We start from the raw sequence: 72089 nt of genomic DNA, 5'->3' as shown, positions 1-72089 counted from the left end.
TTCCTGACATCCTGGGTATGTTTGGATGAAAGGAATGACCGAATTCGATTTAAACATAAAAACCGATAAACCTTTAATTTGTTTAAAGGTTTATCACCACAGTCACAAGGCTTGGATGTATGCATTTTCACAATACTGCATAAATGTTTGTATTCAGTATAGCATGCATCTCCACAAAACATAACGTTGATTTAAACTGAGTTTTACTTCAATACTTTGTTTTGTGCATTTTCACCTATGGTTAAGTTGATACATATTTCACTTACCATACATGACCTTTTGTTTACACATGACATGATTGACATTGACATAGACATTTTGACATTGTTACACACATTACATGATATACACTTGACGTTAGACATGGTTTTTCGCTTAAACATTTTGACATTTGGTTAAACATAAACATGTTTACATTGGTGGTTGGTTTGGGTAAGTGATTTAAGTAACGAGGCGTGTGTAATATGATACAAACATGGTGGATATGCCGCTGGTACTTCCTATATATAAGTGTTTGTATGATATTACACATCGCAGCGTTGTTTAAATCATTTCAGTTTAGCTATATAACATATTTTTCACAATACATTGTTTACAAACAACTTGTTTTATACAACTTATTTTACTTGGTTATTCATTTAACCATACATTATTCTTTCAAAAATACATATCTACCATCGTTTTTCAAATGATTTACAAACAATACAATCAACAAGGTTCATGACTACATTTCATTAAACATTTTTTTCTAAAACCTAAGTCATGGATCCTATTTTCACAAAACCTATGTATCTCACAGGCATTTTTATGCTGACGTACCTATTTTCGCATGTGTTTCAGGAGCAAATGCATAGGATGATCGTGATACAATAGGGTGGACTTGGGCCTTAGTGACGATAAAATGGATCTAGACTAGTTAAAACTTGTTATGTACTTTATTTCTTTTTTTTATTTTAAGACAATGTAACTTGTGGGTTCTCGTTTGAAACAATGTATTTCACCCTTGGGTGATGAATAGAATATTATTTAAATTACCTTGGTTGTGGAACAATAATTCTGTTACAACACTCCCCGACGTTTCCGCCACGATTTGATGTTTTACGTGGTCGGGGTGTGACAGAAGAGTTGGTATCAGAGCTAATGGTTATAGGGATCTAGGTTATTAGTAATGCTTTGACCAAGACTATAACCTTTCTAGGACCCCAACATAAGTTGTCTTGTGTTTAGATCTTAAAACATGCACTTCACCTATCCTTAGGTGATCACCAAAACAAGAACCCAGTTTTCTAAAACGATTTTTGAAAAACAATCTTCTGTTTTCAAATGATTTCTTATATGGTTTTGAACCCTTTTTGGTTTTTCAATTTGATTTAAAACTTTATCATTTGTTTTTAAATGATTCATTTGGCCTTATGCCTTCCAAGTTTTCAAAATCTCGTCAAAGTTTTGGGTTCTAAATAGTGTGAACATGTGCAAACTGGAAGGGTGAATGCCTGTACCCTGGGTTTTCTGTCTAAGGCTAGAGTGTTCGTACAAATCCACATAATCGGACCAGTCACTCTTACCTGGGAACTCCTGGGTGAGTGTTCACTTATAGGCGAGCATGTCTTCGCTAAGCATTATTTATGAGCCCATTTACTTTGATTAGTCACCGTGTGTCGTTTGTTTGCTTTGTGATACGGACAAATGACCACCATCCTTGCTTTGTTGATTTTGTTTCGTCTCGTTCTTTTCATCTAATCATCTCACTCGTTTCCTCTCATGTTTTCCTCTTTTTAGCATGCCTCCTCGACGCGAAAATCAGCTACCCAATGCCGAACTGGCAGAAATCATCGCACAGCATATGGCTGCTGCGTTCCCGAATCTTATTGCTCAGTTTAACCAAGCCAACATCAATCAGAACGCTCCTTGTAACTTCAAGAGCTTCAATTCGGCTAAACCACTCAAGTTCAGTGGTACTGAGGGGGCAACTGGGCTCCTTCAATGGTTTGAGAGCATTGAGAGTACTTTCCGTCATGTTCAGTGTCCTGATAATCGCAAAGTTGAGTTTGCTTCAAGTGTTTTTCAGAAGAGGGCGTTAACATGGTGGAACGGGGTTATGAGAGATCGAGGTGCTGAAGTCGCTTTAGCGCAAACATGGGCTGAATTGAGAACTCTCATGATGAGTGAGTTTTGTCCTCGTCATGAGCTATGAAAGTTGGAAAGGGAGTTTGACGATCTGAAACAGGTTAGTGGTGAGCACCGGGTGTATACTGATAGATATGAAGAGTTGAGTTTGTTATGCCCAACAATGGTCACCCCACTTGACAAGGCTATCGAAAGATACATCGATGGTCTACCTGACTCTGTGCAAGACATCGTTAGTGGTAGTAAACCTACCACTGTTCGTCAGGCAATCGAACTATCTGCGACGTTGATAGAATCGCAGATCAGAAAGGGTAAATTGCATAGGAAGGGTGACAAGGGCAAGAATCAGGCGTCTGACAAAGGGGATAGCAAGAAAGGTAAGAAGGGAAGGATTCTGGCTCATCAAAGGGCTCTAGGAAGCGAAAGGCTTCCCAAAATTTTGCCATCACTGCCCAACAGAACCAAGCGGCTCCCAATCAGCCAGCGCAGCCTCCCGCAAAGAAGCGGTATGAAGGGAATGCACCTTTGTGCAATAGGTGCAATAGTCACCATCAACAGCAACTCCCGTGTCGTTTCTGTACCAACTGTGGAAAATCGGGTCATCTTGCAGAGGTTTGTCGTTCTGCTAGAAATCCAGCCCAACAGGGAGCTCAACTACCTGTTCAACAGCAAGCACAAGCTGCACGACCTCACTATCCTCCTGGCTCGTGCTTTAATTGCGGAGACCTGACCCATTATCGAAACCAGTGTCCAAGACTGGTTAATGCAAATCCAGTTCAGGCTCAGGCTCGTGGACGAGCTTTTAATATGAATGCTGTTGAGGCACAAGCAGACAACGAGGTGGTGAATGGTACGTTCTTAGTTAATAATCAACCTGCATCTGTTCTTTTTGATTCAGGGGCCGATAAGAGTTTTGTGTCGTTATCTTTTGAGCCTTTGCTTCGCGTGTCTAGAACGAAACTAGGAAAGCCTTTGACAGTAGAAGTTGCGAATGGTGAACCCATTGTTCTTGATTCTGTTCTTCGCAACTGCCAGTTGAACCTTAACGACCATCTTTTTCCTATTGACCTCACGCCTATGCAACTTGGGAGCTTTGACATCATTGTGGGTATGGATTGGTTAGCCAAGCATCACGCAGAGGTAGTTTGTTTTGAGAAGATCGTTCGTGTGCCGCTTTCGTCAGGTGAGATACTACAGGTTCGTGGTGAAAAACCTGCTAGTAGCCTCAAGCTTATGTCTTGTTTTCAAGCTCGGAATTATCTGCGAAAGAACTATGTGGCCTTCCTGGCACATGTTACGGCAGATAAAGACCAAGGTAAGTCTATTCAAGATATCCCTGTTGTTCAGGATTATCCGGAGCTGTTTCCTGAAGAGTTACCTGGTCTACCCCCAGCACGCCAAGTCGAGTTCCGTATTGATCTTGTACCTGGTGCAAATCCTATTGCCAGAGCTCCATATCTTCTTGCACCATCTGAGATGCAAGAACTGTCTAAGCAGCTTTAAGAGCTTTCTGACAAAGGTTTTATTCGTCCTAGCTTTTCACCTTGGGGTGCTCCTGTTCTTTTTGTCAAGAAAAAGGATGGATCCTTCAGAATGTGTATCGATTATCGTGAGCTGAACAAGCTTACCATCAAGAATCGATATCCCCTACCTCGCATTGATGATCTCTTTGTCCAGTTACAGGGTGCTACTTGCTTCTCGAAGATTGACCTTCGTTCTGGGTATCATCAACTTCGTGTGCATGAAGAGGATATTCCCAAGACAGCATTCCGCACTCGATATGGGCATTATGAGTTCACAGTCATGCCATTTGGTTTGACCAATGCTCCTGCTGTTTTCATGGACTTAATGAATAGGGTTTGTAAGCCTTATTTGGATAAGTTCATCATTGTTTTTATTGATGACATCTTGATTTATTCTAAGACGCGAGCTGATCACGAGCGCCATCTTCGTCTTACTCTGGAACTCCTAAAAAAAGAGCAACTTTTTGCCAAGTTCTCCAAGTGTGAATTTTGGCTTAAGGAAGTTCAATTTTTAGGACATATTGTCAACGAACAAGGTATACATGTAGATCCCTCCAAGATCAGTGCGATTAAGGATTGGGATACGCCTACTACTCCTACTGAGGTTCGTTCTTTTCTTGGTCTTGCGGGTTATTACCGCCGCTTCATCGAGAACTTCTCGAAGATTGCAGTTCCTCTAACTGCCCTAACTCAGAAGAATAAACCCTTTGAATGGGGTTCTAAGCAAGAAGAAGCATTTCAGACCTTGAAGCAGAAGCTTTGTGACGCACCTATTCTCACTTTGCCTGAAGGCAATGATGATTTTGTTGTTTACTGTGATGCATCGAAATTGGGTCTTGGCTGTGTTCTAATGCAAAGGAATAAAGTCATAGCCTATGCATCAAGACAATTGAAGGTACATGAGAGAAACTACACCACTCATGATCTTGAGTTGGGTGCAGTCGTCTTCGCTCTCAAAATCTGGAGACACTATTTGTATGGTACAAAATGCGTGGTTTTCACTGACCACAAAAGTCTTCAGCATATCTTCAATCAGAAAGAACTCAACATGAGGCAAAGACGTTGGGTCGAACTCCTAAACGACTATGATTGCGAAATTCGCTACCATCCTGGTAAAGCGAATGTTGTGGCTGACGCATTAAGTCGTAAGGAACGTACTGTGCTTCATTGTGTTCGTGTTCAATCTGCTATTCATGCTCGATCTGATATCCAAGCACGCATTACTCAGGCTCAACAGGCTTGTGTTTCACAAGACTTGATGGGTAAGGAATTACCCTATCACATTAAGCCTGATCTTGTGCTGAAGGAAGATGGATCATATTATTTCATGGACCGTTTGTGGGTCCCAAGCCAAGATGATCTTCGCACTTTGCTTATGGATGAAGCCCATAAGTCCCGTTATTCTATTCATCCCGGCTCAGACAAAATGTATAAGGATCTTCGTACTCAGTATTGGTGGCCTGGTATGAAGAAAGACATTGCCTTGTACGTTTCAAAGTGCCTTACTTGTCTCAAGGTCAAGGCTGAACACCAGCATCCTTATGGTCTTTTGGAGCAACCTGAGATCCCAGTTTGGAAATGGGAAAACATTGCTATGGATCTCATTACCAAACTCCCGCGCACTAAGAAAGGTCATGATGCCATCTGGGTAGTTGTTGATCGTCTTACAGAGTCAGCGCATTTCCTGCCGATCCGTGAGAATCTATCTGCTGAAGATCTGGCTAAAATCTATGTGGATGAAATCGTATCTCGACATGGTGTTCCCCTGAACATTATTTCTGATAGAGATGCTCGTTTCTCTTCTCGTTTTTGGAGAACCATGCAATCTGCTATGGGGACCCAACTCAATCTGAGTACAGCATATCATCCACAAACAGATGGCCAAACTGAAAGAACAATCCAGACACTGGAGGATATGCTTAGAGCTTGTGTGATCGATTTTGGTGGTAGTTGGGATTCACATCTTCCATTGATTGAGTTCTCCTACAACAATAGTTATCACTCCAGCATCAACATGGCTCCTTTCGAGGCTCTCTATGGTCGAAAATGTCGTTCACAAGTCTGCTGGAATGAAATAGGTGAGGCTCAGCTTACTGGACCTGACCTCATTCTAAAGACAACTGACAAGGTTAAGAAAGTTCGTGATAACTTACAGGCAGCTCGAAGCCGTCAAAAGAGTTACGCGGACCAACGACGCAAGCCCTTAGAATTCCAAGTCGGTGATCGTGTATTACTTAAGGTCTCACCTTGGAAAGGTGTGATCAGATTTGGAAAGAAGGGAAAACTTGCACCTAGATACGTTGGACCATTCAAGATCGTCGAAAGAATCGGTAAGGTAGCCTACAGACTTGCATTACCTCCCGAACTTGGAAATGTTCATCCAACCTTCCACGTATCCAATCTCAAAAAGTGTTTAGCTGATGAGAACCTCCACATACCACTTGACGAAATCCGTGTTGATAAAACACTACATTTTGTTGAGAAACCTGTGGAAATTATGGATCGTGAAGTCAAATGGCTTAAACGCAAGCGCATTCCGTTGGTTAAAGTTCGCTGGGAATCTAAACGTGGACCTGAGTTTACTTGGGAACGTGAAGATCAAATGAAGGCGAAATATCCACACCTTTTCCCACGAGTTTCCTCTAAACGAATTTCGGGACGAAATTCCACAAGTAGGGGAGACTGTGACATCTGTGCTTGTAATCATTGTAAACAGTTCAAATATCAATGAAATAAAGTTATTTGATCCTTGTGTTTGTTTGTTTATGTTTGATGTTTTCATGTTTTGACTTTTATTCGATTTCAAACTCTATATCCCTTTCTGGAGAATTATACACAAACTGGTGCGTAAACGTAATCAGTTAAAAGCGACAAATACTCCGGAACATCAATTCATGCTTAACATACCTTAAATAACCTTTACATAACTTAGAAATAAGTTTTGAAGGCTTTGGTATGGCGAAATCCAGTCAATTCGCTTACAGGGACTAAAACTGACAAACTGCGAAAGTATGCCGATTTGAACTGTAACGAACATTCCGGAACATGATCATAAGTGAAACACACCTTAAATATCCTTTAGATAGCTTAGAAATAGGCTTTGAGGGGTTCGGTGTGCTAAAATAAACTTTATGCTCATACAGGGACTAAAAGCGTCAAAAAGTGCATAAGTTTGCATTTTCGCGCATAACTTACATTCTGAATACTTCTGGACATCCAAAAATTTATGTAAGCATTAAAATATTATGTTTTAGTGTTTGGCTTGTCAAAAATCCATTCGTCGCGCAATTTGGACCGTTTTTGCGTCCGTTACGACTTCCGTCGTAATTAACCGAACAACGCAATCGTACGGCCAAACGAACCGACATCCGGCATATTTTTGAGCATGCTTTATGTTCCCTATACTTTAACATCCTAATAGAGCTCAAAAATGGGTTTGACGGGTGTTAGAAGTGCCAAAACACGACTATACGCGCACAAGGGCCAAAACTGTCAAAAAGAAAACATAGCTGGTCTGCAGGTCCCTTACGGACCGTATGAGGTTGCTTACGGTCCGTAAGCCCCTCCCAGATCAGCAGAAATGCTTTCCAGCCATTTCCAGCTGTTACACACCTTTACCCATGGTTTCTTGCATCTTGTGGGCTGGTTTTGGATGTCCCATGGTTTTCTAAATCAATGGGCACACATGGAGGGTGGAGATCGAAGCTCGGATTTCAAGAAACCATCCTAACGGTTCTACAAAATCTATAAATACCCCCCATTCACTTCCAACTCACTTGATTTTCTGAGATTTTCTCTAAGTTGGAGTGATTACCACTTCATACCTGAGAAATACTTGGAAATCAATCTTGCGGGGACCTTCTATAAGTATTCTTTCGCGTTTTTCGTTCGTTTTAGCGTTTAAGTCAAACTGTGTTTGACTTTCTGCATTGACCAGTTTATGGTCAACGCGAAGTTCGTTTGAACTTCATAACGTGAGCGTAATCACGATGGTTATAGTCCCTAGTGACTATACCTACTGATTACCACGTTATCTAGGCTCAGTGACGAGTCGTAGTTTCGGCCAAAATGCGTTTTCTCGCGTTTTTTGTAACCAAACTACTCTAGGGTATTAAAACCGTTTGTTTTAATGCCAAACTTGTTTTCTAACATTACTAAACATGTTCTAGCATGTTTAGCTCGTCGCTTTTAGATTTGTGCTTGTTTAGGGTCATAAAGGTAAGCGATCTAATCAATCGCTTATGCTTACGAACCCGACCCATTTGGTCGATCATTAGGATCCGACCAAACACTTTAGGTGACCATAGTTGTATAGGGAATAACCTTCCGAGGTTATACCTTATGGTCACATCGTTTAACTAGTTGTATGATAGGTAATGTATGTGCCTTAGGTAAATTACCAAAATACCCTTTTTACGCCAAAATTCAGTTTAAGCCTATGTAACATAATTTCTGGTATCTAAACTGATTTAACAACAATATTGAACATGTTAAGGCATATCTTGTTTATCATAGGGCTAGTTAGGCATTCCAAACGCGTTTTACGCGAACGACGCGTTAAAGTAGCATAAGCTACCTAAGCGGGTCGTAACGGGTCAAAAGCACTTAGGATAGGTTTCGCTTTAGTACGTAGGCTTTGTTAAACCATATTACATAAGTTCCCCTACTTATTTGGTTTACGAACCCTCGTACTACCCGATCCTCCGATAGGTCCGTTTATTAATGTAGATACCTATATAGGTGCCGTTTGATTCCGTGACCTTCTAGCATTGCTTGGTGGTTATCCTACGACTTCTGAGCAATCTCAAGTGAGTACATAGTCCCCTCTTTTACTGTTTTTCAAACATTTTGGGGTGAAACACATGTGCCTACTTGTTACTTTCGTGCTTTTCATTTTTTTCATATCATATACTTGCTATGTTCATTAGTACACTCTTAATACATGATTTCATTATGTTTTTGCTATGTATGTCCATTATGTGCATACCTAGTACATCATTTTACATGACATTTTATGCTACGTATGTTCATTTAACATATTTTTCACAATACATTGTTTACAAACAACTTGTTTTATACAACTTATTTTACTTGGTTATTCATTTAACCATACATTATTCTTTCAAAAATACATATCTACCATCGTTTTTCAAATGATTTACAAACAATACAATCAACAAGGTTCATGACTACATTTCATTAAACATTTTTTCTAAAAGCTAAGTCATGGATCCTATTTTCACAAAACCTATGTATCTCACAGGCATTTTTATGCTGACGTACCTATTTTCGCATGTGTTTCAGGAGCAAATGCATAGGATGATCATGATACAATAGGGTGGACTTGGGCCTTAGTGACGATAAAATGGATCTAGACTAGTTAAAACTTGTTATGTACTTTATTTCTTTTTTTTTTTTATTTTAAGACAATGTAACTTGTGGGTTCTCGTTTGATACCATGTATTCCACCCTTGGGTGATGAATAGAATATTATTTAAATTACCTTGGTTGTGGAACAATAATTCTGTTACAACACTCCCCGACGTTTCCGCCACGATTTGATGTTTTACGTGGTCGGGGTGTGACACTAGTGTTCATTGAAAAATGCGTATTTTAGCGATTTGGTAACGTTTTCGGGCGTCGGAAGTCACATATGACTAACCAAACACCAAGTAAACTTAAAATTAGTTAAAATACTTATTTTTAAACTAAAAATATCAGTTTACTTAGCGATCTAAATCAGTTTTATAAAAATCATTTGAAAAGCCGATTTTTGACCGTTTTAACGCATAGTTTTACGTTAAACGTTACTATAATCATACCAACTCGGAATGACTTGATATTTTAACACAATACATATTATTTACTGATTTAAATAGTGGTTATAATCAGATTAGTGCAATTTTTGTGTAATTCACATAAATCATGCGATTTCACGTATTTTACAACTTCTAATTCACCAAGTACAACATGCAAAGCTAGTAAACATTATGACATAGTTATATGTCACTAAACACTTTAAAATAACTTTATTTTAGTGTTTATAATCTGATTAAATCTGATTTTTATTAAATCATACTCAAATCATCCTTTTATGATAACATATCATCATGCATGTCTAAGTATGTGCATCTAATGCACCCATATCATTAAACCATCATCCTACATGATCTTAAATGCATCAAAGAACATATTTAGTTCATGTTCATATAAATCAAAACATGTCCATTCCATTATTATCTTATCATTTATACATAAATGCAAACGTTCTTACATTTATGAACATGTGACAAAAACTTACATACATGCATACACACACACACACACACACACATATATATATATATATATATATATATATATAGGGTGGAGTTATTGTAAAAAAGACCAAAAGTGTGAGAAAGGTAAGAAAGAATCTCAACCATTAGATCTAAATTAATTGAAAAGGGTATGATTGTAAATGCACTAACAAATTCAAATATGGTAATCCTTGATTTAAGGATTTGGAGAGAGAAAATCGTTGATTTAAGGAATTATAACCGTCCATAATATCATTCATTTTAACACCATTCAGTATATGTTCAATTCATGGTGTCTTTACAAAAATAATATAACACCATTCAGTAAACAAAAAACACCATTCAGAAACAAAAAACACCATCTAGTAAACAAAAAATAACATTATTCAGTAAACAAAATAACACCATTCAGTAAATAATATAACACCATTCAGTACTAGAATATAACACCATTCAGTAAATAAATATAACACCATTCAGAAAAAAAACACCATTCAGAAACAAAAAAACACCATTCAGAAAAGATAACACCATTTAGTAAGATAACACCATTCAGTACAAGAATATAACATCATTTAGTAAATAAATATAACACCATTCAGAAAAAGAAAAAAACACCATTCAGAAAAAGATAACACCATTCAGTAAAAAATAACACCATTCATAAAAGATAACACCATTCGGTAAAAAATAACACCATTCAGTAAAAAAAACACCATTCAATAATCCTTACAGATTTCTTCTTCTCCAATTCACCTCTCTCTTTTCAGATTTCGTCTTCTTCGGTTTCTTCTTCTCCAATTCACCTTCTGATTCCTCTTCAGACGACGGAACGACGCCGGATTTAGTCCAATCCTCCTCTTCTCCTTCGTCTGCGTAACCTAAACCGTCATCGTCAATGATAAAGCTTCTGTAATCTTCTTGCCGTTTTGCCACGAGGCTCTCGTATTCATCGTCGTCTACGGTGTCGTAGATCGGCTTGTCGATTTTTATTTGGTAACGATCTGTACCAGTGTATCTTCAGATTCGTGATGTTTGCAGGGATTATGTTCTGAATATGGAAGAAGAAAGAGAGAGAAAGAGAGAAATTAGGAATGTATGATAGAGAGAGAACGAAATTGCAAGGATTTTGGATTGAATTAATTTACGAAATGAAGATAAAAAGACACAATTGCCCCCCTAGATATTTCAATTCAATCCACATTAATATAAATATTTTATATTTTGGTCCCTATTGATCTCAACCATTAGACCAAAAGATTTAATGGCTGATATTCTTTCTTACCTTTCTCACACTTTGGGCCTTTTTTACAGGAACCTAACTCTCTCTCTCTCTCTCTCTCTCTATATATATATATATATATATATATATATATATATAGGACAAAGATCCGTTAGGAACCACCTTTTATTGCGAGAACCGCGAGAACCAATGTGAACACAACCAAAAATGCCTAAAAATAGCTAAAAACACCAAAAAAAAAGTTTTTTTTTTTTTAATATTTATTATGTTAAAATCGCTACTTTTAGTAGCCAAAAAAATTTAAAAAAAAAATTGGCTACTAAAAGTAGCGATTTTAACATAAAAAATATTAAAAAAAATAGATTTTTTTGAATTTTTTTAGGTTTTTGGGGGTTTAGTTTTTAGCATTTTAGCTTGGGGGGTTTAGGTTTTTGGGGGTTGGGGGAGGGGGGTTTAGGTTTTTTTTTGGGGGGGGGGTGGGGGGGGGTTAGGTTTTTTTAGGTTTCTTGGTGGTTTTAGTATTTAGCATTTAGCTTGGGGGGGGGGGGGTTAGGTTTTTTTTTTTTTTTTTTTTTTTTTTTTGGGGGGGGGGGTGGGGGTTAGGTTTCTTTAGGTTTTTTTAGCTATTTTAGGTTGTGTTCACATTGGTTCTCGCGGTTCTCGCAATAAAGGTGGTTCTCGCATGAACCTTACCCTATATATATATATATACACACACACGACACATATACATACATATATGAACTTCCAAAAGTTCACTTTTTATCATATTCATCTCAAATCACAAAATCCTTTTAAAAACATTCTTTTATGACACCTTTTTGACCCATGCATGTAACCATCTTTCAATAATCAAGTCAAACAAGAATCATTCAACAAAATCAAAATACAACTAAATACACATACTCATACAAATTTTCGGCCACACATACATACATATACACACTCATTTTTACTTTGTTTAAAATCTTATTCATTGTTAGTTTCAAGTTTGTGATTAATTCCAAGTTCAAGAGAAACCTTCCAACATCTCTATCATCACTAAAACTCAAGAATGTGGTTTTGAAAATAAGTTTATACCTTCGAGATTTCTTAGTGGGTTTTTGAAAAAGATGGTGATTTGAGGCTTTGTTCTTGCTTGAATCTTCTTGAAATCACCTCTAAACCTCCATACTAGCTTGGAATCACCTTGGAATGCCTTTGATTCTTCAAGCAATGGTTTGAAATTTTGAATGTGGGTGTGTTATGGGGGTGTTCGGCCAAGATGTTCAAGAGAGGGAGAGAGAGTGTAAATTTGATCTTGATTTGTTAAATGTAAAGTGTATAAGAAAGGTTTTAATGATTACTCATTTTCCCAAGACAACACTTGGCATGGAAGGAATGAAAATTGAAAGAGGTGGGTTGCCCTATGGCCGCCACCTATCACTCTCTCACACGCACACACACATTATATATATACACTTATATATATAATCTAGTGTTAAAAACAGGTATTTTACTGGATACCGGGTATTTTATTTAGCGTTTTAATCCCGTTTTAGTGCGTTATAAATTATTTTTATCATTCTATAAAAATAATCACACAAAATTATTATTGAAATACTTACCAGTTGCCTTGACTGGCGGCGTTGACGGTATTTTGTGTAATGCGCGCAGTATCGCGTGGTACGCACGCAAACTCGAAAAATATAGTTTCTTAGCGTTTTAATTTATTTTTCCTCACGAATATGATTAAAATTACTATTCTAATCATAACGGACTATTTTTAGGATTTTAACACTGATCGGGTGGTCACCGACGTTCGTTTCGCATTTTAACCGTTACGCGATAAACGTTTATCTTACCGTTGGCAACATAATTTTTACCAAGGTTTAAATTTACCAACTCATTAAATATCATATATAAACATCATAATCAATCAAATACAGCCTTTTATTTATTCAAAACACGTGTTACAGTTGTACGGTAAGGCCTGGAAAGCCGGGTGTCACAGTCTCCCCCTGTTTAGGAAATTTCGTACCCGAAATTTTACTTTACAGGTTTTATTTTTGCACTTGGTGGAAATAGTAAAAACAGGCTTGCTGAGTTTGGTCTTATAGTTTCTGTGAGAAACTTTGATTCTTACGAAGAATCTTCGTAGACCTACATTACATGTATTCTTATTTCCAAATTTCACGTCTCAACGCTCCCTACCTTTTCCATGGTTCAACATTTTCGAGTACTTAGTCAGAAAAGGTTAAATCAAAGTTCCACCATTTCGGGTTTAACACACGTATATTTACATATACATTGCCCTATACCCGAGGTAGTCTGAGTTTACACACGATTGATCCAACTCGAGATGGGCTCTCGAAAGTATCTAATCTCATGAACTCGTTTTCTTTCCTTCTTGCATTCATTTCAGATATCCACGAATTGCACAATCAATAAATCGCATATACTACTAGAATTTTGTAATCGCCTCTCCGGTTATCAACATAACTCTTCTAGCTATACGTACTGCTTCTACGGTACTTCGATAAACTTTTGTTTATCTCCTAAATAAATCTCTACAAAGAATAAAATCAGTGTATTATCCATTATACACTTTCTCAAACTGGACACATGCAACACATCATGTACACGACTCAATCCTTATGGTAGCTTGAGCCTATAAGCGACTAATCCAACTCAAAATGGGCTCTTGAAGGACCTAATCAATGTGGCTCAGCTTTTCCTTTCTCTGCTAACTTAATAATATCCTTTTAAGGTAACTCCTTCAATAGAACCAAATCTTCGATCTGAAATCGCAATAGTTTCCTTCGATTGTCCATGTAATTCTTCTGTTGATCTATTGGCGACTTTTAACCTTCCCTCGATCTAGGCAAACCATGTCGTTGGTTTCCTGGATAAACTAGGGTCTAGTTAATTGTCTTTTGCCACATTAGCTTAACAAAGTGGCGATCAACACTTCCATCCATACAACGCTTCAAACCGAGCAACCTAGATACTAGCATGTTAACTATTATTGTAGGATAACTCCGCCAAGGGCATGTGAGTATCGTAACTTCCTTCGAAATGAATCGCACACGCTCTCAACATTTCCTCCAATGGTTTAAAAAGCTTCCTCCTACTTTTCTGCCCAATTAATCCCCTCTTTTCCTTTTGGGGTTATTAGTGTCGAAGGCTGCACTAATTTAGAGAAATTTTTAATAATTCTCCAGTAGCACACAGCTAGTCTTATGAATCGTCGTACCCCCGACGGGGTCTTTGGCGCTTCTCATCATTTGATTGCTCCAATCTTAGACTGATCTACATGCATACCTTCCTTATTCCTCAACAACTCCATAGTCAACTTCAAAGGTTACTCATGATTCTCTTTGGTTCGCGTATAGACAAGTATATCGTCGATGAATATTATCACAAATTTATCTGATTAGGGTTTCCATACCCCGTGTCATGAGATCCATGAATATAAAGGGTACATTAATTTAGTCAAAAGGCATGGCTAATAACTCATAAGGGCCATATTGTGTTCGAAAAGCAGTCTTCAGAATATCTTCGTCAGCAACCTTCAACTGATGATATCTTGATCGCAGAGCAATCTTCTAGTAGTAGTTGGATCCCTGTACTTTGATTGAACAAATCGTCAATCCTCGGTAAAGGGTACCGATTCTTGATAGTTAGCTCGTTCAGCTCTCTGAAATCAATACACACCCTGAAGGATCCATCCTTCTTCCTCATAACAAAACAGATGCACCCCAAAGCGAAAAACTTGATTGAATGAAACCCTTGTCTAGTAGCTCTTGAAGCTGATTCGACATTTCTATCATTTCAGACGGTGCTAAATCTATAAGGAGATTTTGCAATTGGTGCAGCACCGGGTACCAGATCGATTCGGAAGTCGATCTGTCTTGCAGGGGGCAATCCAGGTAAGTCTTTTTAGGAAAACTTCCGGATAATTGCGATCGATAGGAATCTTTTCGTTATTCCTACATTTGGCCTTCATATCCACCACATTAACAAAGAACGCAGGATAGTCTTCTCGCAGCAACTTGAGCATCCTCATAATACTGATGACTCTCAACACTCAACACTCAACACTCGATTGGTCGGTCTCCACGAACAACTACCACCTTTCTACCGTCATCAAGACGAGGTATCCTAGCTAGTTTCTTCAAGTGATAGTCCCCACTTCGTTCTTGGATAATCAATCCATTCTCACGTCCGCGTCAAAGCTCCCCAGCTCCACTGGAGATAAATCGACACTAGAACTATGATCACCTACTAAATACTACAACCACGAAAGACCTCACTAGTTTCCATCAACTTACCAATTGCTAGTTCTATCGGGCACTTTATACTCAGCTTACTTGTTGGTGAACACAAAAATGGTTCAAAGTTTTTCGAAACAAAACTCAAGTCAGCTTTGGTATTAAAAGTATGAACATAGATTGGTTTTTGATTCGAAACGTACCAATAACAGTAGCAGGGTTCTCACGTGCCTTCCCAGCACTCGCCTCGATGGCTTTGCCCATAGCATCCTGTCCTTTCAGTTTCGGGCAGTCTCTTTTGTAGTATCCTTGCTCACCACACACGAAGCATCCCTTGAGCGTAACTCCATCCAATGTACTCTTAGCATAACACTTGGGAGTCACATGTCTGGTTCGGCCGCACCTGGTGCACTTTTCCTGTCCATCACTATGAGACTTCTTCTCAGGACAACTTCTACCATCTCCGACATTATCTTTTCCCGATTCTCTAGGGTTAGCTACACATGCTTTCTCCAAGCTACGTTTCTTCCCACGTTCCTCTTCAAGATTCTTCTTTGAGCTCTCAGGTCTGCGCTTCTTCGAATTTCCAGTTCTAAGTTCGGAACGCTGAACTAATCGAATGATTGTCTCATTCTGACAGCCCGATATCACGGATATCGTCGCCACATCATTGCATAGGGCACCAACAAATGATCTTGGGTTACAACCCTGGATTATTTTGTGTATACTTCTATGTACTGTTCATATAGTTAATGAAAATCAGGAATACGTTCTAATGAGATCATAACACATGAACTACTAAAATTTTCCGATCATTATTTTACCTGGAGGGTTTCCAATCTTCATCCCACCAAAACCATGCCCATGAGCACCACATCCACGTTCCTGGCCATCATTCTGGTTAGCATTATGCTGTTCTAAGGCAATATTAACGTGTTGGGCTATGAGTTGTGCCAACTCTTCTGGTGTGGCAGGTAGAACAGTACCCTGTCTTGCTTTTGGTGGCATTTTCGTCGTTTCTATTATTTACAACAATAATAATCACATAAGACGATATCCAATAATAATTCAATCATTAAATGTTAGTGGACCAAACATTGCGCATGTATAATATCCACATATTAATGAGAACAATTTTTAAACCAAAAGTAAATCATCTAATATTATCATAGAAATTAACAAACTTGTTTTCAGTACATCCCAACTATCCTTGGTATGTCTACATCGACACCCATAACAAGTCTTCACAAAAATTTCTACTTAATATCACAAAAATATATAACTGGCACGCAGGCCCCAAACAAAAATACCAAAAGTTTCTAACACAACAACCACAAACAAACAACTAACACCTAACGCTTCATCCCCAGAAAATCTAACATCCTCCTGACCAGCTCCTCCAGATCCACTATCCTCCAATGCATCTGGTCCATCGCACTGTTATCCAAATCCTTCAACTCATCATACCAGTCCATTTGCCCCTCGAGGTCCTTCATCTCACCCTTGGTCGTACACGACACATATACATACATATATGAACTTCCAAAAGTTCACTCTTTATCATATTCATCTCAAATCACAAAATCCTTTTAGAACATTCTTTTATGACACCATTTTGACCCATGCATGTAACCCTCTTTCAATAATTAAGTCAAACAAGAATCATTCAACAAAATCAAAATACAACTAAATACACATACTCCTACAAATTTTCGGCCACACATACATACATATACATACTCATTTTTACTTTGTTTAAAATCTCATTCATTGTTAGTTTCAAGTTTGTGATTAATTCCAAGTTCAAGAGAAACCTTCCAACATCTCTATCATCACTAAAAATAAAGAATGTGGTTTTGAAAATAAGTTTATACCTTCAAGATTTCTTAGTGGGTTTTTGAAAAAGATGGTGATATAAGGCTTTGTTCTTACTTGAATCTTCTTGAAATCACCTCTAAACTTCCATACTAGCTTGGAATCACCTTGGAATGCCTTTGATTCTTCAAGAAATGGTTTGAAATTTTGAATGCGGGTGTGTTATGGGGGTGTTCGGCCGAGATGTTCAAGACAGGGAGAGAGTGTAAATTTGATCTTGATTTGTTAAATGTAAAGTGTATAAGAAAGGTTTTAATGATTACTCATTTTCCCAAGACAACACTTGGCATGGAAGGAATGAAAATTGAAAGAGGTGGGCTGCCCTATGGCCACCACCTAGCACCCTCACACACACACATTATATACATACACTTATATATATAATCTAGTGTTAAAAACAAGTATTTTACTGGATAACGGGTATTTTATTTAACGTTTTAATCCCGTTTTATTGCGTTTTAAATTATTTTTATCATTCTATAAAAATAATCACACAAAACTATTACTGAAATAATTACCCGTTGCCTTGACTGGCTGCGTTGACGGTATTTTGTCTAATGCGCGCAGTATCGCGCGGTGCTCACTCAAACTCAAAAAATAGAGTTTCTTAGCGTTTTAATTTATTTTTCCTCACGAATATGATTAAAATTACTATTCTAATCATAACAGACTATTCTTAGGATTTTAACACTGATCGGGTGGTCACCGACGTCCGTTTCGCATTTTAAACGTTACGCGATAAGCGTTTATCTTACCGTTGCCAACATAATTTTTACCAAGGTTTAAATTTACCAACTCATTAAATATCATATATAAACATCATAATCAGTCAAATACAGCCTTTAATCTATTCACAACACGTGTTACAGTTGTACGGTACGACCTGGAAAGCCGGGTGTCACAGTCCATCTCCACTCTAGATTACTTGAAGTTCTTCTCGCACAAGAAGTTGTTCTTAAACTTGAAGCCTAGCATAGCGTAACTTCGAGGACTAGATTTGTAATGTAAATAACTGGAAAGCAAAAGCTTTGGCCAATCAACATAAGGCATCCCATCTTTAGAAACTCCGCTACATGCTAAGTAACACTACTAAACCAATGATTCTCGATGCATGACAGCTTGGTTGACATGGCGACTACTCTTATTGATCCATCGCAGCCAATCCTGGATGAGATATCTAAGCTCGACCACTTGGACAAAAATTGATGAAAGAATTTGGATGTTATATTCTTTGCTAGCTTCATTAGCTGCAAACCGAGTAATAGTTAGCTAGGATAGGACTAGTACACTTAAGATGCATAGGTGGTGTGGTGGGTAAGCTGCGATACACCCTATATATAAACATATAAGTGTGTTGGAGGTGACCACCAGATCCGGATCGATAGCCGACCTTCGCAATAGCATCATATTTATTTCTTCTCTGATTCTGAAGAACCCGTACTATAACTCCCTAAAACCTAAATGTTTAACTGATGAATATGTTTCCTTGTTTTATGGCATGAAGTGGTTTAACCGGTTAAATAACTTAGTTAAGGTATGAGTTAGATAGTGGGGAATGAAGTTTGTGACAAACAAGAAAAATGGCAAACATGAGGGGCTAAATCTAGCAAGTTGAATTAAAGTTTTATAAAACCAAAACACTAGTTAGTGTGTGTTTGTGTGTCGTCTATAGAGAGAGGGAGAGCAAGAACTCCCTCTAATTCAATCCATCATAAATTCTCCCAAATTAAGATCAAATTGGGTAATGAAGCTTTGCATGAATGAGGATTCCTTATCATCTCATGCTATTAAACATGTGGTAAGTTGTAATTTTTGATTTGGTGATTATGTATGAAGTGGGTTTATGATCAATTCTTGAATTTGTATGAATTTAAGTATGAAGGCGTGTTAGAATCACCATATAAAACTTTAGTTATGAACAATTTCAAGTAATTTGATGTTTTGACATAAAACCCACTTGGTGATGATGAAGATGGCGGCATGGGTGTATCACCATGACCAATCCTTGTGCAATTTGGATGTATGATGTTGTATGTGGTGAATTCTTGTTAGATAAATTGAGCATGACATGAATTTATATGATATTTAATTGTTATGTATGAATGAAAATGATAAGTAGGAAGAAGAGCATGAAATACTTGTACATTATGCTTAAAAAGTATTATGCACACCAAGTGTTTGATGAAATGTCTAGGTGACAATTTTGGATGAAATTGTATGCATATGATGGGTGAATATGTTTAGAAGCTAACGATGAAGTAGTTAATGATAAATTAACATGATAAATGTGTTTTGGATGGATTACATGTAGGTATACAATTTGGTAAAATGATTTCAGTAAGAAGTATGCTTTAGGGGCTTATACTCTATGCTTGAATGACGGTGCACATCATGTGTCAAACTAGTTGCTTAGTGGTAATTAAAAAATGGATGAGTATTACATGTATAATGTATGGACTTACTAGAAAGGGACAATGTTTCGATTATGTTAAAGTGGCTAACGCTATAGGTGATTGTTAAATGTAGAATTATGAAAGCACTAGTATGTATAAAATTGGTTATGTATATGTAACCAAGTGATCACATGTTGTATGTGTTCTAGAACATGAATATGAAAGGCATATGGTGTGGTGGTTAAGTTTTAGCATGACAAATGGAAAATATGTTGTAAACTATAGGTTAGTATGCTTCATGGTTGATTTATGAAAAGTCAACGAATGTGAGAATGATATTAGTAGTGCACAATAAATCATTAATTGATATACTTGATAATATGTTGAAAGATGTGGACTCGAAATAATGGGATTGCTAGCTTATGTATTTCGTTGTTGGAATTTGACTAGTAAAGGTTGATATTATGTTGTAAGATATGATTGTAAAATGAATGTAATTGAGAATGTGTGTGAACAATAATAATGTGGTAACCATAATGACATGCAAGATGGCCGAAAGCTTACAATTAAAGTTCATCTAATTAGTTTAATTAGATAAATTTATAAACTTTACTTATTTAACTTATTTTATTTTAAATAAAATAAATTCCGCATTCCCTAAATAATTAAATTAATTAATTATTTTTGCTCTTTAAGCTAAACAAATAATTATTTATTTATTTAAATAATTACACTTAGAGATTGTTTATAAATAAATAATGAATCACTCATATTTTATCCAAAACATTTAACCTTTCATAATTAAGTTGTAAATTAACTATGTCGTATTTCGTTTTCACAATTCCTAAATTTTAAATGAATAACTAAACCATACTAATCCAACATTAAATCAAAAATCCTAATTATTCCCAAATTAAATCTAGAATCCCTAATTGCTTTTAGTCCTATCCGTAGACTTTAATCTAAGTCTAAGATCTATTGAACATTACCATTTAAACAATTTAGAATAATTCCTTGGAATTCACCTAAGCACATCAAAAACTACATTGTGTAATCTCTAGCTAGCTTATCAAGGTAAGTTACATAACCTCTTTTTCCATTATAATTATTTTGGGGTGAAACATGTGCAGTTATTTGAACTATTAACTATGTCCTTGCATGTTATCTCTATGCATCTTTTCTTGAACTTACTTTGTGAACTAAAACTAGAAACAATACTATCATTAACTTTGATCAAGCTAACTGTAGTAGATTAAAACACTATAAGTCTGACAAAACCAATCCTTTTCAGTGACCCTTTTTGGGGGAGCGGGGATGATTGAAACAACAACATTAACAAAGGTCAACTCTTAGAGTTGAACCTTCAGTCACAAGGGTTGATTGTACACCACACTGTTCCCAATTTGTTTTTTTTTTTGACAAGCTTGCTTTTCTAAACCACCGACACGTTAATTGTTAAACACAACTTTTATATCTTATATCTATGCAAACCTATGTATGCTCACTTACTATCTATAGCTGACATTTTTTGTTTTAAAAATGTTTCAAGGAACAATGCATGAAGTTTTACCAAGCTTTGAGTTACATAGGAAGCTTTGGACCAAGATAAACTTTAATTTTGATTGTTTGGTTATCATGTTTGTTGAACAATTTGTTTCTTTTATCCTTTGTATGGATCTTTTAAATTGGTCGAATAGATATTTAAATTTCAATAATGATCATGAGCTTTTGAACAATTCTCGTTTCACCACAATGTTTTGCCAATGGTTGGGGTGTTACAATGGTGGAGAAACAAAGTTTCATTCAATGTTGAGAATGCATGCTTTTCAAAGAATGGGAACATCTTAAACCTTAGCTTGGTAGAAGAGTTTAAAATGGGAACGTCTGAAACCTTAGCTTGGTAGAAGAGTTAAAGATAAATCTAGAACTAATCATGTTTCTCGTGAATTATTGTATAAGGTGGTGTACAAACCGACAAGGTGTGTGAAGAAGCTTCCACTTAAGAAGTATCCATTGGATCTTCTAAAATATATGAAGTGTTGGTTTGTTGATGGTGTGACTGGTGAAGCTGTGATGACACGAGAAAAGATTATTTAAGAGATAGTCTGAGTTTATGAGGCAAACAACTTGATAGACTGCCCTCTTGATAATCTAAAGAAGTTGCGGAGAATTAAAATTTAGTATCATAGAGATAGGAGATTGCAAGAGCTGCAGTACAAAAGAGTCGTAGAGCTGTGTGTAAAGAACTGTGTTTATGCAGGAAACCAACTACCGATCAACTGGATAAACATAGAATGAAGACATATGCAGGTTAACAAGGAGTCTTTAGATGCATTCCTAGTCACGAGAGCTTGTTATATAGTTTGTGTTGATGTGATAGGTTATTGTGCTAGTGTATGTTTTTTGTAGATTGTTATAGTTAACAAATTGTGCTAGTCATTTAACTAGCACATTTGGTTTACTGGTGCACTTGATTGAGTTGTGTATAAATAGTTGTTTTTTTTTTTTGTATTTTAAAGTAAGACTTTGGAGACTTTTAGATTACGAGTGTGTGTGAGAGCCGAGAGTGCTTTGCAATACATGTATTTTGACAAGTGAATATAAGAAAAGTTATTTGTGTGCTTTGTGTTTATTGTGTTGGATACGTCAATTGGATCATGTAATCTATCTATCCATGATCTAGTTCGTATCGATCCCGATGTGATACCTCGGGACCTACATAATTAGCTTCATTTATCGAACCCTCAGCCCACCAACTTGATAGGATTTTAACTCATAGCACCACAAGTATTATTTATTTATTTATTTATATTTTTGAGTGGCAGTTTATAGAGTAAACCCACAACCCTATGGATTTAAAGAACCTCATATATGGAAATATATTCACGAGTCATCCAACTTATTTATTAGTTGGAATGGTCTATGGGCCGGGTTAGTTACCAAAATTCCTAGTTTCCTTTTTTTTATGCAATGTTAAGGTCTTATCTGACCTAGCCTTTTAGGGCTATGCAAAGTCACATCACCCTTTGTAAGATTTATCAAGTAGACCAAAAAAATATATGGGTTAATAGTACTTGAAAGTTTATATACCGTAGATGGATTAAAATAATCACATGTACTACCTTGGGATAAAATTAAAATATGTTATTATTTAATAATTCATTTTATAACAATTCTTAGTTCCACTTTATTAAGTTTACCTTTATTTTTGTAAAGTTTCTAGAAATATTACAACCGTAATAATGATATATATAGTGCAATATACATGTGGTGATGAACTACTTAGAAATTATTTCTTTTCATTATTTATTGGAAAGAATAAAGTTTGTCCATTATATTATCATTCTCGTGTAAATTTCCACATTATTCTTCTGATGCATGTCAAAATTCAAATCTAAAATTTTTGTCTTCACCTTGGTTACAACTTGAAGATTTTGCTTTGTTTTAAATATAGATAACTAATATTTTACCCCATGTGTTGCAGCGAAAAGATGACTTTGTTGACATTTGGATAATTCGCTAAGTTTCCATTGGCCAGATGCAACTGGGAAAACATATATTAAAAAAGCTAACATAAGTTTAATTACACCTAAAATGATATAATGAGGTAGATAAGGTTAATGTCCTTGTAGTTGTCTTTAACTGAATCATAAAACTTCTGCAAATTATGTAACACCCCAATCGCGTAATACAACAAATCGCGGTAGAAACATCGGGATTCATGTTACAGGAAATTGTTTCACGACACATGGTATTTAAAGTTTTGTTTTATTGAATTAATGTGTTACATCGTTTTGATATAAATCAAATAAATATAAGAAATTATCTTTCAAGTTTTAAAGTCACTAAGGCCCGAGTCCATCCTATGTGTAGCATGCGTCAACAATCATTACATAATAGAACCTGAAATATATGTGAAAATAAAACGTTAGTATAAACATGCCTGTGAGTAACATAGGTTTTGTGATTTAGATTCATGGCTTGAATATTATAAGAAAAAGATTATATGTTATAAAAAATAGCCCTGAATCCTTAATAAAATTTTGGTATTTAAAATACTTTTTTTATACGAAAAGATTTGTAGTATATATACAAAATATACTTTGGTTTTGAAATAATAGGATAGTAGTATATCAAAATATACTTTGATTTTGAAATAATAGGATAGGTAGTATATCAAAATATACTTTGGTTGTCGAATAAGAGATTTGATAGTATATCAAAATATACTTTGGTTTTGTACAACAAAATTGGTAGTATATCAAACTATATTTTGGTAAACAATATCACATTGGTAGCATATCAAACTATACTTTGGTTTTGGTCATCAATAAAAGATAAATTTTTATGGCTTAATTGAAAAAACTTTGTAACAACACATTGTCGTTTTTTGGTAATACATTCAAACCTTAGTATATCAAACTATACTTTGGTGACATTATAGATTTACCACGAAGGCAAAATCTATTTGGTGTAAACTTGGCTTCTAACATTCCCTAATCAAACTTCTAAACAAATCTAGGAAGCGGGAATGGGGTGTCAAGTCCTATAGCGCTATATCATAATACCAATCGGCTTGATCAATGTTAATGAATGTATTTTAGGCATAAATACAAATATGCACCAACAATAGTCTTACAAACTTTGCAAATCGTTATTTAAGCCCTAGGTAATGGTTTCAAATCGTTAAAGGATAAAGTACTACGTATGTAGAATCATATAGCTTTGAAATCATGAAAATAGTGAATAGGCACATATGAATCACCCCAAAACATTTAAAAACCTAAAAGAGGAGACTATGTACTCACTTGGGATTGCGTAAGCGTCCTTGAATAATGGAAATAACAAAGCTCAAACGTATCCTAATGTGTCAGATAGTTTATGTTTGTGTGTCGAGACTTAAGTCGGAGGATTCCGATAGAATGAAGTTTTATAAACCAAATGAGTGTTGGAACTCATATGATATGGTTTAACAACTTAACATTCTGACTTGGAAAGGACCTAAGTAGTTTTGACCCGTTATGACTCGTTAAGGTAGTTTACGCTACTTTAACGTGTCATTTGAGTAAAAGTATGATCGGATGGTCAAACAAGTCTTATGATAAGTCTTACATGCCAAAACATGTTTAATAATGTTGCAACATTAGTTTATGTGTCAAAAATTTGGTTACATATGCTTAAACTGGATTTATGTGCAAAAAGGTCATTTTGGTCATTTTTAAGAATATAGCAACGACTTATCAAAACACTAACCAAACGACGTGACCATAAGGTATAACCTCAGTAGGTTATTCCCTATACAATTATGGTCAAAAATATGTGTTTGGTCGGATCCTAAGATCGACCAAACGGGTCGGATTCGAAAGTCAAAGCGGTGGTTAGACATGTCTAACTAAGTTGCAAGACTGATTTGGTATCAAAACTTAGTGTTTTGATACCTGAAAACGGTTTCGTTGTAAAATGCACATAATGTGCATCTTTGACCGAAACTTTGACTCGTCACTTCGACTAGTAAACCTTGTAATCAGAAGGTGTAATCGCAAGGGATTATAACCTTCATGATTACGATCACGTTGCAAAGTTCAATTGAACTTTGACTTGACTAATTAAGGTCAGAACCGAAAGTGAAATAGAAAGTCAAACTGTATGACTTTTAGCTCAAAATAAGCTAAAATAATAAATAGACTAAGGAAGAACACTTGTGTTCTAGGAAGATAAGAAACTCAGTAGAAGGCCTCTAAAGAGAAGCAAACTCCAATTTTGAGTAATAGGAGAAAGAAGTGATGAATGAGCAAGGAAATGTGAAGATCTAGCTTGGTATTTATAGTGTTTTAAAGTGATTGAGATCATTCCAAGTGTCCAAGGAGGTGGCATGTTCTTAGGATGGGTGTAACACATGTCAAATGCAGGTAGAAACCAAGAAATTTCGAGTTCTTGGGCTCCAAGGCAACAAAACTAGGTGATGTCCAAGAGCTGGTAAACTGGAATATTATAGGGGCGTCGCCTATGGTGCCTAGATTCTTTATTTTGGGGCCAAGTTTCATTTTTGGCATATTTGGCCCCTGGACTTGTTTCGTCGCGTTTGTCACTTTTAACACTCGTTAACCTAATATTTAGGCTCTATAGAGGGTTAAGGCATATGTAACTTGGATTATGCCCAAAAAATTTCGTGGATGTCGGTTCGTTCGGTTAATTGGTTGCATTTTTCACTTTATTACAACGAATGCTATAACGAACACGAAAACGACCGAAATTTTGCAACGATCAATATTTTTGCATTCTTATCAATAAAATAAAAGATTTTAATGATTGCCAAAATTTTTGGATGTGTGTACGTGGTCCGTATTAAAAAATACAAGAATCGGTAGACTTTCGCAGTTTGTTGCAAATAGTCCCTGAGCTCGAATAAGCATGTTTTTGCCATACCGAATCACTCAAAACTTATTTCTAAGTTATGTAAAGGGTATTTAGGGTATGTTTAGCTTATGTCCTTGTTCTGGGTGTACGTCGCATTAAACTGATTATGTTTGCGTAACAGTTTACGGTTTTACTTCCTGAAAAGGTTTGAGAGTTTGAAATTATACAAGGACTAAAACGTGCAAAAGTAACATGTAATTATACAATCCCGGAAATGAAACACAAGATTTCATTGGATTCAAAATTGTTCGGAATTGTACAATGATTGAAAGGCGCAAATGTCACAGATTATTTTCATCTAGTCACCACCGTATGAGTGAAGTTTAAACTAACTGCACAACCTAATGTTGTGTAACGACAATATAACTACCAAGTTTTTGCAATAACTGAACATGTACTACAGTCACCCGAAACACATGAGAAACCTTGATAATAGTATAACTAAGTACAACCAACTGACAACTAGAGAATATGTTAAGTAGTTGACGACAAGAATCGTTAAACAACCAAATAAAAAGCCATTAATGAAATGTAGATCCTAAGTAGATGATTTACTATTGCACATTAAAATCATTATCAAACCCACATTACATGTTCATGTCCAAATGGACAAAACAAAAGGTAAACAATTGAAGTTGTTTTTCATTTTTAAATTGAAACAAATAGTATTTGTACATTTGTTGTACATATACCTGTATGTTAACCCTAAAAAGTAGAACACCGAGTGGGATCAAAGACTCTGAATAATTTAAGTCCTTGATCTGGATCACTACAATATGATATCAACTAAATCTCGACCGTATGGAAGAATCACACAATCAAAACTGATTCAGAAGCAAGATAGTATAATAAGATGAACACTGAAAGTTGATAAACCAAACTTGCATAGGAAACAATGATTTGTCTGATAAAAGTGGTTTCGCTAAGATGTTCAACCTCATAATGTCTTAACAAACATCATTGTATAGGCAACATACAAATCGAAATTTATGCCCCTTGATTAACCAAAAACCCAAAACCCACTTAGCCTATCTCAAAATCTTATAACATGATCTCAAGACTTTACATTACTTGACCCACTAACATGTATAATTGCTTAAACCTTCACAGGCCCAACAATCTCCCCCAGGTTTATGAAATTACTAACTTTGACTCGAAGGTCCTTGATCACTACCACCTGTTCCTCTTGCATCAATAGAAGCAACTGCTCTACACTTAATCTATAATCTTTAACATTGATCACTGCATTCGGCCACATCTTGGCCCAAACTTCATACTACTCTAAAGACTTGATTTGATGACGATACAAAACTTATAAATCTTCTTGATGGAAGCTTTTCAGATCATTTGAATCTGCAAGCCTATCAGAATGATCTTTACACACCAGCACTGCTTTGCCCATCTTCTCATCATATAGCCAAAACTTGAAATCCTTCAGACAACCTTGGGAAATTCTTTGGCAAAGGAATATGTAAGTCTCGTTTTACCGGATCTAACAAAGATATCAAACACACCTTGTCACTCCCCTAAAATACCACATGCGGATTTCACCACGAAGCGTGTGACATACCAGGATCTAGCCACTAATTATGTCGAACTAACAGTAGATAATATTAACCAAGTGATGAAGGGTGTGAAACCCAGGTGTTAACGTGTGTATTTTGTGGGAATTATTGTCGTTTAAGTGGTAATGTGCTTTGAATAGGTTAACTACGAGTGTTTATAGTTTTGCAGGTAAAAAGCATAATACGATGCAGTTAGAGTGGTTAATGATGATACGAAACAAGAAAGAATGATGTCTAAGAGGAAACTATCATCATTAGAACATCATAACTCACATGGAGGAGTTTTATTATTTCTTTACATGACAAAACCACATCTACAACATCATCAAAGAAAAAATTACCATAGTCACGTGAAAAAAAAAGAAATTGGTTTTGTTCTCTTGAGGAGTCAACATCATCATTAATTGGAGAGAGATTGAAGAAAGCAACAATATTACGTGCATGTTGGACTTTGTGAAAAGAACATCATCATCATCACACAATAGAGGCAGTCAAAGCAAAACACAAAAGTAACGGCAGCATTGACCATTGGTTTACGGATTAAGAACCGTGTCTTACGGTTTGTAATAGGTGGGCACTAAAAGAAACAGCATGTTGTAATTGAGGTTTACGGTTCACACAATTAAACAACATGAAATAAACCGTAGGTGACGGTACGAATGGAGACAGCATGCACGTGATGACTATGTTGAATGGATTTAAAAGGTTTTTAAAACCCTGCTTGGTGGGCCTGATAATCCACGAATGGGTAACAGCCAATAAGATAATTTTGGGGGGATCATTATCATCAACATCGAGAGGAGGCAGCCATTACACAACCGAGGGGGGCAGCGGCACTCAACTCATCATTGAACATCATTCTTTATCATTCATCACACATCTTTCGCACGTACCGGTTCGATCATATTTTCAACTTTCTACAAGGCTCTTGAAGATTGTTCGCGTAACATGAGCGGCTAGTCGTCCCGTGACCGTCTCCGGGACTAGGGTTTATTTATGAACATTGGGTTTGCGTATGTTACGACTTTTTGGATTAGGATTTGATAAACTTTCGGTTAGTCGTTCCTATTGTTTTTGTTTTGATTAAACAGTATTTGATTATCGTAATCATTTGAGTTCATCAATTATTTGGTTTGTTCATCAACAACCGGGATTAAATTCTAGGATGTCATTGTTTTAAACCTTTAATCATTGAACTCGATATGTTTATGAAATCTGAAATTGGTAATTAATTGGATTACTATTCATTTGCATCAATCTTTCGGTTTCGATCGTGGATCATTGCAATCAAATATATTGTCCGTTAATTATTTATCAAAACAAGTTTTACAAATCATGTCTATGTGATTTCCGATAAGGAGTAACTAAGTAACCTGATTTTCTGCATAACCTGAAAACCCGGAGATTGGTCCATTTTCTAATAATTGTTTACAACTCTAATTTACATTTTTTTATCGGAATCATTCTCACAACTGCAAAAAGCAATTAGTTAGAAGTAGATGATAATTGAAACAACGAACTTTTACACTTTCCACTGATTCCCCGTGGATTCGACACCCTACTTACCCTTTACTAGTAAAAGGTGAATAGGACACTTTTAATTATATTTTTGACCGACCTTACGACATCGATCACCAAGTATTATTGATGCATATGTCTGTAGCTTTCATCTGTATTTAGTCTATATTTACCTGGTTGTTGTCTATGTATAGTTTTGTATATGTTTTATATCGAATCTGAGACGAAAAGGAAGTTAGGATTGTTTTGTAAGTCCATCCGGACGGATGGAGTCCATCCGATCGGATGGACATAGTAATCCGGACGGATGATCATGCAGACGAATGATCATCCGAACGGTGTGTGCTTTCTCCCGGATGAGCGTGCCTATAAATACAAGGGTCTTGGAACCTTGTATGAATCAACATATTCAGTGAGAATGAATGCATTGAACGGTGTCTATGTTGTCTATCTTTCTCCTACATCACTATCGGATTCCACATGATCGTGTTGTAGCTGATCTAACCTGAACGTGTTCAATCAAACCGAACTCCCGGTCCTCACAAGTGGTATCAGAGCTTGGAGGTCGGATTTGGAGGAGATCTACAGCAAATTGACCAGAGATTCAACCTATTTTCAGAGATTTACAGCTATTCTACATGAGATTCTATCATTTCTCTCATCTATCTCTCTGATTTCTACTCATTTCTCATCTTTCTAATCTTAAAATCCAAAATTAACAGAGATTTCACAGACAAAATGGCTTAAAATTCACACATATTGCGCGCATTATACTAGAGAACAATCCTACAAAGTTTCAAAACTGAATTCAAACGAAATCCTATCAAAATCTATGAAAAACCATGAATTTTCGAACACACGTTGCTGACGTCATCGTTCATCCGATCGGATAGCCATCCGAACGGATTGTTTTGTTACTGTTTGAAGTTTTAACACTTGGTTCTTCGATTGTCCATCTGACCGGATAGCCATCCGAACGGATAACCATCCGACACTTGACCATTCGACAGTTTGACCCATTCGAAAAATTTCATTTGGATAGCCATCCGAACGAAATCCCATCCGAATGAAATCCCATCCAGACAACACCCATCCGAACACTTTCATCCGGTTGATTGTGTTTGTTGACCATCCGGACAATTGGTCATTCGAACAATAGTGTTTTTGTTCATTCTACAATCAAGTTTAACTGTGTTTGATTTTTTTCAGGAAATTGCAATCATGAGTGACGAATTTCTGAACCCATTTTCTAATGTATTTGCATTCAACAGCACAGGAGCCACATCTTCTGATGCTAATCCAAAGATAGTGACAAATGCGATTTCGGACTCGCTTAGTGTGGACAATGCTTACGGGACATAATAAACCACATAAGCTTACGGAATCCGAAAAGTTGGAAGGGCACGAGCAGAGTAAGGTGAATAATGCCAATTATCAGCAGAACGTAGACTTGTACTACCGGGGAAGCATGATTTCCAAAGCTTCATCGCCAAAGACAACCTTTAGTGCTGAAAGTTCGAACACTACTGCAAAAGACAATTCAGGAAGTGGATCGTCGAGTTCGAGTGGTTATGGTTATCATGGTTCTCGAGCACATCAGCATCATCTGATTCAAACACTCAAGAAAATCAAAATGCTCCAAATGCTAATGTTTTCCAATGCAACATCGTCGTCAATCTCAACAACGCCCAAAACTTCAACGAGGAGACCGCAAAACAACAGATAGTTTTTCTTGCATCAATCCTAGAGTCATATGAGAGCCTTGTAGCGGGAAAGATCGGGAACACAAATCTTACAAAAGAAGACTATGGTCAGATCGACCCAGAGGAAATGGAACTCATTGACATCAAATGGTGTATGGCAAGTGTTATCCGCTGGGTGCAACGATTCATGGAAATTACTGGCAGACAATCGATTGGTGGGCCGTCGACGAAACTGGGCTTTGACAAGTCGAAAGTGACTTGTTTCAAATGTAAACAAAAGGGTCATTTCAAAAGAGAGTGCAGAAACTCGGCTCTGATGAAACCGCAAATCCATTTCACGATGACCACTATCGAAAAGCGGTGTACCATAGAAACAGAGAAGAGCCGCCAAAGATGAAACAAATCGAAGATAACCCAGGGAAGGAGAAGTCGAGGGCTCTTGCAGTTATTCAGGATAATGAGGGTTTTAATTGGAACGATTTTCTTCCAGAAGAAGATTATATTGGATCCGCTTTCATGGCCCAAGTAGAACCAGAACTAGTGTATCAAACAGAAAGACAACTGGCACATTTTCGAATGAAAAGAATTCGTGCAGCCTACAAAGAAGCAGTGAAGGCGAAGAGGTGGGATCCTGATAAAGAATGCTACCTAGATCCGAAAGGGAATGTCTGCACAGATCCAAAATCAATCGACTTTGAAGCTCTCTAAAGTCAATTCCAATGGAAAAGGAGTAGATAAAAATAGATGCCGTGAAAAGGGCTGTAAAAGAGAGACTACAAAAGGAGAAATATGAGAAGTTTGATAAATCCGAGAAGTTAAAAGATGAGATCAATGATGTAAATGCAGAAATGACAGCCGAGAACCTAAAGAAGATGGCTGATCGAGTTATGATGGCGAAAGCACTTGAGGTAGATTCCAAATCCTCCTCTGAGTCTTAGTCGTCGGGCAAGGTCAGTTCTGTTGGTTCAAATGTTGAACCAGGTAAGGCTGAGAAAGTTAAATCTGAAAGTGATTGTAGAAATTGCATGAAAGAGTGCAAAGTCTGTAATACACATGAATATCTCTCGAGATCTCAAATCTAGGAGCTAACAAATAAAATCAATATTCTAAAAAAGGACATGGTTAACAGAGACAAACTTGTGAAAAGTTCAACTGAAAGAATTAATGAGTTAAATGAGAAAATAAAAAATGATGAAATTGATGTTGAACGTTTTAGAAAAGAAAAAAGTTTGTGCTTGAAAACAGAAAAATAACCAAGGATTTTGACAAGTTAAAAAGAACAATTAAAGACTCAGATGAAAGAAATGTTAAAACTCATAAAGAAAACATGAGTTTAACAGGTGTTCTTCAAGAAAAAGATAGACAGATAAACGCTCAGCTGTGTGAGATTGCGAATCTCAAGCTTCAGTATCAAGAAGCAAAGATTAAGAATGAGAGAATTAATTTGAAACTGAACAGTTACACTTCCACCAGCTTTGTTCTTCAACACGTTGTTCCCAAACCCATTGGGAAGAACAAAGACAATGTAGATGTATACTCAGATGGAACCGGGGTAGGGTATCACAAGGTTCCACCACCCATGAGCAATAACTTCACTAAAAAGCAATCTGGGTTGGTTAAAGAGTCAGATTTGAGTGAGAAAAGTGAAACTGATAAATTACCTGATAACATCGATATCACTTTTAGTTCACAATCCGATGAGGAGAGCATTGAATCTAAGGTTGTGAAAGATGTTGTCGAAATGGTTTTAAAAACTGACAGTGATTCCACAAACGAAGATGATGATTGTTTTCAGAACAATTACATCCCGAAAACCAAGTCCAAGAACAACTTAAAGGACGAACCGACTCTTGTCATGTACAAGATGAATGGTTCCGATAAGTTGTACTCGGATGAGGAGTTTTTGATCGAGAACGTCAATGTGGATAAGCTGAAGAAAGTGTTTAAGTTAGTTGAAATTGATGTGTTAGAGGTTAATGGATTGTCGAGTTCAAAAAGGTTTTTGAATTTCCAAAGAGGTAAATCTTACTATAACAAACCCAATGTGCCACCACGTTTTCACAATAACAATCAGAACAGAAGGTTTGCTTGGCATCGAGATGGTAAGAATTATCAAAGAAGGAATTTTCAAAAGTCAAAATTTGTGAAGAAAACAACTTTTGTGGAAAGTTCGAGTTCGATGACCGAACAAGAGTCTGAAATTTTTTCAAAATCTAATGAAGAATTTTTCGCAAAGAAACACTCACAACTACAAACTGAAGGTCAGAGTCGAGTTGTTGATACTCGAACATGCTTTAAATGTAATCAGATTGGACATATTGGACGAAAGTGAACCAATCAACGACCTAAGTATGTGATTGTTGAAAATCCTAAGAAGTCGAATGATGCAAAAGGCAAGGCGCCTATGATTGTTGAGAGGAAGATTCCATAAACTGAAAAAGCTAAAATCAATTCTAAACAAGTTAAACAACCAGTTAAGAAAACCCTGAATCTTCCAAACGTTTTCCCACACAACAACAAACATGGATGCCAAAGTCTCAAATCAAGGCATCAGTTGAAGCAAAACCAAAGGTTGCTGTTAGTGCTACACAAGTAAAACAAATGTCTTCAACCAAACCAGTTGAGAAGTCTGTACCTTTGAATTTGTATCAAAAGTTGGAGAAACAAACTTCCTCGACCTCTTAGGTCAAGAAGTATGTTACCAAAAAGGTTCAATCAGTTGTTCAACCATTTTTTCAACCAAAAGATGAATTTTTTCTTGTACAAAAAGGTTGAGGTTGGAATAGAGAAAAATTTGGAAATAAACGATAAGAATTTCCCACCACTTTACACCATGAAAACTCACCTAAACGTCAAGCTACACGAGTCAAAAGAGGCTTGGGTTGCTTCATCTAACTAAATTGCATTTGAAATGTGTAGGAGCTCCCATGATCGATTCAAAGTGGATAATGGATAGCGGAGCTTCCAGGCACATGACGGGGCGAAAAACCCTATTATATGATGTGAGAGGTTTTATTGGTGGATATGTTGGTTTTGCTGGAAACCAAGGCGGAAGAATAATCGGGGAGGGCTGTCGTATCTTTTGAAAGAGTCAACTACATTCTGGAGCTGAAGAACAACTTGCTAAGCATTTCTCAAATATGTGACAAAATGTATACAACTCACTTCACCAACAAAGAATGTCTGATTTTGAAGCCGGGGTTTGTTGTTCCCGAAGAGTGGATCATCATGCGAGCACCGAGGGAGAATGATTTGTACGTTCTTGACATAAGCATAGCGACGACAACTTCTGGTCATCCTTAGTGTTTTGTTTCCAAAGCTACCGAGAAAGAGTCAATTTTGTGGCATCGAAAGATGGGCCACATACACCTGCAAAAGATGAATCACTTAGTGCATAACGATTTAGTCAAAGGTGTGAATTTGAAAAGTTTTCACTTGGAGGGAGAATGCATAAGTTGCCAAAAAGGTAAGAAGACCAAGAAGTCTCACCCCAGGAAGATGGAAAACTCGATCTCGAGACCGCTAGAAAGACTTCACATGGATCTCTTTGGTCCTGTGAATGTGAAGAGCATAACCGGTGATCTATATTGCTTAGTGGTTACAGACGACTATTCAAGGTATTCGTGGGTCATGTTCTTGAAGTCAAAAGACCAAACCTATACGAGTTTGCTGAATCTGTTCCGTAAGATAGAGAATTTGTACCAAAGGTGCATATGTCGACTTCGAAGTGATAATGGTACTGAATTTAAAAACAGTCAGATGGAAGAATTCTGTGACAGAAAGGGTAATTTGCAAGAATTCTGTAACACCCCAACCCCGCTAGGGCTGACGTGTCACTCTTACAGATATCAAAACTAAAAACCAATCCATAGCATTAAATAAAAGATCCCAATTACATTTATTACATTACTGAAATAAAGAATCTTGGCCAGCAACTTCCTAACACTCCTAACTGAAATCCCAGATCATCCCATATTACTTGTAAAACAAATAGGAAAAACATAAAAAGAAAAATACGGCTGAGCCAAAAATTGCTCAGTAACAGAGAAATCAATAGTACAAGTAAAGTCATATCAGCGGAAGAAAAAAACACAACAAAAGATAACTGAGGCTGAACTGAAACAAGTACTAAAAATAGATGAAGACACAGGACTGATACCAAAACTGATACACGAACCGATTTCAAACTATAGCGGAAACTGATAAGGAAACAAAAGCCATTCACATACTTAACCAATACCGAACCTAACACAATATTGATGTAGAGATGTTGACCATGATGACTAAAACCATTTTTAATTTATAGACGGACCCATTCTAAAATATCATATAATAATACTTATATTTTTAATACGAGATACTTGGCAAAACTATTTTCTTATATTGAACGTTCAAATTATTATCAAGATATAACAATTTATCTTATTTAATAGCAAAAATCATTAGACAAAAGTAAATAATTTTCTAACTTTGAAAAGTTATATATTTAAGAAAGAGTAATTTCATTAACCTGGATTTCTAAACAAAATAATAATAATAATAATAATAATAATAATAATAATAATAATAATAATAATAATAATAATAATAATAATAATAATAATAATAATAATGATGATAAATTTCGTAAGCCGACATGGGAAACATTTATTCCTTTATAAACAATTTTATGTTAACCATCATTTAAAAATTTAACGATTTTGAAAACAGGTTAGTTGTCTTTGTTAAATAGAAATCCAACATAAATAAGTAAATAATTAAATATTATCTTGTAATAAACATTGAGATTTAAACGAGACATAGTTCTTTATTGAATCTCATTGCAAGTCAATACTTGAGAAAAGTAGTAATTTACAAACTTACGTGTAATAAATAAGAAAGTGTAGATAACCGAAGAATAAAAGCCAAATAAGTAAACTTTTATGAAGATTTTATAAAGGAATATATAGAAAAAGACAATTTAAAGAATATAAATACTGAGACAGACATCAGAACAGATACTCAGACTAAACGTATAACACGACATCTGAATTTAAGTCGAAACTGAAACTGACACTAAGATAGATGCTCGGTCAAAACAAATATAACTAATACAGAACATAATCAGATACTGAACATAACCAGACTCAAATTCATAATCAGAAACAGAGATGTAATCAGATTCTTAGCATATTATAACATAATCCAATACACGATCAGAACTACACTCAGAGCATTGTCAGATGCACACATAACTTATCATAAAGATATCAGAAACATAACATATTCACATACTGAAATATATACTAACTTACACGATAGATGTATTAATCAAAATAAGTCGTGTAACACAGTATCACCGAGAGCCAGAAACAGAGGGGTACACAGGTAGCTACTCTATGCACCAATGAGATGGTGAGTGTGGCGTGCACCCATTAATCCATCCCCCAGAAGTCAGAAGTCATAAACAGATCTAGGATCGATCCATACGCCTCTAAGGGGCCAAGGTGCTACACAAGCACAAGTCAGAGATGCCGTGATTTTGATTACGCACTGTCACAGAAAGTGTTCATGTCGTTGACGCCCAAACGACAAGTCAGAAACGCTCGGGTGACAGAGTACAAAAGCTTAGGCCATGTAAATAATTAAAGACGACTAAAAATAATTACCAACAGGAGCATGCGACCATGAGTACAAGTCTAAGGTATGACATACTATAACATACTAATAACCAAAACCGACAATACTAACAAGAACAAAGCTAACGGACAATTTTCAAAAAGACTAAAAGATATCACAATAACAAAATGACGAATGACCAATGATGACAAAATCCGTACTACAAAGTAACGGAAACAATTTTATACTATGATGAAAAGAGAACGGAATCTGTACCTTAGTTTAGCATGACAAAGCAAAACAGATAAAATCGTCGTCAGCAAGTACGTGAACCTATATTTACCAATTTTATTGTCGGATTAAATTTACGAACTACGATTCGTTGACTTGTTGATTTTTCCGATGAGATCGACTTGGGATTTCGTAATTAATTATTGACGACTAATGTAGGTTCATTTACACTTAACAATTACATTACAATTACAATTACATTACAAATCTATATAAAATGCAACTTACTATATTTTGTTGATCAATAAAGAATACTTTTTAATTGTCTAATGTATTTGCTTGTTTTTTTAAGGAAACCATTTCTTAAAAAAAAAAAAATTTAGTCTTGTAGACTAACAAACTCTCTTACTTATCATAGTAATTAATATGCAAGATGTAATACAAATTCAAAGATTTATGATCAAATCAAGAATTTACAACTTGGTGTTGATGTAAACAATTATATATATACGTGAAATATAATATGGATCAATGTAGGTTTCAAATTTAAAGGCAAGGTAGCGAATTTTATAATATTGCTAAAAACCATTCTTTGCTGAACAAGATGCAGATTAAACCGATTTGGGAAAAGAAAACAAGGATGGATTGTTATCTCACATTTGAACAACCATTCAAATACTCAATATATTCTTAACATATAACGAAAAGATAAGTTATTCAGAAATAAAAACAAATCAAAACAATTTTCTGAGACAACCATTAACAAACTCACGCACTTAGTACTAGAGTTGAAGATAAATTCTGATTTTAACGTCGTAGTCGCCGGAACGAATAACTGGTTACTAAATATATACAATGAAGAAGTCTTGAAACAATTACCTCAACAAATCGAAAAGCGCAGAGCAAATCTAATGGGGGTGCTTTAACATGCATGGCAAGGGCCGGCCAATTCTGGGCTGGGTCACATCGAAGCAAAAAAGAAAAGTCGAACGCAACCTCAATGGCAGCGGTGGCGGCAAGGTAGCGATGACGAGCAGTACAAGGGTAGGGTGCGACGATGACGACGGCTCGAGCCACGGCTGATCGTTGATTGAGAACGCTAAAGCCGGAACTAATTGCGGCAGCGGGTGGTATGGTGACCGTTATGAAGCAGCGAATACAAGGTCGAACGCATAGAATGGATGTGGGGTCAAGATTTATTTGTAGAATTTATGTGAGAAATTAATTATGCAATTATATTTTTTTAATTCTCATCGGTTAATTCAAGAAAGTCATAAGGACTTTTAATTCAATTTTATTTTTTTAGATTTTACCCTAGGATATTAGACGTTCTACAAAATGAACCTTTTAGTTTGGTTTTAATTTTAAACAACCCTAAACTATTATTGTAACTATAGTTAGATAAAATGTATGTTATTATACCTTTTTAATATTTACATAATTATTTTTTTTTAATTTACAATATTCTCAAGTAATCTCTACTAAACAAAATGAACATCTAGACGCGAGGCTCATTTAGTCGAATTTAAAATGTATTAACGTTTCGAACCGACACACTAATATATATTTATTACTTTAGAGTTTTCAAAATTTTGGGTTTTACAAATTCAGTGCTTCGTACACTCCGCAACAGAATGGAGTAGCAGAGAGGAAAAATCGGACACTGATAGAGACAACACGAACAATGTTGGCCGACTCAAAGCTTCCTGTGAATTTTTTGGGGAGAAGTCGTATCTGCTGCTTGCAACACTCTGAATCGGGTTTTGACTGTGAAGAAGCATAACAAAACATGTTTTGAGCTACTCAACAAAAGAAAGCCAAATCTGGAATATCAAGAGCCGTTTGGGTAACCCTGCACGGTTTTGGATCCTAATGGGAAGTTTGGTTCTAAGAGTTTGGAAGGAATCTTTGTGGGTTATTCCAGTCCACTTAGACGAGTATTCGTTCCAAGTGTTGGAAAAATTATCGAAACTCAACATGTAGAATGTCAGGGTTATACTATGCCTCCACAGAAACCTGGTGACTCATGGCGATTCAACTATGAAATGTAGTAGGAGTCATTCGATCTTCCTGAAGAACCAGAGATTATTGATCAGATAAAGCTATATCAGGAATACGAAACTTCCCAGATGAACTCATGGCCGATTAATTCTTCCAAACGTCAACAGAATATAAATGATCATGAAGTTGGTCCTATTCAAAGTGGTCAATGTCATGCAGATTTGCAGCAAACTCAGACAACTTCAGAACAGGAGCCTGCTCAAGAAAATCAAACAGTAGTGTTTGATGAATCAGAGTCTGACTCGGATAGCCCAACATTCAATCGAGGTGATTCAGAACCTGAGGGGGAGCAGATCTACTCATTAGATCAGACAACTCAAGTCGATGAGTAAGTTGCAGATCAAAATGTTACTAATTTGGAAAGCGAGGTGAATGTTCCTGGTGATGTTATGCTGAGGACTCTATCATATCACCCCGAGGAGTTGATTATTGGAGAGTTGCAGTCAGGAGTTAGAACCAGACATCAAATTGACCAAGGCTTTGCTTGTTTTTATACTAAAATTGCACCGTTACAAAATGATTTTTCACTCAGTTGCTTTATTTCACAGGTTGAACCGAGAATGTACAAAGAGGCGCTAATTGAGGAGTCATGGGTTAACTCTATGCAAGAAGAGCTAGGTCAGTTTGAAAAGCTTGGTGTGTGGAAGCTGGTTGATCTTCCTGATGGTCAGAGAAAGATTAACACGAAATGGGTGTTTAAATGCAAGAGGGATGATAGGGGAGTGATCGTTTCGAAACAAAGCTCGCCTAGTTGTTCAGGGCTTCAGTCAACAGGAAGGAATAGACTTCACGGAAGTTTATGCTCCAGTTTCTAGATTAGAAGCTAACAGAATCTTTCTCGTATTCGCTTCATGGAAATGGTTTAAAGTCTATCAGCTGGATGTTATGTCGGCGTTCCTGTAGGGTAAAGTGAAAGAGGAGGTTTATGTCGGTCAGCCACCGGGCTTTACCGATCCGATTCATAAAGATAAAGTCTACCTCTTAGACAAAGCGTTATACGGATTGCACCAGGCCCCGAGAGCCTGGTATGAGACGCTCTCTCAACATTTGCTATCCAACGGCTTTATTCGAGGAAAGGTAGATGCCACTCTTTTCACAAAGGAAGTCGTTGGATATCTTCTGATCATGCAAATATATGTTGATATTATTTTGGGGTCCACAAACGAGGAGCTCTGCAAAGAATTCGAGAACGTGATGAAGCAGAAGTTTGAGATGTCGTCAATGGGTGAGATGAAGTTTTTCCTTGGGCGGCAAGTCGATCAACTGCCGGAGGGGATCTTCATACATCAAACAAAGTATGTCCATGACGTTCTGGAGAAATTCGGTATGTCAGAGACTGCACCTATGTCCATCCCATTAGCAACTAATCACGGTATCTGTAACATTTGTGCTTGTAATCATTGTGAACAGTTCAGTTATCAATAAAACAATGTTATTTTATCCCAATGTTTGTTTAGTTGTGTTTTACATTTTTCATGTTTTGACTTTTGTTCAATTTCAAACTCTACATCGCTTTCTGGAGAATTATACGCAAACTGGTGCGTAAACATACTCAGTTTAATGTGACAAATACTCCGGAACATCAACATATACTCAACATACCTTAAATAACCTTTACATAACTTAGAAATAAGTTTTGAAGGCTTTGGTATGGCAAAAACAAGTTAATTCGCTTACAGGGACTAAACTTGACAAACTGCGAAAGTATGCCAATTCGAACTGTAACGAACACTCCGGAACATGTCCATAAGTTAAACATACCATAAATATCCTTTACATAGCTTAGAAATAGGCTTTGAGGGGTTTGGTATGCTAAAACAAACTTTTGGATCATTCAGGGGCTAAAAGTGTCAAAAAGTGCACAAGTTTGCACTTTCGCGCATAACTTACGTTCTGAATACATCCGGACATCCAAAAATTTATGTAAGCATTATAATATTATGCCTTAGTGTTTGGCATGAGAAAAATCCATTCGTCGCGTCATTTGGATCGTTTTTCGCGCTTATGCGCATTCCGTCGTAATTAAGCGAACATCGCGTTCGTACGGCCAAACGAACCAACATCCGACACATTTTTGAGCATGTTTCATGTCCACAATGTTTAGGCATCATTTTAGGGCCCTAAAGTTGGCTTTACAGGCCTTAGAAGTGTCGGAAATGGCTTAAATACATAACAGGGACTGAAACTGTAATTTCTGAAAGTTTGTGCGGATCAGACAGGGCCAGGCGGCCCGCCTGAGTCTTGTGTGAATCCTGACGCGGGCCGCGTGGGACATACAGATCAGATAAGATCGATTAGTCAGCAAATCTCAGCTGATTAAACCACAACCACATGTTTTCACTTGCCCTTTCAGCTCACTAAGGGTCATTTTCAGTAACCACAACTTTTTGACAAGTGTACGCACGAGATTCGATCACGTTTTTCAAGAAACGATCCTAACGGTTCGAGAAATACTATAAATACCCCACCCCCATTCTTGTAAAAACCCACAAAAATCTGATCTAAGCTCTAAGTTGGAACCTTTGTTTCATACCTGAGCTATTTTGATCTAGATTAGCATTCGGGGACCCTCCGTAAGTATTCTTTCGTTCTTTTATTCGCTTTTCGAGTCTGAAAGTCAACGTATTGTTGACTTTCTACATTGACCAGCCAATGGTCAACACGAAGTTCATTAGAACTTCATAACGTGAGCGTAATCACGATGGTTATTGTCCGTAGTGACTATACCTACTGATCACCACGTTATCTAGGCTCAGTGACGAGTCAGAGTTTCGGCCAAAATGCGCATTCTTACGTATTTTGTAACCAAACTACTCGTGAGCGTCAAGGCTGTTTGTTTTGATGCCAAACCTGTTTTCTAAACTTAGTTAAGCATGTTCTAACATGCTTAGCTCGTCACTTTTAGTATAGTGCTTATATAAGGTCGTAAGGTAAGCGATCTAAACCATCGCTTATACTTTCGAACACGACCCATTTGGTCGATCTTTAGCATCCGACCAAACATATTAGGTGACCATAGCTATAACCTTCCGAGGTTATACCTTGTGGTCATGATGTTAGGCGTTCCAAATGCGTTCTACGCGAACGACGCCTAAAGGTAGCATAAGCTACCTAAACGGGTCGTAATGGGCCGTAAGAACTTAGGTTAGGTTTCATTTTAGTATGTAGGCTTTGTTAAACCATATTTCACGAGTCTCCATACTCGTTTGGTTTACGAACCCGCATACTATCCGATCCTTCCGATTTTGGTCCGGTATATTAATATAGCTACCTATTAGGTGTCGTTTGATATCCCGTGATCTCTAGCATTGTGTGATTATTACACAAGGAATTCGAAGCAATCTCAGGTGAGTACATTGAACCCCTCTTTTACTGTTTTCCAAACTGTTTTGGGGTGAAACACATGTGCCTACTTGTTACTTTCATGCTTTCCATGTTTTCACATCATATACCTGCTATGTTCGTTAGTACATTATAATACATGATTTCATTACATTTCATGCTATGTATGCCCATTGTGTGCGTCCTAGTACATTGCCTTACATTACATTTCATGCTATGTATGCCCATTGTGTGCGTACTTAGTACATTGCTTTACATTACATTTCATGCTATGTATGCCCATTGTGTGCGTACTTAGTACATTGCTTTACATTACATTTCATGCTACGTATGCCCATTGTGTGCGTACTTAGTACATTGTTTCACATTGCATTTCATGCTATTTATGCCCATTGTGTGCATACTTAGTACAATTGTTTACATCACATGCCTTCATTTTGGTATGACATTTGGTTTGTTTAACATGGAACAATACATTCATTAACATTGATCACGCCATTCGTTAGTAGGTAGTGGTACCATAGGAATTGACAACTCCCGTTCCTGAAATCCGGGGTTTGATTGGATTGGAAGGAATGACCGAATTCGATATACATAACTTAGATAAACCTTTAATTTGTTTAAGGGTTTATCGCCACAGTCTCAAGGCTTGAATGTATGCATATTTCACAATACCGCACAAATGTTTATATCAGTAGAGCATGCATTGTTCCACAAAACATAACGTTGATTTAAACCATGTTTTACTTCAACACCTTGTTTTGTGCATTTTTCATATGGTTGAGTTGATACATCTCGCTTACCATACAAGATATATTTTGGGTACACATTACATGATCTACATTAAACATAAACATTTTGACATTGATATACATACTTGGTGGTTTACATTGAACATAGACATTTCGACATGGTTTACACAATAACACTTGACATTTGGTTTATACATGAACAATTTACATGGTGGTTGGTTTGGGTAAATGGTTGGAGTAACGTGGCGTATGTAATATGATACAAACATGTTGGATACGCCGCTGGTACTTCCTATATATAAATGCTTGTATAATATTACATATCGTAGCGTTATCCAAGTCATTTCAGTTTAGACACATTACATTTTACACAAATAACATACTCTTCACAAGACATTATTTGTACAAACAATTTATCTTATTCAACTCATTTTACTTGGTTACTCGTTTAACCTTACACTTATCTATACATATCATCTGATATTATCGTTTTTCAATAGTTTACAAAGTAAGACAAATTACAAAGTTCATGACTGACTGTTATTGAACATTTCTTTAAACTCAAGTCATGAATCCCATTTTCACAAAACCTATGTATCTCACAGGCATTTTTATGCTGACGTACCTACTTTCACATGTGTTTTCAGGAGCTATTCCATAGGATGATGATCATGACACTAGGGCAGACCTGTGCCTTAGAGACTAAAACTGAAGATAGACTTAGTTAATTATGTTATAAACTCTTTGTTTTCCTATTTAAGACAATGTACTACACTTGTTTAATAAATAAAATGTAACTTTGATTTCCATGGTTATGAAACAATTAATTCTGTCCACAACACTCCCCGGCGTTTCCGCCGCGGTTGCATGTTATACGCGGCCGGGGTGTGACAGAAGAGTTGGTATCAGAGCCATTGGTTATAGAGAATTAGGTTATTAGTAATGCTTTGACCTAGACTATAACTTTCTAGGACCCTAACGCAAGTTATCTTGTGTTTAGATTTTAAAACATGCACATCACCTATCCTTAGGTGATAACCACAACGGGAACTTCAGTTCCGAATCCGCTTTGAAAATTAATCATCTGTTCTAGGATGATTGATTACTAGGTTTTGAACCCTCTGTTATAAGGTTTTGAACCCCTTTGAATTTTCAAAATCTCGTCAAGGTTTTCGGGTTTTAATAGTGTGAACACGTGCGAACTGGAAGAGTGAATGCCTGTACCCTGAGTTTTCTGTCTAAGGCTAGTGTTCGTACAAATCCACATAATCGGACCAGTCACTCTTACCTGGGAACTCTTGGGGTGAGTGTTCACTTATAGGCAACATGTCTTCGTGATACATTATTTTTGACCCACTTACTTTGACTTGACATTTCGTGTCGCTTGTTTGCTTTGCGATGCGTAACCACCATCTTTGCTTTTGTTGATTCTATTTCATCTCATTCTCTTCATCCAATCATCTCACTCGTTTCCTTTCATGTTTTCCTCTTTCAGAATGCCTCCTCGACGCGAACACCAGATAGCAACTGCCGAGCTGGCCGAAATTATTGCGCAGCAGATGGCTGCTCAATTCCCAAATCTCTTTGCTCAATGGAACCAGGCCAACAACAACAACAATGGTACATGCAATTTCAAGAACTTTAACTCGGCTAAACCACTCAAGTTTAGTGGTTCTGAGGGAGCAACAGGGCTTCTTCAATGGTTCGAGAGCATCGAGAATACTTTTCGCCACGTGTAGTGTCCGGATAATCGCAAGGTCGAGTTTTCTTCGAGCGTGTTTCAGAAGAGGGCTCTTACATGGTGGAATGGGGTAATGAGAGACCGTGGTGCAGATGTTGCTCTAGCACAGACATGGCTTGAACTGAGAGCTCTTATGATGAGGGAGTTTTGTCCTCGTCATGAACAACGAGCGTTGGAGAAGGAGTTTGATGATTTGAAACAAGATAGTGGCGAACACAGGGCATATACTGATAGGTTTGAGGAGTTGAGTCTACTTTGCCCGACTATGGTCGCCCCACTCGACAAGGCTATCGAAAGGTACATCGACGGCCTGCCTGACTTGGTACAAGACATTATCACTGGTAGCAACCCTACCACACTCCGTCAGGCAATCGAGTTATCAGCGACACTGACTGAGTCGCAGATTCGAAAGAATAAATTACACAGGAAGGGTGACAAGGGCAAGAAACAGTCGTCTGACAAGGAAGATAGCAAGAAAGGTCAAAACAAGAATGGAAAGGATTCTGGTTCATCAAAAAGGGCAAAGAAGCGTAAGGCTTCCCAAAACTATGCTGTCACTGCCCAAGCTAACCAGGCAGCTCCCAACTAGCCTCCAGCAAAGAAGCCCTGTTCAGGATGTGCACCTTTGTGCAATCGATACAACAGTCACCATCAGCCGCAACATCAGTGCCGTTTCTGTACTAACTATGGGAAGTCAGGTAATCTTGCCGATGTTTGTCGGTTTGCTCAAAATCGCGCAGTCCAGAACCCTGCTCAACAAGTTGCTCAGCCTCCTGCTCAGCAACAGGGTCAGGCTGCACGACCAAACTACCCACCAGGTGCTTGTTATAACTGTGGGGATCTGACCCACTACAGAAATCGGTGCCCAAGGCTAGCCAACCAGAACCAGAATGCAAACCAGAATCAGGCTCAGGCTCGAGGGCGAGTCTTCAACATGAATGCTCAAGAGGCACAAGCAGACAATGAAGTGGTGGACGGTACGTTCTTTATTAATAATCAGCCTACATCTGTTCTTTTTTATTCGGGTGCCGACAAGAGTTTTGTGTCATTGACTTTTGAGCCAATGCTTCGCGTGTCTAGAACGAAACTAGGTAAACCTTTGACAGTAGAGGTTGCCAGTGGTGAACCCATTGTTCTTAATTCTGTTCTACGCAACTGCCAGTTGAACCTTAACGACCATATTTTTCCTATTGACCTCACGCCAATGCAACTTGGAAGCTTCGACGTTATAGTGGGTATGGATTGGTTATCTAAGCATCGCGCAGAGATAGTTTGTTCTCAGAAGATTGTTCGTGTGCCGCTGTCGACAGGCGAGATCCTACAGGTTCATAGTGAGAAGCCTGCCGGTGATCTCAAACTCATGTCTTGTTTTAAAGCACGGAAGTATCTACGGAAGAAATATGTGGCTTTCTTAGCACATGTTACAGCAGATAAAGGCAAGGGTAAGTCTATTTCAGATATTCCTGTCGTTCGGGATTATTCTGAAGTTTTTCCTGAAGAGTTACCTGGTCTACCTCCAGCACGCCAAGTCGAGTTCCGTATTGATCTCGTACCTGGTGCAAATCTCATTGCCAGAGCTCCATATCGTCTTGCACCGTCCGAGATGCAAGAATTGTCTAAACAGCTTCAGGAGCTCTCTGACAAAGGTTTTATCCGTCCTAGCTTTTCACCTTGGGGTGCTCCCGTCCTTTTTGTCAAGAAGAAGGATGGATCTTTTAGGATGTGTATCGATTATCGGGAGCTTAACAAGCTTACCATCAAAAATCGATATCCCCTACCTCGCATTGATGATCTCTTTGATCAATTGCAAGGCGCTTCTTATTTTTCAAAGATTGATCTGCGATCTGGATATCATCAGCTTCGTGTGCATGAAGAAGACATTCCCAAGACAGTGTTCCGCACTCGCTATGGACATTATGAGTTTACAATCATGCCATTCGGTTTGACTAATGCTCCTGCTGTTTTCATGGACTTAATGAATAGGGTCTACAAACCTTATTTGGATAAGTTCATCATCGTTTTCATTGATGACATTTTAATATATTCTAAGACGCGAGCTGATCATGAGCAACACCCGTTCTTATAATTCAAGGTTTAACGTATATTTTACGAAAACAATCATGTAATTAAGATTACATATACAATGAAAATATGGGTTTATTAAAACTTTTCGCAAATCAAAAGTTAATTGACATAACGTAATCAGATTCGTCATTTAAAATTTATGACGAGGCCAAGTGCGGAAGCATGTGTCTTATTCGTGTTCGGTTCTTCGTTGAGCTTGATCTTCTTCCGGCATCCACAAAGTACCTACATTTCATAAAAACATGAAATGCTTTAGTCATACGGGATTTAAAACGTATCTAAACGAGTCCGGGAAACAAAACTAATCAAAAATACATTTTTTTACAGGGTCCACCGTAAATTACGGTGGACACCGTAATTTACGGTAGCCCTGTTATAACATACCACCACCGTAAGGCAGTGGAGAACTGCCGTAAAGAATTCAGCCTCCACCGTAACTTACGGTACCCACCGTAAGTTACGGTGGCCCCTGCATCAGCTTCTTCCATTTTGCCGTTTATTGACACGAAAACTTTCGTATCTTTCAATCTGCTTATCCGTTTGACCTACCGTTTCTTCCTACATGATTATAATTTGATTCTCCATCATATGGAGTTAAAATCCGACATCCGGCTTAATAAATTTTGAAACTTTCATGGCTTCGGCTTATTACCTTTTTACAAAAAATTTGACCCGTTTACGCATTTTATCAAACAAACGTATTTGTTTGATTCCTACATCACAAACACTTCTTCAAATTAATGTTATCTACTATTTTAGGTTCTAATCATAGGTTTATTACACAATTTAAACCCATTTTCACTTGTATGCTTATTTTGACCCGTTAAGGGTATTTTAGCACTTTAACACTTGAACTCGCTTTCATTCATTTATAGCATTTTATTCCTACATTTCTTATCAAGTTATCTTCCACCACATCTATATATGTGTGTTGGATTTAATATGGATATCTATAGGTTCCGAGTTTCTACCCCTCGGATTACCATTTTACGACAAAGACTCATATAAGGTCTTTCGACCCAAGGATTTACATCCTTCACTATCTATACTCATTCTAAGCATATGTTTAATCATAAAACTTATTCCGGACCACCTTTATGGGTCGTTCGTTTAAATTAGTTTGTAAGGGCAATTCGGTCAATTTTCATCATTCCTTTACTACAAGGACTTTTGAGTACTTGTTTGACTAAAATCCAACCTTTTAACTATAATTCTTGTTTGTAAACTCATGTGCTTCTAAAACACCATAAACGTAATTCAACTTATTCGGTTTACCTAAAGATAACCGAATATCTATACTTTAACCTGGTCTAACTCTTATAGAACTTCCAAATTCTACGTGATGAGTTGTATTATTATACATACCTGGCTCGGATCAATAAATTGACCCGTTTCAATACCTTGACTTAGTAGCCGCTAAGCAATAGCGATGTGCGTATCCATTCGATATTTATTCCTATAAACATATAACTCGACAAACCATTAGTCGATATCGTCAAAGGGTGATAATTTCACCTTTTGACCCGTTTATTTACCAAGTGATCCTCGTCACTTCCACTAAATGCCAATTTCATGTATTATGCTAATTTAAAGTCTACTAACGAAAATACGAAATCAAGCATAATGTAACGGAATCCGTAGTTACGTACCTTTAAAGCACACCTTCCAAGCGTGTATCACCTCCGGCTTGTCCGTTTGACGTTCCAGATTCTTTGCCTAAAGAGTTCAATCATAAACATGTTTAGAACTCCTTTTTAAACCATTTGTCGCATGATACACCGAAACATCATAATTATGCGTTTAAACTTCAATTTCAGTTTTAAGCCTTCTTTGAGGCGTTTTCACAAACACTTTATGGGCAGATTTTTACATGATTAAATATCAAGTCTCTAGTTCATCACTTAGCCCTAATTTCACATCAATCAACCATTTTACATAATGGTTTACTTCTACAATTCTGAAATCACTTCACAATTGTCAAATTACACTAGAACAATACCCAATTTCCTAGTGTTTATCAATTTCTACATAACCCACTAATCACCTATAAGGGTGTTCATGGATTTTGCTAAATTACACATGATTTAAACTCATAATTGTCTAGGGTTTGTCCCTAGACACTATATTGTTCTTAATCCATCATAAAAACAAACATGCAAACCCTAAATTTCAGATTTCCCAAATTTGTGAGAATTTCTAGTTGAGAGTTTTCATCAAATTTTACATACCTTGTAATCCCCTTGTGATGAGGATCAATAATCTATGCTCGATTTCTGTTTTTGATCAGATTTGGACCTTCAATTTGGTTGTTTTGTGGATGTTAGGGTTTTTGGAGTGGGGAATCGCCCCTGCCTTGCTTCTGTACGACCAGACCTCCCAAAATGGGATGTTTGGTTTATTATTTTTTTTTTATTAAAAATAGTAATATAGTTTCAATTTTAACAACATAGACCCCTCCACTTTTGTTCAACATGTAGTTTGGTCATTTAACCCTATTTCAAGTTAGTTCTAGACTTGTAGTTAACTAGGTTATAATTTCCTAGTTAAATAACATTCTTGTTTATTTAAACTTTATAATTCTAATATATAGTTATATATTTTCGGGATGTTACAAGTCCACCCCCTTAAAAGGGTTTCGTCCTCGAAACCAAAGTACGTACCAAATAATGTAGGGTGGAGACGTCGTATCTCCTCTTCGGACTCCCGCGTAGTGTTCGAACCTTTCTTATGCTCCCCCTTGATCTTGACTTGATCAATTTGTTTGTTTCGCAATTGCTTCTAGCATTCCATCACCACATTTCTTATCCTATAATCTCCCACCACAACTGCATCTATGGTGGGTTTAGTGTGGTGATCTATATAAACCAAATTTTACCTCTCGAATCGTTATTTTACGGCAAAAACTCAAATAGTGCCATTTGACTAATATAATACCTCTTTCAGCTTCTATACTTATCCTAAGTATTTACCTAATCATAAAACTCGTTTCCAAACAACCTTTAAAGATTGTTTGTTCAAATTAGCTGACAAGGGCGTTTTGGTCCTCTTTAGTCTTTCAAAATTATAGTAATACCTTTTTGGTTACAAAACATCTACGTGCCTCATTTGACATAAAGCAACTTGAAATAACGAAATTTCGTTATTTCTACTAGTTTAATTAACTTAGCGATATCCATATTATCGAACCCTTGTGAATCCGTTACCTTGACCCGTTTAAAGGTCTTTATTGAAATTTTTTTTTCACTTTTAATCAACAATTTCTTTTGTTTTCAAGTTCATTTATTCGGTTCAGTTATACCGAATCCACCGATTATAATCAACCAAATTTATTTAAATGACCTTAGCCGGTCCCACTAACTAGACTTATTAGTCCAGTTACTCTTTACCGCTCGCTTGGTTATAATGTGATTCTACTTCACATTGTATTTCTTGACCGTGATCGTGTCACGTCATGTTTAATTTATATCAACGTTCCCTTATCATACTTCTTCTTTTCGAATGTATTGTCTCGCACCTATCGATGTTAAGACCCATACTCTTTGATATTAACCATTTTCTAATCTTCCTCGTAATATCCATATTTGTTAAAATATTGTTTCTTACTAAAACTAAATTTTAGTTTAACGTTTCCTTTTTCTCCTTGTCTTACATCTTTTACCCATTTCCAGGACTTTTACGTCTGAAAATTCGTTCCTTTCCGTTGTCGTTTCGGTAATATTTTTGTCCTTTTTGTGAATTATCAGAATTTAAATAATTGTGAATCCTTTTTGTTATTTTTGCCCGTTTAGATGTTTTAGTGAAATCCCTCACTGTTGTCAACCAGGCCTTTCACGATCTCTTCGCTTTTAACTCACTCAGTTAAGTTAGCGAAACCCCTCGCTTTTATACTACCTTTACCTTCCGTTATTATTTTACGCGGGGAGTTTAACCATTTTCATCGCTTCATGTTATTGACCCGTAGGTTCTTTCACTTAGCCTCGTAGGCTTATTTCTTTAGATTTTCACCTTTTTAAGGCAAGGCTTTATGATCCCTTTGCTTCAATTCATGTCCCGTGGGTCATTTTGTCCCCGTAGACCTTTACACTAATTAATATCCCGTAGGTTATGATGATTTCGTAGATCATCTTTTATTCTAGTCTTTATTTGTGTATACGTTTATATACGCATATGGCGTTAAGGCACCCCTTTTTATGTTTATAATTATTCACCTTTACTTTTTGGATTTCATTTGACCTTGACCGTAGTCTAAGGCTACATTGTTTTCTTTCGAATCATCTTTCCGACTTCTTGACTTCCAACTTCAATTTACACGTCGGTTTCTATACATTTACCGTTACCCGGTTCATACTTATACTCCTTTACGTCCCATTACCCGGGTTCTTTTATTTTAATGTTTTTAACATCATTTTTTTTTGTTTCTCTAGTTTGCGTTTTTCCTATATATATTCCTTTATGAGCCATCATGTAGGTTCATTAATGTTTCGCGCTTCCATTATTCGGTTTGCGCTTACTTGCACTACCAAGTTTTTATACTTTATTTATCTCGTTTGACTTGTTCGTGTGAAATTTCATCACTTGTGAACATCAAACTCTGTTCTTTATTCGACCCGTTCAACTTTAAAATAGTTGAGCGTAGTTATTAACATTTCTGTTTGCAAATTCTCATTGTCTTTTAGTCATGACTCATATTCCGAGTCTTTTGACTTTCTGTTTCGCGTTCCCGTCTCTTGGTTTACGCATTCTTTCCAAATCCTACCCATTTATCGGGTATCTTTACCGTAATCATTTTCAAGTAACCATTTCTATATGGTTTTAGACGTTATTTTAATTTATTTGGTCGTCTTAGAGAGATCCATCGCTTTTATTCAATCAAGTCCTTTATTCTTTATTCAATTCGTTTGACTTGTCCACGTGAATTTCATCACTTGTGACAGTCAAACTTTTATCCTTATACGTTAGCATTCCTATTAGTTGGTCTGTATTTCCATTTACTTTAATCTTTGTCCCTTATCTCAGGCTCGTTATTCTAACGTAATACGCTCCCGTCATCCGACTTGCGTTTACGTTTACTATCAAACATCTTACTTGTCTGATTCATTTGGGTACCCTTTTAATTCGTCCCATTCACCCTGTCCCTACTACATCGAATGTAAGTATGTCCATCATAAAAAGTTCATGACATCATGTGTTCACTACTTACTTGGCCAGAGTAAGCGATCAACACATGACACACATGACCTTTTCATAATTTCCGCACTACACCCCATGTAAGTGACGCCTCTAATCTTTCTATATTCTTGACTTTCATTGGTAACTATTTATTCGGTTACTATTTAACAATTATTAGATTTACAGGTTTCATTCCTAAACATATACAATGTTTCTCCCTTTTTTTTTCAAACTAATATATAATCACATTTGTTAACGTGATTGCTACTTTTCTCAATAGCATCGAATTGAGAGTTTTCCACTTGGATAATTACCCCAATCCAAGTTTCCATGTGAACAAATCTTGTTACTCATTTGTTATTCATCGTCGTGAAAAACACATTTTCTATTAAATTTCTCTTGGAAATCAGGTTTTCCAAGTTCTATCGTATATGTATGCAACCGTCATCACTTATGTGTTTATTGCATATTACTACTTGTGCATTTAAATTTAAAAGTGTGCACCTGATAATGCTTGCTGTAACAGGCTCTCTTTGCCAATAACCTTGTTCGCGGTCGTTGCGCGGTTTATTCCTTGGTGAGCATGCTCCTCTTGCCATACTTCGGACCGTTCCTCTATCATATCCGTAATTTGTTCAACCCTCGTCATCTTCAAATGCGAGTTTCCTTCAATTATAACATTCATAAAAGTTAGTAATGTCAACTTTATTAAATGCCCGTATCATAATACAAGGCTTTTCTACCATACGTGTTAACGCATGTAATTTTGTTAACTATATCTATTATTTAATTGAGGTATCGTATATTACACGATAACCCTATGTGTTGTTTACAACACTTTAACATGCTAAATCATTAAAATACACGTACTTACCGGATTTGCGATCAAGCCTCGAACCAAACACCAATCTTTATCAAGAGCATAAGGTTTAAGTCCAAGCATAGTTTTCCCACCATACTTGAATCTCTTAAACCAAGGCTCTGATACCAACTTGTAACACCCGTTCATATAATTCAAGGTTTAACGTATATTTTACGAAAACAATCATGTAATTAAGATTACATATACAATGAAAATATGGGTTTATTAAAACTTTTCGCAAATTAAAAGTTAATTGACATAACGTAATCAGATTCGTCATTTAAAATTTATGACGAGGCCAAGTGCGGAAGCATGTGTCTTATTCGTGTTCGGTTCTTCGTTGAGCTTGATCTTCTTCCGGCATCCACAAAGTACCTACATTTCATAAAAACATGAAATGCTTTAGTCATACGGGATTTAAAACGTATCTAAACGAGTCCGGGAAACAAAACTAATCAAAAATACATTTTTGTACAGGGTCCACCGTAAATTACGGTGGACACCGTAATTTACGGTAGCCCTGTTATAACATACCACCACCGTAAGGCAGTGGAGAACTGCCGTAAAGAATTCAGCCTCCACCGTAACTTACGGTACCCACCGTAAGTTACGGTGGCCCCTGCATCAGCTTCTTCCATTTTGCCGTTTATTGACACGAAAACTTTCGTATCTTTCAATCCGCTTATCCGTTTGACCTACCATTTCTTCCTACATGATTATAATTTGATTCTCCATCATATGGAGTTAAAATCCGACATCCAGCTTAATAAATTTTGAAACTTTCATGGCTTCGGCTTATTACCTTTTTACATAAAATTTGACCCGTTTACGCATTTTATCAAACAAACGTATTTGTTTGATTCCTACATCACAAACACTTCTTCAAATTAATGTTATTTACTATTTTAGGTTCTAATCATAGGTTTATTACACAATTTAAACCCATTTTCACTTGTATGCTTATTTTGACCCGTTAAGGGTATTTTAGCACTTTAACACTTGAACTCGCTTTCATTCATTTCTAGCATTTTATTCCTACATTTCTTATCAAGTTATCTTCCACCACATCTATATATGTGTGTTGGATTTAATATGGATATCTATAGGTTCCGAGTTTCTACCCCTCGGATTACCATTTTACGACAAAGACTCATATAAGGTCTTTCGACCCAAGGATTTACATCCTTCACTATCTATACTCATTCTAAGCATATGCTTAATCATAAAACTTATTCCGGACCACCTTTATGGGTCGTTCGTTTAAATTAGTTTGTAAGGGCAATTCGGTCAATTTTCATCATTCCTTTACTACAAGGACTTTTGAGTACTTGTTTGACTAAAATCCAACCTTTTAACTATAATTCTTGTTTGTAAACTCATGTGCTTCTAAAACACCATAAACGTAATTCAACTTATTCGGTTTACCTAAAGATAACCGAATATCTATACTTTAACCTGGTCTAACTCTTATAGAACTCCAAATTCTACGTGATGAGTTGTATTATTATACATACCTGGCTCGGATCAATAAATTGACCCGTTTCAATACCTTGACTTAGTAGCCGCTAAGCAATAGCGATGTGCGTATCCATTCGATATTTATTCCTATAAACATATAACTCGACAAACCATTAGTCGATATCGTCAAAGGGTGATAATTTCACCTTTTGACCCGTTTATTTACCAAGTGATCCTCGTCACTTCCACTAAATGCCAATTTCATGTATTATGCTAATTTAAAGTCTACTAAGGAAAATACGAAATCAAGCATAATGTAACGGAATCCGTAGTTACGTACCTTTAAAGCACACCTTCCAAGCGTGTATCACCTCCGGCTTGTCCGTTTGACGTTCCGGATTCTTTGCCTAAAGAGTTCAATCATAAACATGTTTAGAACTCCTTTTTAAACCATTTGTCACATGATACACCGAAACATCATAATTATGCGTTTAAACTTCAATTTCAGTTTTAAGCCTTCTTTGAGGCGTTTTCACAAACACTTTATGGGCAGATTTTTTACATGATTAAATATCAAGTCTCTAGTTCATCACTTAGCCCTAATTTCACATCAATCAACCATTTTACATAATGGTTTGCTTCTACAATTCTGAAATCACTTCACAATTGTCAAATTACACTAGAACAATACCCAATTTCCTAGTGTTTATCAATTTCTACATAACCCACTAATCACCTATAAGGGCGTTCATGGATTTTGCTAAATTACACATGATTTAAACTCATAATTGTCTAGGGTTTGTCCCTAGACACTATATTGTTCTTAATCCATCATAAAAACAAACATGCAAACCCTAAATTTCAGATTTCCCAAATTTGTGAGAATTTCTAGTTGAGAGTTTTCATCAAATTTTACATACCTTGTAATCCCCTTGTGATGAGGATCAATAATCTATGCTCGATTTCTGTTTTTGATCAGATTTGGACCTTCAATTTGGTTGTTTTGTGGATGTTAGGGTTTTTGGAGTGGGGAATCGCCCCTGCCTTGCTTCTGTACGACCAGACCTCCCAAAATGGGATGTTTGGTTTATTATTATTTTTTAATTAAAAATAGTAATATAGTTTCAATTTTAACAACATAGACCCCTCCACTTTTGTTCAACATGTAGTTTGGTCATTTAACCCTATTTCAAGTTAGTTCTAGACTTGTAGTTAACTAGGTTATAATTTCCTAGTTAAATAACATTCTTGTTTATTTAAACTTTATAATTCTAATATATAGTTATATATTTTCGGGATGTTACAATTTTTCGGCTGACAAACTTGCTCAAATCTACGTGGATGAAATTGTAGCTCGACATGGTGTTCCTTTGAACATCATTTCTGACAGAGATGCTCGTTTCACTTCTCATTTTTGGAGAACCATGCAATCTGCTATGGGGTCCCAACTTAATCTGAGCACAGCCTATCATCCGCAAACGGATGGTCAATCTGAAAGAACAATCCAGACACTGGAGGATATGCTTAGAGCTTGTGTGATCGATTTTGGTGATAGTTGGGATTCACATCTTCCATTGATTGAATTCTCCTACAACAACAATTATCACTCTAGCATCAACATGGCTCCTTTCGAGGCTCTCTATGGTCGAAAATGTCGTTCACCAGTCTGCTAGAATGAGATTGGTGAGGCTCAACTTAGTAGACCTGCCCTCATTTTAGAGACAACAGATAAGGTAAAGAAAGTTCGTGATAACCTTCAGACAGCTAGAAGCCGTCAAAAGAGTTACGCGGACCTAAAACGCAAGCCCTTGGATTTTCAAGTCGGGAGTATTACTTAAGGTCTCAACTTGGAAAGGTGTGATTAGATTTGGAAAGAAAGGAAAACTTGCACCTAGATACGTTGGACCATTCAAGATCGTCGAAAGAATCGGTAAGGTAGCCTACAGACTTGAGTTACCTCCTGAACTTGGAAATGTTCATCCAACCTTTCACGTGTCCAACCTCAAGAGGTGTTTAGCTGATAAGAACCTCCACGTACCACTTGATGAAATTCGTGTTGATAAAACACTGAAATTTGTTGAGAAGCCGGTGGAAATCATGGAACGTGAAGTCAAGTGGCTTAAACGCAAGCGCATTCCTTTGGTCAAGGTTCGCTGGGAATCTAAACGTGGACCCGAGTTTACTTGGGAACGTGCAGATCAAATGAAGGCGAAATATCCGCATCTTTTTCCACGAGTTTCCTCTAAATAAATTTCAGGACGAAATTTCCACAAGTAGGGGAGACTGTAACATTTGTGTTTGTAATCATTGTGAACAGTTCAGTTATCGATAAAACAATGTTATTTTATCCCAATGTTTGTTTGGTTGTGTTTTACATTTTTCATGTTTTGACTTTTGTTCAATTTCAAACTCTACATCGCTTTCTTGAGAATTATACGCAAACTGGTGCGTAAACGTACTCAGTTTAATGTGACAAATACTCTGGAACATCAACATATACTCAACATACCTTAAATAACCTTTACATAACTTAGAAATAAGTTTTGAAGGCTTTGGTATGGCAAAAAACAAGTTAATTCGCTTACAGGGACTAAACTTGACAAACTGCGAAAGTATGCCAATTCGAACTGTAACGAACATTCCGAAACATGTCCATAAGTTAAACATACCATAAATATCCTTTACATAGCTTAAAAATAGGCTTTGAGGGGTTTGGTATGCTAAAACAAACTTTTGGATCATTCAGGGGCTAAAAGTATCAAAAAGTGCACAAGTTTGCACTTTCGCGCATAACTTACGTTCTGAATACATCCGGACATCCAAAAATTTATGTAAGCATTATAATATTATGCCTTAGTGTTTGGCATGAGAAAAATCCATTCGTCGTGTCATTTGGATCGTTTTTCGCGCTTATGCGCATTCCGTCGTAATTAAGCGAACATCGCGTTCGTACGGCCAAACGAACCAACATCCGACACATTTTTGAGCATGTTTCATGTCCACAATGTTTAGGCATCATTTTAGGGCCCTAAAGTTGGCTTTACGGGACTTAGAAGTGTCAGAAATGGCTTAAATACATAACAAGGACTGAAACTGTAATTTCTGAAAGTTTGTGCGGATCAGACAGGGCCAGGCGGCCCGCCTGAGCCTTGTGTGAATCCTAACGCGGGCCGCGTGGGACATACAGATCAGATAAGATCGATTAGTCAGCAAATCTCAGCTGATTAAACCACAACCACATGTTTTCACTTGCCCTTTCAGCTCACTAAGGGTCATTTTCAGTAACCACAACTTTTCGACAAGTGTACGCACGAGATTCGATCACGTTTTACAAGAAACGATCCTAACGGTTCGAGAAATACTATAAATACCCCACCCCCATTCTTGTAAAAACCCACAAAAATCTGATTTAAGCTCTAAGTTGGAACCTTTGTTTCATACCTGAGCTATTTTGATCTAGATTAGCATTCGGGGACCCTCCGTAAGTATTCTTTCGTTCTTTTATTCGCTTTTCGAGTCCGAAAGTCAACGTTTTGTTGACTTTCTGCATTGACCAGCCTGTGGTCAACACGAATTTCATTAGAACTTCATAACGTGAGCGTGATCACGATGGTTATAGTCCGTAGTGACTATACCTACTGATCACCACGTTATCTAGGCTCAGTGACGAGTCGTAGTTTCGGCCAAAATGCGCATTCTTGCGTATTTTGTAACCAAACTACTCGTGACCATCAAGGCCGTTTGTTTTGATGCCAAACCTGTTTTCTAAACTTAGTTAAGCATGTTCTAACATGCTTAGCTCGTCACTTTTAGTATAGTGCTTATATAGGGTCGTAAGGTAAGCGATCTAAACCATCGCTTATACTTTCGAACCCGACCCATTTGGTCGATCTTTAGGATCCGACCAAACACATTAGGTGACCATAGCTATAACCTTCCTAGGTTATACCATGTGGTCACGATGTTAGGCGTTCCAAACGCGTTATACGCGAACGACGCGTAAAGGTAGCATAAGCTACCTAAACGGGTCGTAATGGGCCGTAAGCACTTAGGTTAGGTTTCATTTTAGTATGTAGGCTTTGTTAAACCACATTTCACGAGTCTCCATACTCGTTTGGTTTACGAACCCGCATACTATCCGATCCTTCCGATTTTGGTCCGGAATATTAATATAGCTACCTATTAGGTGCCGTTTGATATCCCGTGATCTCTAGCATTGTGTGATTATTACACAAGGAATTCGAAGCAATCTCAGGTGAGTACATTGAACCCCTCTTTTACTGTTTTCCAAACTGTTTTGGGGTGAAACACATGTGCCTACTTGTTACTTTCATGCTTTCCATGTTTTCACATCATATACCTGCTATGTTCGTTAGTACATTATAGTACATGATTTCATTACATTTCATGCTATGTATGCCCATTGTGTGCGTACTTAGTACATTGCCTTACATTACATTTCATGCTATGTATGCCCATTGTGTGCGTACTTAGTACATTGCTTTACATTACATTTCATGCTATGTATAACCATTGTGTGCGTACTTAGTACATTGCTTTACATTACATTTCATGCTGTGTATGCCCATTGTGTGCGTACTTAGTACATTGTTTCACATTGCATTTCATGCTATTTATGCCCATTGTGTGCATACTTAGTACAATTGTTTACATCACATGCCTTCATTTTGGTATGACATTTGGTTTGTTTAACATGGAAGAATACATTCATTAACATTGATCACGCCATTCGTTAGTAGGTAGTGGTACCATAGGAATTGACAATTCCCGTTCCTGAAATCCGGGGTTTGATTGGATTGGAAGGAATGACGGAATTCGATATACGTAACTTAGATAAACCTTTAATTTGTTTAAGGGTTTATCGCCACAGTCTCAAGGCTTGAATGTATGCATATTTCACAATACCGCACAAATGTTTATATCAGTAGAGCATGCATTGTTCCACAAAACATGCATTGTTCCGCACAAATGTGCATTTTACATATGGTTGAGTTGATACATCTCGCTTACCATACAAGATATATTTTGGGTACACATTACATGATCTACATTAAACATAAACATTTTGACGTTGATATACATACTTGGTGGTTTACATTGAACATAGACATTTCGACATGGTTTACACAATAACACTTGACATTTGGTTTATACATGAAAAATTTACATGGTGGTTGGTTTGGGTAAACGGTTGGAGTAACGTGGCGTATGTAATATGATACAAACATGGTGGATACGCCGCTGGTACTTCCTATATATAAATGCTTGTATAATATTACATATCGTAGCGTTATCCAAGTCATTTCAGTTTAGACACATTACATTTTACACAAATAACATACTCTTCACAAGACATTATTTGTACAAACAACTTATCTTATTCAACTCATTTTACTTGGTTACTCGTTTAACCTTACACTTATCTATACATATCATCTGATATTATCGTTTTTCAATAGTTTACAAAGTAAGACAAATTTCAAGGTTCATGACTGACTGTTATTGAACATTTCTTTAAACTCATGTCATGAATCCCATTTTCACAAAACCTATGTATCTCACAGGCATTTTTATGCTGACGTACCTACTTTCACATGTGTTTTCAGGAGCTATTCCATAGGATGATGATCATGATACTGGGGCGGACCTGTGCCTTAGAGACTAAAACTGAAGATAGACTTAGTTAATTATGTTATAAACTCTTTGTTTTCCTGTTTAAGACAATGTACTACACTTGTTTAATAAATAAAATGTAACTTTGATTTCCATGGTTATGAAACAATTAATTCTGTCCACAACACTCCCCGGCGTTTCCGCCGCGGTTGCATGTTATACGCGGTCGGGGTGTGACAGTATCAACCCTGATCTCACGGGAGAGAAGGTCGATGAAACGTTATACCGCTCAGTGATTGGTTCATTAATGTATCTCACTACATCTCGGCCCGATATAATGTACCCAACCTGCCTCGCGGCCCGTTATCAGTCAAGTCCTAGAGCCTCACATATGGTCATTCTCAAACGGATTCTACGCTACCTGAGAGGAACTCCAAGCTTGGGGTTGTAGTATCCAAAAGACGGTGATTTCAGACTGGAAGGGTACTCTGACTCTAATTTCAGATGCTGCAAACTGAATTCAAAATCTACAACAGCAGGATGCTAGTGTTTCAGACCACGTCTGGTGACTTGGCAATGTAAGAAGCAGACTACCATCGCACTCGCAACGTGTGAAGCAGAGTATGTTTCATCAAGCAGTTTCCGTTCTCAGATTCAGTGGATCCAACAGCAGATGAGGTATTACGGTTAGCAATTTCTTACTACTCCTATTTTTGTAGATAATGAGGCAGCAATCAACATAACTAAAAACCCGGTACATCATGCTAAAACAAAACATATTGAAATTCGACATCACTTCATCCGTGACTGCTACGAGAAGAAGTTGATTAGAATTGAAAAAATCCACACTGACGAACAGATTAGAATTGAAAAAATCCACACTGACGAACAAAAAGCTGACCTTCACACAAAACCGTTTGATAAATCACGTTTTCATTATTTGTTAAAGCTAAACGGTATGAAGCTTTTGTCGTCAGGGGGAGTTGTTGTTGGCGTTGATGAACAATCCACAGCAGAGGATGTTGGGAAGCAATCTGATCTGGTTTGTCACCTTTTTAGATGTTTTGGTATTTAGGGGGAGATAGTTTTATATAGAAAATCCAAAAACATTTAAAAATGTAAAAAATACAAAAACAATAGAAATTTCAAAATGTAAAAAACAATAGAAAACCCAAAAAGAGGAAATGATAGTACATCAGCTAGACTGTCACGGTACACTAAAGATTTGTAATGATTAAAAGAGTTAAACAGTATCACTGATGATGTGTTGATAGGTTTTTATACAATTAGTAACCTGTATTCGGATATAAACCTAAATCATATATCTTGCTTATTTCGTGGGGAACATCTCTCGGATATATAGGTAACCCCTGAAATCTCGTTTGAAATATTGCCTGTTTCTGAGATACGAGGTCTATATACTTAGTGATATCTGGGGTATTATACCAACACTTCTGATTTTGCGGAAGCAATAGCCTAGTCCTCGTATAATACTTTATGCGCTTTAAATATAAAGCTTTCCCTCAGTATAAAAATTGATAACTATCGAAAGATACAAATCAAGCGCTGTTGTAAAGAAGATCCCTAAGCGGGACATGCCTTAAAGTCAAGCCATCATCTCTCTATCTGAACGGAAGTTCTAACCTGAGCTCTCATGGTCTCGCACTACCCTGAAAACAGATATCATTATAGTATATTCACCTGTAAGACTGAATATAGGGAATCTGGATACGAGAGTATATTCTGAGGTGGTACACACGAATAAGTTAAGTTCTTAAAACACTATATATGTATCCTGAATCAGTTGAACTTTGTGTGAGAATTTAAGTGGATCAGTATATCGACAATCTAGGTGAATCGTTTAAAACTTAAAGTGAAATAAGCTTAACGGTGTTAGTGACACATCGGTAGCTGATATGATCCTCTAATACAGCTCACAAAAATATGTTTGTAAATAGTTTCCTATTATTTCATTTTAGCATTAAACCCAAAAAGATTTTCAATGTATTTTGATATAAACTTTCTAAAAGTAAAAAAGATTTTGTTTCTGGGTTAGTTTCGACAAACCATTGTGGAGAGCTGATCTTCAGAATCTCAGATGCGATGCAGAGAAAGTTTGCTGAATGACTGGGTTGGGAGCTTATCTGAAGGTTTAGGAATCTTAAAATGACAAACAAGTTCATTAACTTGAAACTTGTATTTTCAGAAAAGTTGAAAATTTGATCAAAAATGTCAGAATATTCGATATCGGGTCAGCCAAGGTCATTAACTTGGACTTGGTCGACAAATCGAGTAAACAGGGTCATTAACTTGGACCTGGATACTTGAGTGGATGTTAAAAACTGATAAAAATTGAAAAAGATTGAAAAGATTGAAATTTTGAAAAGTTTGGATTGGAAAGTCACCCAAGCGGATGTCCATCCGATCAGATGGCCACCTGAATGGATGCAAGCCTATATATAGCCATTTCGATCAGAATTCATCTCATTCGATTGTATATGTGACACCCCAGGAAAACCAGTGAACAATACACCTTACCTAGCTTCCTCGGTGAGTCCGTACCAAATTTCGGGACGAAATTTCTTTTAAGTTGGGGATAATGTGACAACTCGAATTTCCAAGATTTCTACTTCGCATTTATTGCGCGTTCATTATTGTTTAGTTGTTTATTTGCACAAATAATTGGCTATGGAACTGTAACGTTTTAATACAATGAAGTGTATTGTGTGATTATGCATGGTTATGTGTTAATTGTGATAGACTTGTCAAATATGTGAACTTGGTGGTGAAACTGTGAAATTGATGTGAGATGGTGTACTTGTGTAAGATATAGTAATTCAGCGTGTGTAGAGTAATTAGTGAAAATTAAACTATACTTAACCCTAATCCTTCACTAAACCTCACACAAGGAATCAAAGCACGTACTTTCATTCTTTGGTTTTCTCTGGAAATCATCACACCATCATTGGCAAGCTATTCATCACTTTCGATTTCCACATTTTCTCTAGAATCAACACAAGGTAAATGTCTATTGTTTATTGATTGTTTAATTGTATCGATTCTTGATTCTTGATTATGTATTCATGAAAACCCTAGCTTTCATATGATACTTCTGTGGTTTTGATTGAGTTCTGATGATTTAGAAATGTTGTTGATTAGTGTATGACCAATTGTTTGATGTTAAGACACAAGACAGGTTAGGATGATTGAATTGGTAATTGAATTGCTGCTAGACAGAATGCAAAAATATGTGATTAGGGTTCCTCGATCGTATGAGAACATAAAACGTAACTGATACAATCATATTAAACTTGAACATTCGTGTGTGTAACTGTTGTTGTCAGAGTTTTATTGATGGATGGATGTCCGAATTTTATTAGCTTGAATAGGTCCGACCTTTAAAATGATTGTTAATGGTCCGACCTTTAACATATGTATAATACAGTCCGATGTTTAAACAAATAAACATAGTGTCCGATCTTTAAAGGGGTGTAGTAGTCCGAACTTTATAAGTATTGATTGTTGTCCGAAATTTTGAATAAATCATATGTGGTCCGAGTTTGTGGGGGTGATGCTTAGTCCGACCTTTGTGTTGTACACAAGGGAGTCCGACTTTTTTTTGTTATCATGCCTACTGTCCGAGTTTTGGGCTTCAAGCCCATGGTCCGACTTTTTAACTCCCCTACCCCCTTATCCGAAGTTTAAACAATTGAAAGGGGGGTCCGAGTTTCTTGTTACTTGGGCTGTCCGAGTTTTAGGCCCCCAAGCCCCATGTCCGACTTTTTACTCCATCACACATACTATCTGAGTTTTAACCCCTTACATGCCCGAGTTTTATAACCCATCCCCTTGCCATGTCTTGTCCGAGTTTTAAACAGGGGAAACCCCCCCCCCCCACACTGTCCGAGTTTCTAAGTAGGGCAAGGCCCCGCCCGACGTTGTGTGATGTTTAATGTGAAGCCATGAGTTGCTTGTTAATTGATGTGGAATCTGTTAAGGTTGCATGATTAAAATGAAGCCACAAATTCCGTTAAATTTGTTAAGTTAATAACGCCGTTGAATGTACGAAGTATGTTAACAGTGACAAATATGTTAACCTCCATGTTAGACTGAACTGAAAATCAAAGACGTGACACATGAATGATGTGAACATGGATAACTGTTTACGTGAAGTATGATTTTATATATATACGTATAATCGTATGATACTGAATGCAACTGTATGATCTTACGTGTATGAATCATTCTATGTGATATCATCCTGTACACAATAAGCACACAAAACACAGTTACTTGATTATCAATGATTTGCAAACCCTAATTTGATGCAAACTCTTACGTCGTATCATGTGCAATAAATCCTAGGTCGTGTGTAACGGACTTAGACAGTTAATAAACCCTAGAAGCAATAACATACCGAGCAAACCAAGGTGAGTTCATACAGCCAAGGCATGGGGTTCCCAGGGTGGGAATGGGATTGATATATTTATTTGTACTTCTCTAGATAATGGAATGTAGTGATATGATCCTCGGGTGAGGAAGGTGATTGGTTAAGATACTGCTAGACTAGTGATGCTTATAGAACTGATCTTCACACACACGCCGGGATTGGCTGCGATAATATGACTGATCTTCGCACACATGCCAGGGTTGGCTGCGATAATATGACTAATCTTCGCACACATGCCTAGGAAGGCTGCGAACTATACACTAAAACTTCGCACAGGTGCCGGGTGGCCGCGATACGAACATACCTAGTCTAGAATACTTGAGAACCTTGCTAATCTTCGCATACATGCCTAGAGGGCCGCGATACGAACTATTACGATACAGGACTTAACGAACGAATACAAGGCTACTATACTATTTCAATTACTGAACTATAAACTGTGAACTCGCTCAACTAGTTGTTGATCCTCTGTTACATGCCTTGCAGGTCGTTAGATATATGGAGCTTGCACAGGGAGGAGCAGGTCGTTGAGGAGCATGGATCGTGGATGCCATGTAGCGGATGCCATGCTTCCGCTACACTTTAAAACTATAATTATGTTTGAACACCTATCGTATTGAATGATTGGTTTGCATTTATTCTACTTGGTATTAATTACATGTTCAATATGATTGGTGGCTTGATCCTGGTCAGTCACGCTCCCAAGCGGTGATACTCCGCAGGTGGATTTTGGGGGTGTGACATTATAGACATTCGACACTCTGCCAAATTTTTCTCTCAACTGATATTGTGTTTCTGAGCCGTTACTTTGCCGGATTTCTTTCCTAGGCTTGTTAGTTTGCACAACATTCACTATGGTGAAGGTAAGTATCACTGATTTCAACGTTTAATGCTTATTTTTTTATGTTTGAACAGCCGACAGTTTCATGAACTTAGATCTAGGCTTTATGTGTTGATTTTTAGGGAAATTGATCATAGATCTTTATTCATTGGCCTTAGATTAAGAGTTTACCGTTCCAATTTCATCAAAACAGGCTTAGATTTGAACTTAGATCCATTCGATAGGTTGACAGCCGACATGTGTTTTTGCTAGATCTTGGGTTTATTAGGCCATTTTGGAGAAACTGAACTTCGATTAGTCCTATTTGGCGATATTTTTAAGAGATATTGAGTTCAATTTTGCAAAAACTTGAAAAATTTGAATTGATATGTTTGAATGTTCTTGAATGTTTACATGTGTCACACCCCCAAAATCCACATGCGGAGCACCACCACTTGGAGGCGTGACTGACCAGGATCCAGCCACCAATTATACTAAGCAATTTAATTAATAACATAAGTAACATTCACCAACCACTGGGTTAGCAAATATCATAATCAAAGTTCAAAAGTTTTAAGTTCGAATAGTAATGTAAGTAGCGGAAGCATAGACAAAATAGTTTAAAGCGAAATTCATAGTTCAAGTTTATTTAGAACCCAACGCATGGGTTAGTTGACCACTACATATCCCCAAGTAGCAAGCTCCCGCGTCACTGGGTACTTGCAAAGCATGCAGTAGGGTATCAACAAAATTGTTGTCGAGTTCATGAGTTGTACAGTTTTTAATTACCAAAAACTTGTTTCACCAGTTAATTTATCCGTTTATACATACCATGGGGAGCTACCCCATAAGTAAGCGACTAAACTGTTTTTCCAATACCGAATACTTACTTAACTGTACGTTTCCGCAGTGCCCCGTTTGTCAATGTTCTATCATCATTGACGGTTTGCCTGAGTACATTAGTTCACTCCCGTTCCCAGTAACAAGGGTCGGTGTGAGGCTGGTTAGACATAAATAGCGCTATCAACTAATAACTCGTTCGCCTGGCCCCGGCGACTAATCGGTATTAAGTAGTAGGGACTTGAATGATAGAGTTTCGTTTAGTGTTGCTCGTTGCATTCCGTATAAACAGTAATTAACTAAGAGTCCCACACAAGGGGAGAAAATAGGTTTGTATCCCTTACAAGGGATAGCGTTGTTTTAAGTTTCGTTTTCCCAAACCACCGGGAACGCATGCTTTAATAGTTGTGAACTCACCTTGGGTTGCTTGGCAGATTAGTTTACTTGATCAAACACGCTGGTCACCACGCCCTAACATGGTTACCAGTACGGGTTAGGCTCGGATACAAACAAGCCACGTATATCTTACACGCATCTAACACATAGCATGCATATTATACTAGCATTCCTACTGTTGGGCTGATTCCAGATTAAGCAGTAACAGTTAGTCCATAGGATACATGACATATAATTATCCTTTAAGTTATTGGGCACGTTCTAACATTTAAACAGTTAAACAGCACATAGCACCGTAGCTCAGATACGAGCCTAAAAACACGTTGTCACATTTGGTGGCCCAATAACTGAGTTGGACAGCCCAGTCGAGACCAGGTGGTCTCAACTCGAGACCAAGAGATCTCGAGTCGCAACCATGAAATCCCGAGTCGCAATCCAAGCAGTATCGAGTTGAGCACTTCTGGTTCGAAATCCTGAGGTCTCGTGTCAAGGCTGAGTCGAGACCGGTCAGCCTCGAGTCGCAACTATGTCGGTCTCGAGTCCTGAAGCGCATGTTGACTGGTTTCGAGTAGGCAACTTAGTGGTTGCGAGTCGTAATGATGCGGTCTCGACTCGCGCACCTGGTGATGGAATCCTTCTAGAACGTATGCCAACATTTTGTACTAACCAATAGAATTGCACATTCATGATTTTATGTACTAACCAACCAAAATGCACAAACATGTTCCCTTGTCTAAATCTTAATCCAAACGGATCAAACATCAACTATTTCAAATATTTTCAATGATCTTCAAACAGTTCATCACGCACATTCATCACACATTCAACACATATTCATGTAGTTCATCATTTGAATGTATATTCACAATCCTAAGTCAATACACAATTTAGACATCATCTTCGGCCCTATGTCTAGCATACAATTATCGGCTCACACCAACTATATGTATTTGTTATAGAAATCATGCATACCATGCTTAGACAACATTATTATTCAAACCAACACATAACTAACACCAATGACAATCATCCATCTTAGACAGATTTGTGTTCATCATTCACACACAATCATTGATTCATCTTATTTACCCTTGAATGTACATCCACATTATCTAACCATTATTAGTCCACTAATTCATACAAATGATGCAACAAGACGAAGCTTGCATACTTTTCATCAAACACATATTTTGTTATACATTATCATCTATAATGAAGGGAACACTAACTGGTTCAAGTAGGGGCAAAAAGGGTGTAGAGTAATGAGGGTTGGGGCTTCCAAATAATGCTTGTGAGCTGGACCGATTCTTCCGATGGCTGATGATTTGAGTCCGAGAGGTGGGGAGGAGGTGATGCTTGATCGTTAGGGTTTTAGTGAGAGAGAATGAGGGAGAATGTGGGAGAATGTGGGAGTGAGTATGACGGAATGTTTGGGGATTTGAGCGAATGATGGAGTGTCCAAAATGGGGAGATGTTGGCTTATGTGGGAGTTTTATACTCGCTCTAAGTCGGTGCACCCTAATGGGTTCCGAGTGGGCTCACGTGTATGTGGCCCCTTTTGGTCTCGGTTCACCATTATAAGCATATTCATAACTATATTTTATACGTTCACATTATCAACACATAGCACATCAAGATAATTCACACCTTTCATTTAATAATATATGCACACATAACTTCAATACAAGTAAGTTGTTCGGGAAAACCTAGAGTGTCACATTATCCCCAAGTTTTAAGAACTTTCGTCCCGAAAGTTAAGGCAGCCACTGTCAAGCTAGTATGAGTGAGAAGTTTCAACGGGGTGTCACATCATCCCCCCGTTAGTTTGGAATTTTGTCCCGAAATTCGGTTGTAGCTTCAGTGCTGGGGGGTTTCATTTGGGAACAGCTGGGGATACTTGCGCTTCTTCTGGTCTTGCCGCTCGCAGGTAAATTCTGGGCCACGTCGCGAGTTCCAACGAACTCGCACGAGAGGTATCTGGCTACGTTTGAGGGTTTTGATCTCTCGATCCGTGATCTTAATCGGTTCCTCAGTAACGTGTAGCTGTTCGTCAATAGTGAGTTCCTTGAAGGGAATTATGAGTATTTCATCTGACAGACACTTCTTCAGATTAGACACGTGAAAGACGTTGTGCACCGCACTCAGTTCTTCAGGCAGATTCAATCTATAAGCCACCATACCAATCTTCTCGGTAATTTCGAATGGTCCGACATATCGCGGATTAAGCTTGCCCCGTTTACCAAAACAAACCACACCCTTCCAGGGTGAGACTTTAAGTAGAAGTCGGTCACTGACCTGGAATTCTAGTGGTTTCCTACGCTTATCAGCGTAACTTTTCTGACGGTCACGAGCTGCCGCCATGTGTTGTCTGATCTGGGCAATCCTTTCCGTTGTGTCTACCACCAGTTCTGGGCCTATGATCTGGCTGTCACCAACTTCCGCCCAGCAAAGAGGTGATCGGCATTTACGACCGTACAATGCCTCAAAGGGTGCTGCCTGAATGCTGGTGTGGTAGCTGTTATTATACGAGAATTCCACTAGCGATAGGTGCTTCTCCCAACTCTTACCAAAATCGATCACACATGCCCTAAGCATGTCTTCTAGGGTTTGGATGGTGCGTTCAGACTGCCCATCCGTTTGCGGATGATAAGCGGTGCTCATGTCTAATCGTGAGCCAAAGGATTTGTGCATAGCTTGCCACAACTCAGAAGTAAAGCGCGCATCTTGATCGGAAAGAATGGAGGTTGGAACTCCGTACCTCGAAACCACTTCCTTTAAGTAGACATCTGCTAAGGTAGAATACTTGTTTGTTTCTTTAATAGCCAAAAAGTGTGCAGACATAGTTAATCGATCCACTATCACCCAGATAGTGTCATTTCCGCGTTGAGATCTAGGCAGGCCAGTAACGAAATCCATGGAAATTTGCTCCCATTTCCATTTCGGGATTTCTGGTTGTTGGAGTAGGCCCGCTGGATTCTGATACTCAGTCTTGACTCTCGCGCAAGTCAAACATTTGCTGACATATGTTGCTATGTGGGCTTTCATGCCAGGCCACCAATATGTAGTCTTTAAGTCGTGGTACATCTTATCCGAACCAAGATTTACTGAGTAACGGGACTGATGGGCTTCGTCCATCACAAGTTCACGTAGATCTCCATAGAGTGGAACCCAAATGCGCCCTGTCACATAGTAAGCACCGTCTCCCCTTTGTTCCAGACGTTTCCTCGATCCCCGCAAGGACTCAACCCTGACGTTCTCTTGTTTCAATGCTTCGACCTGAGCACCTAGTATCTGTGTAGGGAGGTTAGACTGGATGGTAAGTTGTAGCGCTCGCACGTGCTTGGGTGTAGTGTCCTTTCGGCTGAGGGCGTCTGCCACGACATTGGCTTTGCCCGGATGGTACTTGATTGCGCATTCGTAATCATTAAAGAGTTCGACCCATCGACGTTGTCGCATGTTTAATTCCTTTTGCTTGAAGATATGCTCGAGACTCCTGTGATCGGTGTAAATGGTGCACCTGGTACCGTACAGGTAATGTCTCCATATCTTAAGGGCGAAAACCACTGCTCCCAATTCCAAGTCGTGCGTAGTGTAGTTCCTTTCGTGGGTCTTAAGTTGCCGAGAAGCGTAAGTAATAACTTTCTCGCTTTGCATTAACACGCAACTGAGCCCATGAATAGACGCATCACAGTAAACCACAAAGTCGTCGGTACCTTCAGGTAACGAGAGAATAGGAGCACTACAGAGGTTATCCTTTAGCTTCTGAAAAGCAGTCTCCTGAGCTTCATTCCATTTGTAAGCAATACCCTTCTGAGTGAGAGTCGTGAGGGGTTGAGCAATCTTCGAAAATCCCTTGATGAATCTGCGATAGTATCCTGCTAATCCCAAGAATTGGCGGACTTCGGTCAAAGTCTTAGGTGTAGGCCAATTCTTTATAGAGTCGATCTTAGCTGGATCGACATCAATTCCGTCCTTATTGACCACGTGCCAAAGGAAGTGGACTTCTCGAAGCCAGAAGTCGCATTTCGAGAACTTGGCGTACAGTTGTTCATTGCGAAGGAGTTCGAGAATAAGACGCAGGTGTTGTTTATGCTCATTTTGACTCTTTGAGCAGATCAGGATGTCGTCGATAAATACAATTACGAACTTGTCGAGGTAAGGCTTGCACACTCGGTTCATGAGATCTATGAAAACCGCAGGCGCGTTAGTCATTCCAAAGGGCATGATGAGGAACTCATAATGTCCATAACGAGTTCTGAACGCAGTTTTGGAGATGTCTTCATTACGGACTCTCAGCTGATGATAACCTGATCGCAGGTTAGAGTAGTAACTCGATCCTTGCAACTGGTCGAATATATCGTTGATGCGAGGGAGTGGGTAACGATTCTTGATGGTAACCTTGTTTAGCTCACGATAGTCGATGCACATTCGGAATGTGCCATCCTTCTTCTTAACAAAGAGCACTGGTGCTCCCCAGGGTGACGAACTAGGACGGATAAATCCTTTATCCAATAGTTCTTGTAGTTGCGTAGAAAGTTCCTTCAGTTCTGCGGGGGCTAGTCGATAAGGCGCTCGAGCTATAGGTGTTACTCCGGAAGTTAGCTCGATTTGGAATTCGACCTGACGATGAGGAAGGAGTCCAGGCAGTTCTTCAGGAAATACCTCGGGGTAGTCACGTACCACTGGAAAATCTTTAATCCTCTTTTCCTTTTCCTGCGTGTCGGTGACAAGTGCTAGGATGGCGGTGTGCCCTTTTCGTAAACACTTCTGGGCCTTTAAGAACAAGATGATGCCTGTGACTTCTCCGCCTTTGTCACCCTGAACGATGAGGGGTCTGCCAGATCGGCGGGGGATGCAAACCATTTTCTCTTGACAGAGGATTTTAGCGCGATGTTTGGATAACCAATCCATACCGATGACGATGTCGAAGCTTCCAAGATTGATAGGGAAAAGATCGATACTAAAGGTCTGACCAGACAATACTAGTTTGCAGTTGCTGATAACATGTGAGACCTTGATGTTTCTACCATTAGCTAACTCGACGATATGCTTAGAACTTAATAACGTGGGCGGGTGCTTAAGCTTCTTACTAATACGTAGGGATACATAACTAGCATCGGCTCCAGAATCAAACAATATAGAAACATAATAATCATCGAGTAGGAACTTACCCGCCATGACGTTGGGGTCATTCCTTGCTTCTCCAGCCCCAATGACAAAAGCCCTTCCTCTTGCACCATTCCCAGCATTGTTGTTGTTTTGATCGTTGTTTCCAGCTCCCTGGTTGTTGTTGCGGTTCTGGTTTAGTTCAGGGCAATCCCTTCGCCTGTGCCCTGTTGCCCCACACTTATAGCATACACGGTTGTTTCCTTGCTGCCGTTGTTGTAGTTATTGCTGATTTTGCCTAGCCGGAAACTGGCTCCTGCAGTCTTTGGCTTCATGCCCCATCTTGTTGCATCGTTGGCACTGACTTTTGCCACGTGGCCCATTATGGTGTTTGTTACACTTGTTACACCTAGGGTAGTTCCCTCGATAGCCATCCTGTTGCTGAGGGCCTTTGTTGTTTTCAATTTTCCTTTGTTGAACTGGGGTCTGTGTGGGGTTAGCATCCATGCTTTGATTTCCTTCCCACTTACGCTTGTTGTCACTAGAAGTTCCAGCAGTAACACTGATCCTTTTGGGCAGCTTGCCCTGTTCCACAGATCAGTGAGTTTGTGAGCAAGACGGACGACCG

This window comes from Helianthus annuus, chromosome 8 (assembly GCF_002127325.2).
Source record: "Helianthus annuus cultivar XRQ/B chromosome 8, HanXRQr2.0-SUNRISE, whole genome shotgun sequence".
In the NCBI taxonomy this organism is placed as follows: Eukaryota; Viridiplantae; Streptophyta; class Magnoliopsida; order Asterales; family Asteraceae; genus Helianthus; species Helianthus annuus.
The sequence above is the reverse complement of the archived record's forward strand: the minus strand, read 5'-3'. Positions refer to the sequence as shown.